At 38.4% G+C, this 72,089-nt stretch overlaps 1 protein-coding gene and 1 pseudogene across 1 annotated transcript; both read right to left on the bottom strand.

The window, feature by feature from the left end:
• Window positions 1–34,228: 34,228 nt before the first annotated feature.
• On the bottom strand, window positions 34,229–34,789 carry LOC149174395 (uncharacterized). Its single transcript, XM_089420839.1, has one exon. It carries the CDS (start codon window positions 34,787–34,789, stop codon window positions 34,229–34,231), a length of 561 nt encoding a protein of 186 aa, XP_089276965.1.
• A 20,228-nt stretch (window positions 34,790–55,017) lies between these two features.
• Window positions 55,018–55,998, bottom strand: LOC149174394 (rust resistance kinase Lr10 pseudogene; annotated as a pseudogene).
• Window positions 55,999–72,089: the final 16,091 nt, after the last annotated feature.

The following is a 72,089-nucleotide window of genomic DNA, read 5'->3' as shown; positions in this document are numbered from 1 at the left end:
TTCCTCTGACACTGAGTAAAAATGGCTGACAACGTTCATGATATCATTCTCTATGTAATGAATGCCTCCCACCATAATTGAACAGCTTTCAACAAAATTCTGCCAAACAAAATATCATATGTTAATATAATCAAAGTTAAAAAATATAGCGAGACATTTTCAAAACGCAAAATAAAAATACAAATAACAATACTTACCGTGTTTTGTGTCATATCATTTACGATTTGTTTACACAACTTTGTAGATACCTCTCTCCTATCATATAATGAATATGATAGTCGGTATTTAATCCTTTCATGTGACTTGGCAGTTTTTGTAAGTACGTAAACAACTTCAGTGTTTGGTACCGAACACATATCTATGACTTTTCCCATCACCTCCAAATTTTCAGTATTATTGCGTGTATCCATGTATAGATATATATTCACAGTTGTGCTCTCTCTTTCTTTCACATACCAGGCTCTTGATGGAAATTTCACCTCTTTTGAACTTTTCCAATCTGAGATTAGCTTCTTATCACTTAAAACAATTGACATATTTGTAGGTATGAGCTCAGGTGGAGTTAGTTCACCAACGTTTTTTGTAGGTATGAGCTCAGGTGGAGTTCGTTCACCAACGCTTTTTGAAGATACACCTTTAAGACTCCTTGCTCCAGAAAGATTCACAGAAATTTTTCTTGATGCCATTTTCCTAAAAAAAAAAAACACATAAATTAGTAAAAAAAAAAATTGCTGGGCGGGGCTGGGCGGGGTTGGGCTGGGCGGGGCGGGCCGGGTGGGCGGGGCGGGGTGGGCGGGCGGGCCGGGTGGGCTGGGCGGGGCGGGCCGGGCGGGCGAGGTGGCTGGGCGGGTTGGCTGGGCGGGGCGGGCCGGGTGGGCTGGGCGGGGCGGGCGGGTGGGGTGGGCCGGGTGGGCTGGGCGGGGCGGGCCGGCCGGGTGGGCTGGGCGGGGCGGGCGGGGCGGGTGGGCTGGGCGGGGCGGGTGGGCGGGCCGGTGGGGCGGGCGGGGTGGGCGGGCCGGGTGGGATGGGCGGGGCGGGCGGGCGGGCCGGGGGGGGAATCGACGATCCGCCCTCGGGCGGGGGCGGGGCGACCCGGGGGTGGCGCTGCGCCGGCGGCGCCGCCCGCGCAGCGCCACCCCCGGGCCGCCCCGCTCCGCCCTCGGGCGGGGCGGGGCGGCCCGGGGTGGCCCTATGCGGGCGGGTGGGCTGGGCGGAGCGGGTGGGCGGGTGGGCTGGGCGGGCTGGCGGGGCGGGCGGGCGGGGTCGGGCGGGCCGGGCGGGCGGGGTGGGCGGGGCGGGGCGGGCTGGGCCGGGTGGGCGGGCGGGCGGGCGGGTGGGCGGGGGGGGGGGGGGGGGGGGGGGGGGGGGGGGGGGGGGGGGGGGGGGGGGGGGGCGGGGCGGGCTGGGCCAGGTGGGGCGGGGCGGGGGGGGGCTGGGCCGGGCGGGGCGGGGCGGGCGGGCGGGCGGCGGGATGGGCGGGTGGGCGGGGCGCGCGGGATGGGCGGGGTGGGCGGGGTGGGCGGGTCGGGTGGGATGGGCGGGTGGGCGAGCGAGATGGGCGGGGTGGGCGGGCCGGGTGGGATGGCGGGGGTGGCGGGCGGGTGGGATGGGCGGGCGGGGTGGGATGGGCGGGGTGGGCGGGCGGGTGGGATGGGCGGGGGTGGGCGGGCGGGGCGGGGGCGGGCCGGGTGGGCGGGCGGGCCGGGTGGGATGGGCGGGGTGGGCGGGCGGGGCGGGCATGCCGGGGCCGGGTGGGATGGGCGGGTGGGCGGGCGGGCCGGGTGGGATGGGCGGGGTGGGCAGGCGGGGCGGGCGGGCCGGGTGGGATGGGCGGGGTGGGCGGGCCGGGTGGGATGGGCGGGGTGGGCGGGCGGGGCGGGCGGGCCGAGTGGGATGGGCTGGGGGGGCGGGCGGGTGGGATGGGCGGGGTGGGCGGGCGGGTGGGCCCATCCCACCCGCCCGCCCCGCCCATCCCCCCCGCCGCGCCGCCCTGCCCATCCCACCCGCCCACCCCGCCCGCCCACCCGCCCGCCCACCCCGCCCATCCCACCCGGCCCGCCCGCCCCGCCCATCCCACCCGACCCGCCCGCCCCGCCCGCCCACCCCGCCCGCCCCGCCCATCCCACCCGCCCGCCCGCCCAGCCCCGCCCATCCCACCCGGCCCGCCCAGCCCACCCAGCCCACCCGGCCCGCCCAGCCCAGCCCACCCGGCCTGCCCGCCCGCCCCGCCCAGTTTACCCGGCCCGCCCGCCCGCCCCGCCCAGCCCACCCGGCCCGCCCGCCCGCCCCGCCCACCCGCCCCGCCCAGCCCACCCGGCCCGCCCGCCTGCCCCGCCCAGCCCACCCGGCCCGCCTGCCCGGCCCGCCCAGCCCACCCGGCCCGCCCAGCCCAGCCCACCCGGCCCGCCCGCTCGGCCCGCCCAGCCCACCCGGCCCGCCCGCCCCGCCCAGCCCGATTCACAGTTACTGATTCACCATGTGGTATAAAAAAAAAAATTGGCTTGGAAAATTTTTTAATTTAAAAAAAAATATATTTTTCATTAGCGTAATTTAATATGAAAATTTCGAAAAAATAATTGTACTTGCCTTTCAATTGCGACAATTCTTCGTTGTATATATTGTTGATAGCAATATCGCTGCTCCACAAATTCACGAGTCTTTCAAGGAATTTCAGAAAACCTAGATGTGAGGCGAGTAATAGTGATAGCGAAATTTATTATATAAGTGAAATTACGAAGATGTTTTTCCATACGATTAATGTGGGATAATTTGTTTTACATTAGTATAGAGAGAATATTGTAGAGTTGTTTTACAACGGATTGAATGTGGGATTAATATGTTTGAGAATATATTATAAAAATTAGAAAAAAAAGAAATTGTTAAGTAAATATGATATACTTTAACTATTAGAATAATTAATGTACAAGTTGTGATTTACAATTTGAATTTTAGTGATTTATTTCATAAAAATAAATTAGTTTATGTTTTTCAATCAATTGTAGAATAAAATAATAAAGGTAAATAAATCTAACAAACTTTTGGAGGGAAATATTTTCGCGAAAATTTTTGGAGGGAAATATTTTCGCGAAACTTTTTGGAGGGAATAATTTTGGAGGGAATATTTCATTCTTTAAGCTATATAATACTCTCAGGAGACTCCATTTGTGTCATTCAACATTTTCTATTTGAAAGTGATGGATTGCTCTGATGGTGAAGTTTCGGTTTATACACCATCAACATCTTCATCGCGTAACAACTCTATTCATATTGATGAATATAGTGGGAATCCTTCCACTATGAATAGAAAGTCAATTCTTCCACTTAGTCCCGATTCTAAGGACTACGAGAGCAACACTGATGAAAGAGGGGATGGAGAATTTAAAGAGTCACAGATTCCACTTAGTCCAAATTCTAAGGACTATGAAAGCAGCGGTGATGAGGAGCATGATGGTGAAGTTCAAAAGAATGGGGTGTCACAATGTCCACTTAGTCCTAATTCTGAGGACTATGAGAGTAGCAGTTTTGAAGAATGTGATGGTGAAGTTCAAAAGAATGGAGGGTCACGATGTCCACTTAGTCCTAATTCTGAAGACTATGAGAGCAGCAGTTTTGAGGTGCATGATGGAAAATTTCAAAATAATGGAGTGTCAAAGTGTCCACTTAGTCCTAATTCTAAGGACTATGAGAGCAGCAGTGATGATGAGCATGATGATGAATTTCAAAAGTATGGATTGTCATAGTGTCCAGTTAGTCCTGATTCTAAGGACTATGAGAGCAGCGGTGATGAAGCGCGGGATGATAATTTTCAAAAGATTGGAGTATCACAATGTCCTCTTAGTCCTAATTCTATGGACTATGAGAGCAGCGGTGATGAAGCGCGGGATGATGATTTTCAAAAGATTGGAGTATCACAATGTCCTCTTACTCCTAATTCTAAGGACTATGAGAGCAGCGGTGATGAAGCGCGGGATGATAATTTTCAAAAGATTGGAGTATCACAATGTCCTCTTAGTCCTAATTCTATGGACTATGAGAGCAGCGGTGATGAAGCGCGGGATGATGATTTTCAAAAGATTGGAGTATCACAATGTCCTCTTACTCCTAATTCTAAGGACTATGAGAGCAGCGGTGATGAAGCGCGGGATGATGATTTTCAAAAGATTGGAGTATCACAATGTCCTCTTAGTCCTAATTCTAAGGACTATGAGAGCAGCGGTGATGAAGCACGGGATGATGATTTTCAAAAGATTGGATTATCACAATGTCCTCTTAGTCCTAATTCTAAGGACTATGAGAGCAGCGGTGATGAAGCACGGGATGATGATTTTCAAAAGATTGGAGTATCACAATGTCCTCTTAGTCCTGATTCTAAGGACTATGAGAGCAGCGGTGATGAAGCGCAGGATGATGATTCTCAAAACATTGGAGTATCACAATGTCCTCTTAGTCCTGATTCTAAGGACTATGAGAGCAACAGTGATGAAGAACAGGATGATGCAGTTTGTCCTAATTCTAATCAGTATAAAGGTAGCAGTGACAAAGGACAGGATGTAGCATCTTCAATAAGTAAACAACCACATTTTCAACATAGTCCTAATTCTATGGACTATGAGAGCAGCACTGATAATGTACATGAGGAAGAATATCCATTAAACATCGAGTCAGATTTTCCATTTAGTCTGAATTCTAAGGACTATGATAGTAGCACTGAAGAAGGGGAAGATGAAGGGTATCCTCTCAGTCAAAATTTGAAAATCAGAGCAGATCATAGTGTGGATAACGTTCCTCTTAATGATGAAAGTCCTTATAAAAATGAAGATCCAATGATGGAGATGTTGCCAAGAAATATTGTATCAAGGAGTAGGAGTAGACCTTTTCGTATCAATGCAAGCTATTCTAGTTATACAAGGGGTAGAGCAGAATATCTGACGAGAAGAAGTTCTATCAGCGCTCTCATTTCAAGTGAATGTTGCCAAAAAAATTGCTTGAAACGTATGGATTTCACATTTGCATTAGAAAGCAGGAAGAGATATTTGTCAATGAATAAAAGCATGCAAAACTCATATTTAGTTGGCTGCATGCAATCTACATTGTCAGGTTATGATTATCATATTAGGAATTTTTTATTGTGTAGAAAAGCTTTCAAAATGTTTCATTCACTTGGGAATTTTCGTCTCTCGAGAATTCAAGAAAATTTGGAAAAGGATCCCACATTTTATTCAGAAGTATGTTATAAAAGACAGTTTGGGCCATTATCAAATACTGCAATGTCATGGATGAAAGATTTCTTTTCAAAGCATGGAGAGTGTATGCCAAATAGAGAGACAATACATATTCCAGATAATTTTTCAAGACGAGAAATCTACAACTTATACAAAGAATATGCAGAAAGTGCTGAGGGACAGGGCCACTTTATTACATATCAATATTTTGTGAAGCTATGGAAGAAAGAATTCAATAATGTTCGTATTCCTAAGAAGACAAGGATGGGGATTTGCAGTACATGTGCTTCTCTTAAATAAAAAAGGGACAAATGTGAAGGCTCAGAAAGAGGTAAGTGTTCATAACTTTTACTTTTAAAATTGTATAGTCATCAACTATGAAAACATATTTCTTAATGAATTTCTTTTATGTTGTGTAGATTTATTTGTCAAAGAACTTCAGGAGCATCGCGAACAACAAACAAATGAAAGGAAGAAGTTGTACAAGCATCGAAAGAAGTGTTATGATAATCCCCCATACTTAAAATCGAAAGAAGTGTTATGATAATCCAAATAAATATTTGGGTTTGATAATTGATGGTATGGACCAGAAGAAAACACTTTTACCACATTTTGTTCGCACACCCAAAAATCTACAAGAGGAAAATTTTATTCAGTTTCACTTGGTCGGTTGTATGGTCTTCAATGGGAAAATGTTGCCAAGGGTGTACTTCACAGCTCCAAATATTCATAATGATGCAAATCTGACCATAACCATAATTCATGATGTCATTTCTCATTGGTCTGGTAATCTTCCTGAAGTTTTGTATCTACAATTGGACAACACTTGCCGTGAAAACAAAAATCAGATTGTTTTTGGGTATCTGAACATGCTTGTTGAATTGAGAATTTTTCAAAAGGTAAAGGTTGGTTTCCTTCTTGTTGGGCACACTCATGACCATATTGATCAGATGTTCAGTCGTTTTTCAGTCACATTGAGGAGGAAGGAAGTTGGGAGCTTGCCATCACTAATTCAATGTATTAAGAAATCATACATGCCAGAGCCTGCTTTTAAAGTGTTGGAAGAAACTGTTGACATGCGAAGGTTTATTCTGGGATCATATGGTGAGGGGAAATGCATTGAACAACTTAATGACATTAGCTTCCAACATCAATTTCGTATCAAAAAAATTGATGGGAAAACACTAATATGGGGCAAGAAGTATTCAACTACTACAGAGTGGGCACCGTCATCAGGATTGCAATTTTTGAAGTTCATTCCAGATCATCCAATATTTGCATCAAAAATATTGTCATTACAATCAGTTGGTGAAGTTCAGAATGCACGTAGACAGAACAGGGCTATAAATTATTCTGATTGCCTGGAAGAAATTAAAAAATGTATTAGATATACATATGAGTACTTTGACATTGCTGATTCAGTTTGGTGGGAGTCGTTTTTCAATAATCAAAGTGATCTCATTTCGACAACAATAAATGAAGATATACCTTTGAAAAATTCATTTATTTGGCCACAAAATGTGTCGAATGAACATGAGGAAGTAAACATTGTTGAACAACAACAATCTCAGGGTATTATTAATTCTTCACAGGCAGAGGAAAGAGAGATGTATATAGGTTCCAGAAGATCTCGTGCACAACGTGAAGCCATGGAAGACCTTTATAGGGGTTCAGTACAGGATATTAAGGAGGGTTGCATGATTGCAGTGCTAGCAGATGGAGATCCTAATGGCTATCCATTTTGGGTTGCTAAAGTTTTAAAGGTCTTTACAGAAAATGAGGATGTTACAGGTGTTGAAGTACATTGGTATGCCACAAATACACACCCATTCAATGGTGTGTATAAGCCAGAGATGGTAGTTGACAAAAAAAATGGTGGAAAAAGAAAAAGAAAGGATACAAATATAAATCGCCGCCGCACAGACATATTACAATTGAAGGATGTTGACATACTTGTTTATGACTTCAATTTAACAAAGAGAGGAACTCTTCGCTTCAAGACGACAAAGATTCTGAAAAGGTTGTTACCAGAAGGAACAGTGTTGACATGGGACTCTGCTGAAACCAGTCGTAGATCTAGAAGACTTTTGAAACCTGGAATCTTGGGCATGCATGTGGACTCAGATGGGGCACTAGTTGATGACAGAGAAGAATATGGAACATCTTCATCAGCATCCAGTCACTCATCTGAAGATGTGAATTCTGATGGTGTGCAAGAAAATATGAGTGATTTTGAATAATTGTTTAAGACAGTTTATATAACTGATGTATGCATCGTATCTTCAAATAAAATGGATGTTTTCCATATTTTGTTAAATGAGAAGTTATGAAGCATTTTTATGTTGTTGGATTATGTCTTAAGTATGATAAATCTTATTGTTTAAATATCTACAATGCAATATCAAATTAGAGATATAATGTCTCTTTTATTCAGTGTACAAATAAAGACTTTTGAATTCATTCAGTGAAATAATTTGTTCATAATGTCATGTTTTTTTAGTTTTGTGGTTGAAAACATGTTAAATTTATACTTAAGAAAGAAAAATGATATTCTACCAGAAACATTAATGTGTTTTTCCTTAAAAGTTAACTTTGTTTGAGACATAAAAAATTGGTTTTATTAGCATTGTTTAAAAAGTATGAAAATTGACCCCTAAAAAAAAAATCATTATTCCAGTATCAACACTTTTTTTCTGAAGCTATATTTTGCAGGAAAATTTCGTAGAAAATTTCGTAGTCGCTGCCATTTTTAAAACAACCGCAAAATTGACACCTAAAAAAAAAAAACATCGTTCCAGTATACACACTTTTCGTTTTGAGCACTGTTTTTGTGGTTTTTTTGGGGTTTTTGGGCCAGAGTTCTCGTTTTGAGTTTATAGTTCCCGTTTCAAAGTTTACATTGTTTATGTTACTTTTATTGATGATGCGACTAAAAAAACTTGGATTTATTGTATTAAGAATAAATCGGATGTATTTGATACTTTCAAGAAATGGAAAGCTTTGGTTGAGATTGAGACAGGAAAGAAATTGAAGTGTCTTAGATCAGACAATGGAGGTGAATATTGCAGCAAAGAGTTTAATAGGTACTGTTCAGAGCATGGAATTCGCAGAGAGAAGACAGTTCCAAGAACACCACAAGAAAATGGTGTGTCAGAAAGGATGAACAGAACAATCATGGAGCATGCAAGGTGCATGAGATTGCATGCAGGATTTCCTTTACAGTTTTGGGCAGATGCTGTAGATATTGTTGTTTATCTAATAAACAGAGGGCTTTCAAGTTCCTTGGATGGTGGTGTTCCAGAGGAAGCATGGACAGGTAAAAAGGTAAACTACTCCTTTTTAAAGCCTTTTGGTTGTCAGGCCTTTGTCCATATTGATAAAGAAAATAGAACAAAGCTTGAGGCAAAGTCAAAGAAATGTACCTTTATTGGATATGGTGTTAATGATTTTGGTTATCGCTTATATGATTACGAAAATCACAAAATCATTAGGAGCAGAGATGTAATATTCAATGAAAAGGTCTTGTATAAGAATCAGTTGCAGGAAAAGAAACAAGAAAAAGAAAACAAGGAATACGCAGTTCTTGATGAAATCACTGAAAAAGTAAAGGTGCCTGAAAATAACAATAATCAACAACCACAACAACAGCAACCACCACAACAGCAATAGGCACCCCAAACACCTGAAAATGGTGTTAGAAGATCTACCAGGATAAGTAGACCCCCTGAACGATACTCTCCTTCATTATATTAATTATTGTTGACTGATTCTCGTGAACCCGAATGTTATGAAGAAGCAATGCAGGTTGAAAGCAGGAAAAAGTGGGAGGTAGCCATGGAAGAAGAGATGGACTCCTTAATGCATAACCAGACTTGGGACTTAGTCAAGTTGCCTGCAGGAAAAACTATATTGAAGAATAAATGGGTTTACAAGCTGAAGGAAGAAGATGGAGGAAAACAAAGGTACAAAGCTAGACTTGTGGTGAAGGGGTTTGCACAGAAGAAAGGTATTGATTTTGATGAAATATTTTCTCCTATTGTTAAAATGACTTCAATCAGAACTATTTTAAGTCTAGTAGCAACTGAAGATTTGCATCTTGAGCAGTTAGATGTAAAGACAACCTTTCTCCATGGGGATTTGGAGGAAGAGATATATATGCAGCAGCCACAAGGATATGAAGTGAAAGGGAAGGAGAAACTAGTGTGCAGGTTGAAGAAGAGCTTGTATGGCTTAAAACAGGCCCCAAGGCAGTGGTATCTAAAATTTGACAAGTTTATGTCTGAACAAGGTTATAATAGATGTCACTTTGATCACTGTGTTTATCTGAAAAAACAAAATGATGGCAACTATATTATATTGTTATTGTATGACATGCTTGTTGCAGGGTCTAACATGCAGGAAATAAATGTGCTCAAAAGAAAATTGGCAAATTCATTTGCAATGAAGGATTTGGGAGTTGCAAAACAAATCCTTGGTATGAGAATAACTAGAGACAGGAAAAATTGTAAATTAACATTGTCTCAGAATGAGTACATACAAAAGGTGTTGAAAAGATTTAATATGCACAATGCAAAACCAGTTAGTACACCTTTTGCTAGCCATTTCAAACTTAGTAAGGAAATGTGCCCAAAGACCCAAGAAGACATGGATTATATGTCTAAAGTTCCATATGCATCAGCAGTTGGAAGCTTAATGTATGCAATGGTCTGCACAAGGCCTGATATTGCACATGCAGTGGGAGTTGTAAGCAGGTACATGAACAATCCAGGAAAGGAACATTGTATGGCAGTGAAATGGATTCTCAGATATTTGAAAGGTACCACAAATCAAGCATTATGCTTTGGTGGTTCAAACATTTCTCTACAGGGATATGTTGATGCAGATATGGCAGGTGACAGAGATAACAGGAGGAGCACTACAGGATATGTATTTACTGTTGGTGGAACATCTTTCAGTTGGGTTTCAAAAATCAAAAGTGTTGTTGCAATTTCAACAACAAAAGCAGAGTATGTTGCTGCTACAGAGGCTAGTAAAGAAATGATTTGGTTACAAAGGTTTATGGGTGAATTGGGTAAGGAGCATGATATGGGCACGTTATATAATGATAGACAAAGTGCCATTCATCTTGCAAAGAACTCAGCATTTCATTCCAGGACTAAACACATACAGCTCAAGTACCATTTCATACTATCATTGTTGGAAGATGGAGAGTTGAAGCTGGAAAAGATACACACTAGCCAGAATCCTGCAGATATGCTAACAAAAGTTGTAACCAGGGAGAAACTAAGAACATGCTTAGTTTCAATTGGTCTTCAAGGATGACGATGAAGATGAGAAACAACCAGGTCCAAAGAGGAGTCATTGTCCAGTAAATGAAGCAGCGGTGGAGTTGCTACAATCATTCTCCAAGTGGGAGATTGTTATGTGCGGAGCATGATTGTTCAGAGGTCTTTGTTTCAGCCCGATGTATACCCCAGGAAGTTTGTACACCCCTCCACGCTGGGAGGTGTGGGGGGGACTTGTCCCCCCCGCAGGGGTCCGGGGGGCCAATCCCCCACAGCTGGGGGGTTCGGGGGCAGCGCCCCCGAAGCTAAAAACAGATGTAAAATTGCCTTGAAAAAGTATAGTAATTTCTAGTCAATCTGGGCCATTCATTAGGCGGATGATCTGACGGTAGAACTTATGTTTAGTTTAGGGTTTTTTTCCCTAGAAGGCAACCCCTCTCTTTGTATGAGGGCATTGTATTTGAGGCTGCGTAATAGATGTGTATTCTCTGAGCGAGAAACAGAGAGGTGAGACTGTGAGAGAAAATAGAGGATATTACAACAGATCTGTTGTAGGTTGTGTCTCTTCATTTTGCTGGATAATAGAAAGGAAGGACTGGCTATTCGGGGTGGACATAGCCCAAACTGGGTGAACCATGTATATATATGTCTCTCTTGTTTTATGTGTTTTTTGTGTTTATATTTCTGCAATATTTTATGTGTTCCAGTGCTCCGTAATATATAATTTTCTAACAAAGAACCTGTACTGTTGTGTTCCAGCCATATATGCAGCTTTTCAAATGATTTACCATTCCACCAGAGTAGCTCATGTATTTATCAAGGAGAGATATGAAGCGCTTGGCTATTGTAGTGGATGCCCTTCCAATCAGCAAGGTGTCATCGACAAATTGTGAATGATTTATGTTCTTGACCCCATCCCCAAATTTTATTCCTGTGATTAAGCCAATCCTCCGGTTGAAGTCCAACGCACTGCTGAAGGATTCAGCCATTAAAATAAAGAGATAAGGTGAGAGAGGGCAACCTTGTCAGAGGCCTCTGGAGGATTGGAAAGCTTCTCCAGGTCTGCCATTTACAAGAGGGGAGATCCATGGCCCCAAAATGAAGGCTCGAATGAGGTTGAGAAAATGGTCATCAAATCCCATCTTTTTTAAGGCTGCCAAGAGGAAGGAGTGTCTCACTCTGTCAAATGCATTGGCCAGATCAAGCTTGAGAATAAACCCTTTCTCGTTTCTGGTTTGACTCAAATGGATGGCTTCTTGCACAAGTAAAATGGAATCAGTTATTTGTCAGTTGGCTAAGAATACCCCTTGATTTTCGGAAATTAGGGAGGGGAGCAAAGGCTTTAGGCGAGTAGCAATGATTTTTGTCAAGATTTTATAGGAGGATTTACAAAGTGATATGGGCCTGAAACGAGCAAAGGAAGATGGCCTATTTTCTTTAGGAATGAGTGTTATATGAGTGGCATTGGTATAACCTCCTATTTTGCCTTTTCGTTGGATCCAATTGAGCATTTTTGTCAAGTCCTTTTTAATGATTCCCTAGAATGGTCGATAAAAGCAAATGGGAAAGCCATCCGGTCCTGGGGCTTTATCAGGTTGAAGAGTCTATATTGATCTCCTGATTTTCTCCTCATCTATCTCCTTGCTTAAGCTATCATTCATTTCCCTGCTTATTCCTGTTGGGAGATGCTGCAATAGATCTGTATAATCCTCTGCTCCCTTTGTTTTAGTTAGCAGGTCCCGATAGTGATCTGTAGCAGCTCTTCGAATGGCCTCCTGAGTGCTTTGTCTATCACCTTCAGCATCTAGGATGGATCTTACATTATTCCTTATCTTTCTGGCTGTCATTTGTTTGTGAAAAAAGGCTGAGTTCTTGTCACCCCCTTGCAACCATAATTGTCTCGACTTGAGCCTCCATTTTGATTCCTCTACTCTATTAACTCGGTATAGCTGTAAGTAGAGTTCATTTTCCTGTTGTTTTTTCTCTTGGGAAAGGCCATTTTCCTCTATTTCTTTTTGAATACTCTCCATATTATTCTTAATTTCTTTTTTTACCTTCTCTGGTTCTTGATAATTTGTTTTAGCCCATTCTTTTATGGCTTGTTTTGTTTTCCGTAATTTTGTTTCCCAAATGAAACCGGGAGATCCTTCCACGTGCTGGATCCAAGAGCTGTAAAGAATTCCTGCAACTACTGGTATATCATTCCAGAGAGAACTATATCTGAATGGGATGGGCCCAAGGGGCCTATGATTTTCTAGCATCAGAGTTATTGGGAAGTGATCGGAGGCAGAGCACGTTAGAATGTTAGCATATCTAATGAAGAAAGCCGAGAGAAGTGTAATATTGATGAGAATTTTGTCCAACCGCTCCATGATGTTACCAACACCCATCCCGCAGTTGTTACAAGTGTATCTACGGTTTTTTGGAGGGACATCCATAATATCATGCTCTTGCATGATATTTTCCAACTGTATTCTGTATGGATCAGATGTAAAACTGCCTCCCCTTTTCTCATTGGCGTGGAGGATTAAATTAAAGTCACCTCCTAGAATAATGTTAGTGTTTTCTTCTGCGTCCAGACTGTCTTTCAGATCATGCCAACAACTTTCCTTATCTCTGAAGTGATTCGGCACATAGATGTTGTAGATGATAATGGCTTGTTGATCTGCTTTATTTTCCAGAGTTGTTTTGATCCAGTGTTGATTTATTGTTTCCGAAATACAGTTCCATATACCTTGGTTCCAAATTGTTGCTACTCCTCCTGAGGCTCCTCTTGCCTCACTAATGCTTCCTCTATATTGTCTCTACTTCTCAATGACTTTACTCATTTCCTTGTGGGTTTGTTTTGTTTCTTGTAACATAATGATTCCTGGCTTCTCAGAAATGATAAGATCCCTTAGGGCTGCTACCTTAGATGGGTGCCCAAGTCCCTTGATGTTCCAAGATAATATTTTCATCATTGGATATGCGGTGTTTGGGGAGGTGCTCACCCCCTTGGTCCTTGTTGATTGCTTCTTTGTCATGCTGTCCCAGGATATAAGTTTCTATGGGTGTCTGCGTTCCCATTGCTATGTCCTTTTGTGCGTTCTCATCCCTATGCTGCTTGGCAGATTTCCTGCCCGGGCCAGGTTTCTTGGAGGGTTCGCTAGAACCCCCATGATCTTTGGATGAGCTTCTGGTAATTCTGTTGAGGGGAGGATCAAGAATAGGCTGAGAGGAAATAATAAGAGGCAATGAGGATTCGATAGTGTCTTGGCGTTGGTTTTCAGGGAGAGGGGACTCTTGGGTATCGGGGGGGAGAGGACTAAGAAGGGGTTGGATGAGGGGAGGGTCTGAGGACGGGAGAGGGGAGGTGGCTTAGAGGGAGCAGGGGAGGAAGGGGTGGGATGAGTTGCAGAAGAGGTCGAAGGGCCTGAATCAAGGGGAGCTTTTACTGAAGAGACCGTTTTCTTTTTTTAACCATTTCTCGTTGTTCTTCTTGTGATCCATTTTCTACATCAATAATCTTAGTGCATCTATTGGAAAAGTGGCCATATTCGTGACATACCTTTCACTTAAAGGGGATCTACTCGTAATCCAGTTGCTGTATGTGGCTCCAGTCGTCCACTTTAAGCTTGATTGGTTCCGGGAGGCCTTTGCCGAGGTCCACTTCAACATAGATCCACGCACAGGCTTGCATATTTTCTTTTGGTTCACTGCGATCAATATATTTGCTGATTGCATGCCCGATGGCGTGAACCGATTCATCTCCTCAACAATGAAGAGGGAGGTGAGGGAGCCGAACCCAGACCGGGACTGCACTAGGAACATCCAGCTCTGGATCGAAATCTGGGGTCCATTTGTTGAGATACAGGCCCCTTGAGTCCATGAAATAGGGCCCATTTCTGAAGATTAAATCCTTATCTTCTTTAGTTTCAATGTGGAAGGTGAAGTACCCTTTCTCGCAGAATCTTATGAAGATTTTCCCTTGTATTTTGTCAAACCAGTTCCTTTCAACCCATCTTTGAACAGTTTTTGGAGATGGCCAGAGGCCTGTGAATTGACCTATAAGTCCTCTTTCTGCCAGAGACAAGGCAGCCATGCGTGGAAGAACTGGGGGCAGGCTAACCTCCTGAAGAACATCTAGCTTTTTGATGAATTTCGAAACTGTTGGTCGGGGGCGTTGTGGGGGCAACAATTTAATCAATTTCGAAAAGGCCCGTTGAGGATCGATCCCCTCTGGTGGAGCTTCCGGAGGGGCCATGAAGGGAGGCTGAAGCTCAGTCTCCTGCGCTGTGATCGCCTAGGTCAGTCGCACGGCTGCAGCTCGGGCGCGTAATCTTACTTCAATCAATATATATATATATATATATATATATATATATATATATATATATATATATATAATAATAATAATAAATACTAATAAATATAAATAAACTTTATTATTAAATTTTTGAAAACCTTTTCATATATTATATATTGTAATCAAGTTATATGTATATCTGTATTATACATTTATAAAACACATTAAACAGAATATATATAATAACATATATAATTCAAAATATAAAAAATAAGAATCAAAACATAAACTACAACCGTGACACAACACATATACGGTAAAACACCTATACATATTATAAACCATTATAATGTATAATACAATAAGGCTCACTATATAATAAACTATATAACATCAAATGCTAGGTATATATTATATTATATTAACTAATTATTCTGGTAAACTGCAATGTATTTTATTGCCTTATGTATAAACATATATAACGATGGGATTTCATACAAGTTCACTCTACTGAACCATTCCATAACGAGGTTATCGTGGGAGATTGGGCATAACTTTAACTTGAGGAATCCAATCTCAGTATGGCTTGTGGAATTGGAAATAAAATGAAGAGGATTACTACAGAACAAAATTTCAGACCTTGGAGAGTTGAAATTACAAAGTTACAACCGTTTCAAGATCAAGCTCCTAAAAGCAAGAAAAATGAGAGTATTTTTTTTTAAAGGAGATATAGATGGAAGGTGAAGACAGGGAAGAAGAGAGATAGATGGAGACAGAGAGGGAAGGACACAGAGACTACAATAACTTGAGCTAAAGATTTAAATGGTTTACGATTTCAACTGTCATTTTCATATAATTGATATGAAAAGATGACAAAACTAACAAGGGTGACAATAAGAATAGTACACTAAAATAGTTTGAGATTGATCACAATGAAGACTGTTTGTAATTGACTACATTTTTATTATTCCCATTTTCTATTGTTAAACACTATTACATTGTCACTTTCCATTCAAAAATTTTATTTCATCATTAAAGTTATTAGCAATATATATCATCTCAACAAATTGAGGTAACTAAGCAAATTTAAAATTAAAATGACTAGAGAAATCTAAGACATACTTAACATATTTAAAGTGATTATATTAATCTTAGATGTAATTACATATTATTGATAAAATTAACCATATGTTCGATAGATTTTCCTTGGGCACACACAACTAAAACCATCCTAGATCCATGTTAACTCCGGATCTATCAACCGTCGAGAGGGATCAAATCTCTCGAGGTGCAAACATTTCCTCAAGTTTTTCACTCAAGAAAAATGTTTGCACTTCAAAATATTTGATCCCTCTCAACGCTTGATACATCTGAAGTTAAGAAAAATCTATATTGGTTTAAAAAATTACATGAAATTCGAAAATACTTACTTTTCGTAATTCCTTTTTTATTTAACAAGCAAGATAATATTTTCATTCCAAACAAGATAATATTTTCGTTCACATAAGACTATTTATATTTCACTTGAGCATGATATACTGATATATTATTGAGAAACAATGTTATATTTCAGTTAAGCATGATATATTATTGAGCATAATGTTAATAGTGGCTATTACAATCACTATTTCTTTAAATATTATATTTATTATTTTATTAATATCAATTAATTATGATTTTAAGCTAATTTATTTTATAGAAATTAGTTATAAGCCTATATTGAATATTTAGATAGATGTAATTAATATATAAAACTATTAATAAATTATTTTTAAAATATTTTGTAAATTAATTATTAAAAAAATTATAACAATATTTATATAAAATTATCAATATATGAAAGTATATATATTAAAACCAAAGATTTATAAAATAATTGTTTATGTTTATATATTAAAAAATAAGATTATAAAATAATGGTTTATGTTCATATATTAAAAAATAATATTTATATGATAATTGTTTATATAATACAATTATAAAATAAATATTATTTATTTAGAGGAATCAATAATTGTGTTACTCTTATACTCATATAATATTTAGCTAATTTTAATCACTACCATTATAAATTTTAAATATGTATATATGCTCCTTTCGCGTACATAAATAAATTTAGGGGATTTGAACCACATACCTTCTTACACATAATACTTATATCTTCAAAAACAATAAATATACATCATATTTAATTATATAAATAAAAAACTATTTAATTATTAAAAAAAAAATTATATTTATATTTTTTGAAATGTGTATATTAAATTTTAATTTAAAGTGTTTATATTTATATTTTTGGAAATGCTTATATTAAATTTTAATTTTAAAAGTGTTTATATATATATAGAGATTGTTATTTTATAAGGGGTTTCAACTTCTTATAAAGTATTTATTCTTAGTTTTTCTTAAGTGTTTATATTTTTTCAAAGTGTACATATTTAAGTTTAAATTTTTAAAAGTGCTTCTAAAATGTTTAGATTAAAGTGTTTACTTTTATGAAATATTTGTGTTATTTTGATGTGAAAATATTATTTTTATAAATATTTTTAAAGTATTTATATTAAATTTTGTTATTTTTATAAACTATTTATTGTTTTAATAGTGTTGATTTTAAATTATTGTTTTTATAATATTTATATTTTAAAGTTGTTTTAAAAAATAATGTAATTTTATTTTGTATTAATCAGGTTAGGTTATTAAATAAAAAACACAATATATATTTTTTAATAAACTTTTTCAGATTACAAAATTGGATAAATATTAATAGTCATTAAATAAAATATATATCTTTATAATTTGACTTCATCTCGTAATAATATATTTATTGTTGGATTTTTATTAAGTTTGAGGGATGTTGGATTTTCACACTCACCTTATTGAGAATTAATTACATGGACTAACTGCTACTCTCTATCCACTTTCGAACCACTCATAAAAATATGTTAACAAACTGAAGAATCAACTTTATTGATGAATTGGACAGCTCACAGGTGAGGAGCTCCACTTGGAGACTACCTCTAGCATAACTCTCTACATCAAATCATCTTACAAAAATATATGTATATAGTGTTCACACATCTAGGGAAATTAGAACAGCTGCCTTAGAAGTAGGAACTAATTCCTAATCTAAGGCTCTAGTGAACCAAATCTCTCTAGATTCACATATTCTCCATTATCTTCAACACTCCCCCTTAATGGAGAAAGGGGTTCACAAGTATTCCTAACATTTCCCTAAACAATTCAAACTTGATTCTACCAAGTGGGTTAGTAAATATATCAGCTACATCATCACATGAATTACAGTATTCAATACATATTTCCTTTGACTACACCTTTTCCCTGAAAAAAGTGAAATTGTGTATCTATGTGCTTGGTGTTTTTATGGAACACCGGATTATAAACAAAATTGATAGAACTTTGATTATCACATTTGATAATCATGGTTTCTATTTGCTCTTCCCCTGCATCTTGGAGAAGTCTTCGTAACCAAACTGCTTCACATACTGCTGCACACATGGCTTGATATTCTGCTTCTGTCGAGGATAAGGCTACAGTATGTTGCTTTTTACTGCACCATGAAATGACCCTAGATCCAATGTTGAAGGCGTATCCTGTAATGGATCTTCGATCGTCCAAGTTTCCTGCCCAGTCAGAGTCTGTAGATCCTGCCAGTCTAACATCAAATGAATCAGAATATAAAATGCCAAAATCTAAGGTTCCTTGTAGATACCTTAGCACTCCTTTTGCTACAATCTAATGATTCTCATGAGGCTGAGACAGATACTAGCTCAATACACTGACTGCATAAGCCAGATCAGGTCTAGTTGTAGTTAAATAGATCAAACTCCTAACTAGCTTTCTGTACAACGTTGTGTCTGCCTCTTTCGAACCATCATTAACCTATAATTTGTTGTTTTGCTGGAGTGGTACAAATGTAGCCTTACACTAATCCATTTTAAACTTGTTTAACAAACTCTTGACATACTTACCTTGGGACAAGAAAGTCTAGCCTGAATCTCTCCAGACTTCTAAACCCAAAAAGTGATGTAGTTCTACAAGGTCTTTCATTTCGAACATATATGATAACTGCTGCTTGATTTATTCAATGAGTTTGTCTACACTTTTTGTCATAATCAGATCATCTACATACAAATAAATCAATACAATCTGACCCTCATCATCATACACAGTATACAAGTTAGGATCATTTTTGCTCTTGATATACCCATGCTTAAGAAAGAATGAATCTTTTTGTCATACCAAGATCCGGGAGCCTGTTTTAGTCCATATAAAGCCTTCTTTAATTTGCAGACTAAATGCTCTTCCCCTTTCTTGACAAATCCCTCTCGTTTCATTAGATATACTTCCTCTTTCAGATCTCCATTTAAGAATTAGACTTTGCATCTAGTTGGTGTATTTTCTAGTGTTGTTTAGTAGCTAATGCAATAATCATTCTAATTATGTTTAATTTAGCTATAGGGGCGAAGGTTTCCTCGTAATCTATACCTTCTTTTTGGGAATACCCCTTTGCGACCTATTATCACTCAGGTTGTTCCCAAAAGTTGTAAGAAAGGGAATACGGCCGAGGTAAACACACACCAATCTTGTAGATACATAATCTAGCCAAACTGTATCCATAGAGGGCTCTCTCTTTATGATTTAGCTTTGTTTGTTTAAAGGTATTAGGCTAGTTATGAAGTTCAAGGGTTTTGTTTTGAGTTTGGGTGGTGAGATTCAATAGAGCAGTGAGGTAAAACAGAATAGTTCAGTCCATTGGGCATGATGGAGTCAAAGAAGAAGGCTTTCTAGATTTGGTTTCTAATAGAGGATGGCATCACAGAGCAAGGTAGTCAAACAGGGAGCAAATGGAGACTTGAAGCAGATGGAATGGGCTCCAATGGGTGAAGGGCAGTTAAGAATCCTTCAACATATTGAAAGAGGGAAAATGGATGATTACTGATAAGGAACAGTTAAAAATTCCTTAGCAAATAAACAAGATGAGAGAATCAGAAAACATGAACAATTAAGAATTCATTGTTTATACTAATTCTGAAGAAAACACAGAGAATAACAAAGACTGAATACAGAGTGCAGTCAAGCAAATTCTGATTTAACCTTTTTCTTTATCATTCAGATTATGAAACACGGATGATATAATAAACCAAAAAACTTTAAAACACAAGATATAAGAGACTTATTGTTCCGGAGGTTGGTTCAAGAATTCTATGACAAGTCTTTTGCCTCAATTCTTCATCCAGTAGGCCAGAAAACTGTTGGTTCCAACAGCTTTGTATTCAAAATATTCAGTATTACAGCAGAGTCTAGAAAATCTACACATACCCAACCTCTTCAAAACTCTAATGAAGAGGGTATTTATACAACAAAATATGTACAAACAATAGCTCATAACAGCTCTGAGATAAAATCTAGTTTTAACCTAAAAATAGTTTACAAGTGGAGATAGAAACAGCTAGGAAAAAATCTCTGATGTTGTGTTGGATGCAGGCCTTTAGGGTTCGGCTTGCAGTTGTCCTGTATTAGCTCTGCGCCGACTGTCGTCTTAAATGGGCCTTTTAATTCTAATCTGCTACTCCTCAACTCTTATCTGCTGTTGTTAAGTCTGCTCTGACACTCTTCAATGCTCGTCTGATACACTTTAATGCTTGAACTGATACTCTTTGACTTGTTTTGATGCTCTTTAATGCTGAGATGACCCTTGTTCACCGCTTTTCCTTTGGCCTTTTATGTTTCTGAAGGTCGGCTGGCTAGGGTAACAAAATATCCCTGTATATCTCTGTTTCTTTCTTTCTGTGAGCTCGGAATCCCCTTGGTTTGCTTTTAACTATGTTTGAGGAGGAAGAAGCTGTAATATGGTGGGTCGATAGAGTCTGTAAGCTCGTTGATGGAGCCTTTTCTGGTCCGGAGGCGGTCTGAAACTAACATATTTGATTTCGGTCGATTTCATACCTGGAGCACGCGTGGCGCTATATGCAGAAAAACATAACAAAATGACCCTTTTTCCCTTTTATTGAACAAAAATGAATTTTGGCGGGAATTTATGACTTGAAGGACGGATGACGTCAGCGGTGGTATGGGATAAATGACGTGGCGGGTGATGTGGCAGGATGATGTCAGCAAAGGACAGCTGACGTCAGTAGATGACATCAGCGGGGGGGTGGTAAGCAGTTTTTCTCGCACCGCTTTTGGGGCTAGACGGTATCGGGTGGAGGGCGAGCGAGCATAGTGGGTGCATGATGCGTGGCAAAGATACTGCGCCAAAACCACTGTTTCCCTTAGAGTTAAAGCTCGGTAGTTGAGGGTGGTGCGAAATGATAGTAGGCCATCAGATGAACAGGGGCAGATCGGACGGTGGGCACTCATTGGAGATGGCAGAGGGTTAATGTGCGGGCCTGACACAATAAATTAAGGTTTTTAATTGTATCGGGGAGGATTTGATTGGTCTGCGGGGTTAGGTTATTAATTAACCCAGGCGGTTAATTAAATCCTTATGAGAACGATGGAAGGTTCTTAATAAGCTCCAAATGAACTTATCAATCTACATTCATATAGTGACTATGGTTATAACTAACCAGGGGCAGGAATATTAAAATATCAGGGTTTTTGTTATATATACATAATACGGGATGGGGTAATAATGACTTTGCATGGGATTTATATAATAAAGTCAGAGTTAATATGAAAAATGATTTTGAGTGCTAAGCCAATGTTCACAAGTCACATTAAAACTTAGGTTTTTTGGAGTGAAAAGGGGTTTATGAAATGAGATGAGTGATATTAAGCAGATCTTAATATTTGAGGGGGAATTAGTAAATGATTTGGGGAAGAAACACGAAGGGAAGTTAGTTATGAATCTGGCTCGCTTCAGCTGCTCCAAGAGTAATTTCTGCCATAGCACTTGTGATAGAGGTTAGATTAACACTTTGAGAGACAAAATCTATCACAAGTCTCGATCTGCAACATTGTACCTACCCAGCCTACTTTACCTAACATTTTTTCTTCTCTCTTTTGGGTGCACTTAGACTAGAAAACCCTCATCAACTTTTCTTTTCTTTGCATGGTAAGCCTACCTAAGTCTGCCCTTATTTCATCTAAGGGCTCAGATTAAATTGTTGAGCTCCTTTGTTTCTCTACCTATCTGCTTATCTACCAAGATTAAACAGTTTGGTCAAATTTTATTATATATCTCTAAAACAAGAAATTCAAACATGAACTAGCCAAGATTAAGTTGTTTGGCTATGCATCAGTTGTGGCAAAAGTTCAACAAACTGCACACAATGCTTTATTTACAGAAAATGGAAAAGTAGTGGCTTTTTGGACTTGCACACTTTCTTGGTCTGTTTTTGTTTGGGGTTCATTTCTTTCACTTTTTTGACCATTATATTCTTTTTACCCTTTGATTTTTATTTTAGGGCATACCCTCTTTACATTTTTTAAACTTTTTTTTTTTTTTCTTTTGATAATATGGAAAACCTTTGCAACAAGGAAAGGGATGAACATATTATAGAGCTCAATCAGTCAATCATGAAATATGACACCTATTGGTATAGGAGTATAACAGTGGCTCCACTTGGGGATGGCTTTCCCTGGTGGAAAGTCAAGAACAGTAGGTCAGATGGCCTTATGAATAACTTGGATTGTGTTCTGAAATATTCCCTTTGCTGGTTTCTTTATTGTATATATGATAGCACACTTGTGAAGCTTACGGCCTTCTCTTCGGGCTTCAATTGCAGCAAGTTACTATCCAATCAACCCTGTGACATTATTTAGGATATAGTATGTACATGTTAGAGTCAGAATACATCAAAAAACTGGATCAAAGTAATGTTTCAGCATTCAACCATTCACTGGTCCTTCTTCTGTTTCTGTACCATCCAGGCTCTTCAGAAAGTAAGTATTGTTCCCTTGCAATGCCTGGATGATAAATGGTCCTTTCCATAGGAAGTCAAACTTCCCATGTTTTCCTTTGTCTTCTCTCCTGGAATCCCACTTTAGAACTTTGTCTCCAATGTAGAAGTCTTCTGCTTTGGCCCTTTTATCAAATATTTTCTTGAGTTTTTCTTGTAACAATTGGGATCTTTGGTACACTCCTTCTCTAGTCTGCTGCAAATGGATGGTTTGATTTATTCTCCTTTGAATGTCATTTGGTCCCACCTGAGCTTCTTACAGCAATTTCATTACAGGAACCCCTAAAGATGAAGGAAACACAACCTCCATGCCATAAACTAGCTCATAAGGGCTAGTTCCAATAGATCTCTTTGTAGTAAGTCTGTCTGCCCATAGTGCATTTGTAAGCTTTTTGTGCCAGTTTTTCTTGTTCTCTTCCAGCAGTTTCTTAATAATATTGATCAGGCTTTTATTGGAGGACTCAGCTAGACCATTACCTTGAGGGTAATAGGCTATGGAATGGCCCAAAGTGATATGGTATTTGCTGTAGAAATTTATCAGTTTCTTGGACTTGAAGGCAGCGGCATTGTCGGTTATGATCTTTTCAGGACAGCCAAATCTAGACAATATGTTGGTCTCTAAGAATCCTATAATCATTGTATCATTGGGTTGTCTAGTAGGAATGGCTTCTATCTATTTGGTGAAATAGTCTGTGGCAGTTAGAATCCATTTGTGTTGGCCAGAAAAGGAAGGGTGTATTTCTCCAATGAAGTCCAAACCCCATTGTTGAAAGGGATTTTCGGTGGAAATTGGTCTCAAGGGTAAGGGTAACATTAACCTTTTGCCTTAAAAAATTTGGCATTTGTGGCAAGCAGTGACAAATTTATTTACATCAGCGAACAAGGTTGGCCAGTAAAATCCAGCCCTTAGGATTTTGTCTGCAGTTGATTTCTAGTATATGTGTCCACCGCAGTCCCCTGCATGAAATTATTTGAGAATTCCGTCAGCTTCTTCTTTTATTAAACAATTCAATAGAATACATTCATGATTTTTCCAAAAAAGACCATTATCTAAAATACAAAATTTTGAAGCTTTCATCTTTAAAAACCTTTTCTTTGTTCTGGATAACCCTGTAGGAGCCTGTAGGTTTAATAATACATGAATTATATCAGCATACCAAGGTGATTCTAAGAAGGCTTGGTTGATTTGTGGAGTCACCATCTCCTGTTCATTATCCAGTTCATTTATATCCAGGGCTTGAAAGTTTGTTTTAGTCATGAGTTTAGCCAACCTCTGTCCCTTTATAAGCTTTGTAGGTTTTATCTCAATGTCATACTCCAATATTTTAGCTATCCATTTGCCTCGTTTGCCTTCAATTCCATCCTGAGTCAAGATGTCTTTGACAACAACATTTGGTACATAAGCTACTACATGGGAGTACAATATATAGACTCTGAAGTCTTGAATAGCTTACACAAGTGCAAGGGCCTGTTTTTCCAACATTTTGTAATTCAGAGGTGCATCTCTAAGTGCTTTATTGAAAAAGGCTATGGGTTTTTCACATCCTTGATCATCTTTCTGTAGTAAAACAACTTCTATAGTGTGTTCTGATGAAAATGAGAAAATTATGAAGTCTCTATCGAACTTTGGACTTGTGAGGACTGGTGTTCTAGTCAAAGTCAATTTGATTTCTTCAAATGCTTATTTGGCTTCTACTGTCCATTTGACCTTTGAATCCTTTTTTAACATGTTGTTTAGCAACTTAATTAATTCAACCAAATTAGGTATGAATCTTCTCAAAAAGTTAATCTTCCCTAAGAAAGCTTGAAGTTCTTTGACATTTCTGGGGTGGGTTATTTGCATAATAGCTTCTATTCTAGCAGGATCAATTCTGATGCCATCTTTGGAGATGATGTGGCATAACAGTTTGCCTTCTTCTAGATCAAACAAAGTTTTTTTATGATTTAATGAAATACCATACTGTCTGCATTTTAAAAAAACTTGTCTCAAATGATCTAAATGTTGCTGATCTGATCTAGAAAACACAGTGAGGTCATCTAGATATACAACCAGAAAATCGTGAATTTCTTTTGCACAAGCTATGTCCATTGCTCGTTGAAAGGTTTCCCTTTCATTCTTAAGTCCAAATGGCATTTTAACATATTTGAATGTACCCCATGGTGTTGTAAATGCGGTCTTTTCTTGGTCATCAGGATGAACCAAAATCTGATTAAAACTTGAAAACCCATCCAATAGTGAAATCCTAGAAGCACCTACTACCCTTTGTAAAATATGATCCATCTTAGGGAAAGGGTAGTTGTCTTTCAAAGAAGCCTTGTTTACATTTCTTAAGTCAACACATAATTTGATTTCTCCTGTTTTCTTCCTAGTAAGCACTAAATTAGATACCCACTCTGAAAATTTGATTGGTGCAATTATCCCTGCATCATGCATTCGTTTGATTTCTTTTTCAATTAAAGGAAGTAGTACAGGGTTGATTCTTCTGAGATTTTGTTTGAATTGTTTTTTATTTTCCTTGAGGGGTATTGTATGCTGAATTATAGAGGTGTCATAAGATTTCAGGTCTTCATAGCTCCAGGCAAAAACATCTTGGAATTATTTGATCAGTTCAACATACTTAAGCTTTTGATCAAGGGGCAAAGATTTGGAAAATTTTACCATTCTTGGATTCTTTTTAGTTCCTATGTTGTAGTCTTCAATGTCTACTTTTGGAGGTTCCATCTGGGGTTTCTTTGGAATATCGTTCAAATCAAAGAGATCTTCCGAAGGAGTTAATCCTTTGGGCAAATGATTGTATTTCAAATTTATAACTTCAAATTCTCCTTCAATAATCTCATCAACATATGTTTCTTTAAGATCCTGCATTTTCTGTTTGGTAAATTTAGTTGGATGAAGCATTTGAGTTGCATTTTCTGCTGAAATGTCTGTTTCTATCTGATTTGTATCAAACTCACTGACTGTATCTACATCCATGTTAATGCCGAAAAATTCCTCTTCTAGGGTTAAAAAATTGTTGATTTGTTTATCAGTGTCAAACACCTTCCAGTTATTCACATCATCAGGTATGGCTGGCTTGTGTCTAATTTCTGTTGTGAATTGATAATTTGGTTCAAATGGTAATTTACAAGTGCTGGCAAAAATTGCTAGGCTATGAGCTTGCAAGTTGTGTTTTCTTTGGATTTTGGCAAGCTGAGTTTCCAAAAATGTGTTAAGGATTTCTATGGTTGTTCCTCTGTATTCTCTCAATCTGGGATCATTTGTCAAGAAGTTCCCTTTTATTTGTTGAATAATTAAATCAGAATCTCCTAGGACTAACACTCTAGTTGCTCCCAATTTCTTGACCAGTTTAAGACCTAGCAAGAGAGCTTCATATTCAACCATATTACTAGTGCATCTAAAGTTTAACCTATAGGCATGGCCTTCAGCATGATTTCTTTCAAGATTGTGCACCCAAACTCCTGCTACTACTCCTAATTTGTTCACAGAACCATCAAATTCTAAGTACCAAATGATTTCATGTTTGAAATTATGATCTGATATTTCAGGGATCTGTTTAATAGGGAGATCTGGTTTTTTTGTTTCTTTTGGTTCATCTGATTTTTCATGATTTTCCAAAATTTCTTGGATTCGAGCACTAGACTTCTCATTTGCAATTTTTTATGTTTCATCTGCCAGACTTTTCATTGTATGTGGGGGATCAATTTCAACATTGCAAAGGATAAAAGAATCCATATCTGAATGTACTGAATAGATAGGGAAATTTTGAGGTTTCTCTGGACTACTTACTACATACTTCATTAAGGTTTCTCTGTATAGTCTCTTGGGTTGACCAAACACTGAAATAGTAGCGTAAGACATGTCTAACTGTAAAGATCCTTGAAGCTTTGCACCCCAAGATCTGGAAAATAACATACCATACCTAGGTGGAATATCAGCTACTACTATGTCCATTAAGATGGTTTTAGCAGGATATTGGACTAGTGACACACATAAGTCTTTGATTAAACCTAAACATTTGACCTGACTTGAATCAAAAGAGAAAAGGTCTTTATATGGCCTGGTGATGTCAAGGTCGAGTCTCTCCATTACAGATTTAGGCATTAAGTTATGAGAGGCACCAGAATAGAACATAGCATTATGGAGTATTTTATCATGTATGTTTAAACCCACATAGAAAGGAGGAACTTGTCCCTCTGCTGTTTTTCCATTTACTTCAGGGCCAAATATCAATTCAGGCTGGTCCTCAAAAACGTTTACTGAATCTTCATTTACAGAAATTTTGAGTGATGTGCTGATTTGACTTCTGTAGACATCATGTTTAGCTAATTCTGATAATGGAACAACTATCTTTAGTTTGCCTACTTTTGTCTCAAGATTAAAAGGTTTTTCGGTCTGAGTTTTTGTATTTCAGACAGCTGGATTTTCTGTGTTTTTCTTCTCTTCAGGAGTGGGATTATGGGCTGAAGTTGTTTCCAAATCAAGTTCTAGAGGCTCTTTTTCTTTTTCTTTAGTAGGAATGGAAGTGGAAGGTTGTTTGTTAGGTATTTGATTATCTGATATATCTTCAACAATTGGATTAACAGGGTTAGGATCTGTTTTAGAAAGAAGATGTACAGGGGGGTTATTGCTTTTACCTTTGTCAGGCTGCTTGGTATCGTTCTGTTTGATGATTTCAGGGACATCTATTCTTCTGCTCCTCAAATTTTATTGTTTGTGGACTTCATAAATGGTTGTATCATATCCCTCCCTAAATTCAAATGTTTCACCTCACTGAGTTTGGAATTGTTTCACAATGTGAGCTTCTTGATCCTCTTGGGTCAAGAAAACTTGTTGTTCATTGTTGAGTCCCATCAAATTAATTTAAGTATCTTCTGTTGGTTCATCAGAAGTTGAGGCTTCAGCATAATTTTCTTGAAATGGGGGCCTAACATTTTGGTCAGGCCCTGTCTTTCTAGTGTTAGTATTTTGGTTCTTCCGGAAATTTGGATTTCTCCCAATATTGTTTGTTTGGCCATCCCAAGGGGATTTTTTCTCAATTGTTTCTACTCTATTTCAAAGTCTGTCCATTCCTTTAATAATGGCATCTAATTTCTATTCAAAGGCAGAAAGTTCTCCTTTGAAAGGTGTTCTTCTTTCCGCTCTGGCTCTAGATCGTTTGGATATCAGATTGGCCTCAATGCTGACAGCTACACTCTGCATCTCTTCTAAGTTTCGAGGAGCTCTTTTCCTAAGTTGGTATGCCATATCAGAATCAAATGCATCATGGAAATTAATCAAGGCCAAATCTGGAGGAGGTATGAGATTCTGAGGAATAGAATTGTAGACATTATTGAATCTGGTATAGTAGTCTTGGACAGTTTCTTGTGTGCCTCTTCTTAGGTTTTCATATTCTGATAAAATGTGGAGAGGATCTTTCTTATTTTCCCATATGTTCAAGAAGGTCTGATAAAGAGCTTGTGGGTCATTGATACTGTTTGTAGGGAGGGATCTAAACCAAGTTCTAACATCTCCAGTTAAACTCTGAACAAATACTTTCATTCTAACATCATCATCATCAATCTCATAGTTTTCAAAATAGTTGGTCATTTTCTTGGTATGTTGTTGAGCTGTGTAAGTGCTAGTACCATCAAAATAGGTGATTTTACTTTCATAACCTTGGGGCATAACCCCTGGATTTGCAGGTAAGTTTAGGGGAGTATATCGGTTTGCCATGATTGCAGAAATAACTGTGACAATTGGGGGAGTATGGATAACAATGGGAATGTGTGATGTAAATGGAGGAGTGGAAAGGGTGGCTTGAAGTGCTGATGGTGAACTTGGAGAAGCTGTAGAAATCACAGAAAGGTTTGGTGTTCTTTAAAAGGTAAGCTCAGATCGAATGGATTTCTACAAATGTCTGTCAAGGTGTAAACTAGCAGAATTTTCTTGGTTCTCTTGTCTTCTAAGAATCCTAGGAATCAGATTAGGATTTTCAAACACAGCTGGGGGATTAGGATCAGGATTTGATCTGGTGTAATGAATCATTTCTGAAGCCAGTTTCTAGGTGTGTTTTTGGTTTTTTCTTGAAATAGTTTATTAATACAACTTTAACAATCTCTTCTAGGAGGTTTTAGATGTGGGAGTTTTGAACTTTCCTAAAGATTTATTTAAAAAGAGGGACTGATAAAGTCTTTGAAACCAACTATTCAGTTCATAAGCTAGACCGGAGATAAACTGAAGCAACATTCATTTACTTCTGCAATTGCAAAGCAAAAGCAGTTTCAAAGGCTACCTGGCTAACTTCAGGCTCCAGCTGTAGCTTAATGAAATAAACAATCGTAACAAATAATTATTCAGGTCCCCAGTGGAGTCGCCAATGATGTTATCACTCAAATTGTTCCCAAAAGTTATAAGAAAGGGAATACGGCCGAGGTAACCACAAACCAATCTTTTAGATACAGAATCTAGCCAAACTGTATCCAGAGAGGGCTCTCTCTTTATGATTTAGCTTTGTTTGTTTAAAGGTATTAGGCTAGTTATGAAGTTCAATGGTTTTGTTTTGAGTTTGGGTGGTGAGATTCAATAGAGCAGTGAGGTAAAATAGAATAGTTCAGTCCATTGGGCATGATGGAGTCAAAGAAGAAGGCTTTCTGGATTTGGTTTCTAATAGAGGATGGCATCACATAGCAAGGTAGTCAAACAGGGAGCAAATGGAGACTTGAAGCAGATGGAATGGGCTCCAATGGGTGAAGGGTAGTTAAGAATCCTTCAACATATTGAAAGAGAGAAAATGGATGATTAGTGATAAGGAGCAGTTAAGAATTCCTTAGTAAATAAACAAGATGAGAGAATCAGAAAACATGAGCAATTAAGAATTCACTGTTTATACTAATTCTGAAGAAAACACAGAGAATAACAAAGATTGAATACAGAGTGCAGTCAAGAAAATTCTAATTTACCTTTTTCTTTATCATTCAGATTATGAAACACAGATGATATAATAAACCAAAAAACTGTAAAAGACAAGATATAAGGGACTTATTGATCTGGAGGTTGATTCAAGAATTCTGTGACAAGTCTTCTGCCTCAATTCTTCATCCAGTAGGCCAGACAACCGTTGGTTCCAACAGCTTTGTATTCAAAATATTCAATATTATAGCAGAGTCTAGAAAATCTACACATACCCAACCTCTTCAAAACTCTAATGAAGAGGGTATTTATACAACAAAATATGTACAAACAATAGCTCATAATAACTCTAAGGTAAAATCTAGTTTTAACCTAAAAATAGTTTACAAGTGGAGATAGAAATAGCTAGGAAAAAATATCTAATGTTGTGCTGGATGCAAGCCTTTAGGGTTCGGCTTGCAGCTGTCCTATAGTAGCTCTGCGCCGACTGTTCATATTAAATGGGCCTTTTAATTCTGATCTGCTACTCCTCAACTCTTATCTGCTGCTGTTAAGCCTGCTCTGACACTCTTCAATGCTCGTCTGATACACTTTAATGCTTGAAATGATACTCTTTGACTTGTTTTGATGCTCTTTAATGCTGAGATGACACCTGTTCATCGCTTTTCCTTTGGCCTTTTATGTTTCTGAAGGTCGGCTGGCTAGGGTAACGAAATATCCCTGTATATCTCTTTTTCTTTCTTTCTGTGAGCTCGGAAGCCCCTCGGTTTTCTTTTAACTGAGTTTGAGGAGGAAGAAGCTATAAGATGGTGGGTCGGCAAAGTCAGCAAGCTCGTTGATGGAGCCTTTTCTGGTCCAGAGGCAGTCTGAAACTAACATATTTGATTACGGTCAATTTCATACCTGGAGCGCGCAGGCACTATATGCAGAAAAACATAACAAAATGATCCTTTTTCCCTTTTATTGAACAAAAATGAATTTTGGCGGGAATTTATGACTTGAAGGACGGATGACATCAGTGGTGGTACAGGATAAATGATGTGGCGGGTGATGTGGTAGGATGATGTTAGCAAAGGACAGCTGACATAAGCGGATGACGTCCAGGGGGGGGGGGTGGTAAGCAGTTTTGCCCACACCATTTTTGGGGCTGGGCGGTATCAGACGGAGGGCGAGCGAGCATAGCGGGTGCATGACGCGTGGCAAAGGTACGGCGCCAAAACCATCGTTTCCCCAGGAGTTAAAGCTCGGTAGTTGAGGGTGGTGCGAAATGATCGTAGGTCGTCAGATGAACAGGGGTAGATCGGACGATGGGCGCTCATTGGAGATGGCGGAGGGTTAATGTGCGGGCCCGACACAATAAATTAATGTTTTTAATTGTATCCAGGTGGATTTTATTGCTCTGCGGGGTTAGGTTATTAATTAACCCAAGCGGTTAATTAACTCCTTATGAGCGCGGCGGAAGGTTATTAATAAGCTTTAGATGAACTTATCAATCTACATTTGTATAGTGACTATGATTATAACTAACCGGGGGAGGGAATATTAAAATATCGGAGTTTTTGTTATATATACATAATACGGGATGGGGTAATAATGACTTTGCATGGGATTTATATAATAAAGTCAGAGTTAATATGAAAAATGATTTTGAGTGCTAAGCCAATGTTCACAAGTCACATTAAAACTTAGGTTTTTTGGAGTGAAAAGGGGTTTATGAAATGAGATGAGTGATATTAAGAAGATCTTAATATTTGAGGGGGAATTAGTAAATGATTTGGGGAAGAAACATGAAGGGAAGTTAGTTATGAATCTGCCTCGCTTGAGCTGCTTCAAGAGTAATGTTTGCCATAGCACTTGTGATAGAGGTAAGATTAACACTTTGAGAGACAGAATCTATCACAAGTCTCAGTCTGCAACACTATGTACCTACCCAGCCTACTTTACCTAACATTTTTTCTTCTCTCTTTTTAGGTGCACTTAGACTGGAAAACCCTCATCAACTTTTCTTTTCTTTGCATGGTAAGCCTACCTAAGTCTGCCCTTATTTCATCCAAGGGCTCAAATTAAACTGTTGAGCTCCTTTGTTTCTCTACCTATCTGCTTATCTACCAAGATTAAACAGTTTGGTCAAATTTATTCTCTATCTCTAAAACAAGAAATTCAAACAAGAACTAGCCAAGATTAAGTTGTTTGGCCATTCATCAGTTGTGGCAAAAGTTCAACAAACTGCACACAATGCTTTATTTATAGAAAATGGAAAAGTAGTGGCTTTTTGGACTTGCACACTTTCCTGGTCTATTTTTGTTTGGGGTTCATTTCTTTCACTTTTTTTACCATATATTCTTTTTACCCTTTGATTTTTCTTTTAGGGCATACCCTCTTTACATTTTTTAAACTTTTTAATTTTATTTTATTTTTTGATAATATGGAAAACCTTTGCAACAAGGAAAGGGATGAACATATTACAGAGCTCAATCAGTCAATCATGAAATATGACACCTATTGGTATATGAGTATAACATGACCAACCTAGGTTTATATTTATCTATAGATCTGTCTGCTTTAAACTTTAATTTGTATAGCCATCTGCACCCTATGGGTTTTTTGCCTTCAGGAAGCTGAACTAAATGCCATGTATTATTTTTAATGATATATTAATATTCCTCTTGCATTTCTTCCCTCCATTCATTAATTTTACTAGCTCCATTAAAATTATAATTTTCAGCAGTGTTCAACATACCAGTAATGAGTGCATGATCCCTGTATCTGGTTGGCAATTGTATCTGCCTGCTTGATCTTCTGAGTGGTGGAGTGGCTTCAAACCTTTTTTGACCTCCCCTCTGCGGATTGGTTTCAAACATGATTTGATCAGCCACTTCTTCATTCTCTTGTTGCTGGTGTTGCCGTTGTTTTTGTTGTTGCTCACTGACCCCTGTTTCATCACCTTCTTCTAACAGTAAGGGAATATGTCATTCTTCATCACTACGAACAGGGTTCCCATCATCTACATGTTCATGAAATCCTGCATCTCTGCTTGCAAACACCTTGTGATTCGAAGGATTAAACAACTTATAAGCCTTCAATTCAATGCAGTATCCAACAAAAGTACACTTAATGTCTTCTGAATCTAACTTCTTCTTATCTTCTTTCGGGACATGAGCAAAAGCCTTACATCCAAAGAATCTAAGATGACTTACTGGAGGCTTGAACCCAAACAATGCTTCAAAAGGAGTTTTATAATCCAAACACTTAGTAAGACTCCTATTCTTAAGATACACTACAGTGTTTACAGCTTCTGCCAAAAAACCATTGGTCAGATTCTTACCTTTCAACATACTACAGGCACACTCCACGAGGGTTCTATTTTTCCTTTCCGCAACCCCGTTTTGCTGAGGACTGTAAAGTGTTGTGAACTGTTGTTGTATTTCGTGTTCTTTGCAGTATTTGATGAAGTCACCCTTCTTGAATTCTCCACCTTGGTCTAAGCAAAGAATTTTGATGAAATTTCTTGTTTGCTTCTCAATCATAGTTTTGAATTGCTCGAAGTATTCAAAAGCATGAATTTTCTGCCTAAGGAAATACACCCAAGTGAACTTTGTACATTCATCAACAAAAATAAGAAAATAGTAGGCCCCTTCTAACGACCTTATATGCATTGGCCCACATAGATCAATGTGTACAAGTTCAAGTATATCCCTCTGCTTCCTATAAACAATAGCAGGAAATTCATCTCCATGTAATTTACCAGGGGCACATGCTTCATAGTCAACATGCATACTCTTCAAAATAGGAATACCATTCACCATACCTTTTTTCTTAAGAAATAGTAGGTCACTGAATTTTATATGCCCAAATCTCTGATGCCAGAGATTCTCTGCAGACATGGCTGATGATGCCAACGCTTGATGTGACGAACTTCTAACATCCATTTTATACAATCCTCCTATACATGCACATGTTGCAATGGACTTCATCCGATCCGGCATGTCTTTAATTACACAATGAGATTTAAAGAACTCTACCTTAAGATCCTGATCTGTTATTCTAGATATAGAAATCAGGTTCTTTTTAATCCTGGGTATATACATAACATCATGAATATGCCTAATGTTTCCATCAGGTAGTATGATAGGGACATCACCATATCCCTTGATTTCATACCCTGTATCGTCTCCAAGGTAGACCTTCGTACCAGTGCTGGATTCTCTAAAATTTTTAAACCATTGCCTCTTACCTGTCATATGGGAGGAGGCTCCTGAGTCCATGAACCAGATTTCTGCTTCATCCTCCTTAATTGATAGCGCAAAATCAAATACGAAAAATCTGATATTCAAATTTTGATCTGCATCAGCATGATGGCATGCACGATTCTTATGTCTCTGTTGACCTTCATCAAACTTCTTCTTTCGACAATGTTTAGCCATATGATCAAATTTACAGCAATAAAAACATTTTGGTCCTGAATCACTTCTATTTGGAGATATACCTTGAGATGGAGGTGGCTTTCTTTGTGGAGTTCCTCCGCTTTTGTGTGCTACATTTGTCTTTCCTCTAAAGGACTTCTTCTTTGCCATTAGGGAAAGATCTGAGCTCTGGGGTTTCAGGTTCATTCGCCTTTCCTCCTACATTAGGATCCCTATCAATTCTTTGAACTTCGGGACTTTTTCTCTCGCATTCAACCCAGTGATGAGCATCTGATATTCATTAGTCATACCATTCATGGTAATAGTGACCAAATCAGTGTCTGATACTATTTTTCCAATGTCGCCTAGCTTTGTCTTAAGCTCCTTAATACAAGAGATGAATGTTGCTACTGATTCATTCTCCTCAATTTTAATGGATAGAATCTTTCTCTTTATAAATAGTAGGCGATTTGTGTTCTTGATCGCATACAAATCTTTGAGATTTGTCCAAATGTCTATTGTAGCTTTACAATCTCGAATGTGAGGAATAATGCAATCTTTCACAGACAATTCGAGCAACACATTTGCCTTGTTCTCCCTATTTTCCCAATCTTGGATTTTTGCTATTGTTCCACCTGTAGCTAGGCTTGCCTTCAACTCATCACCATTTGTGATCATCCATGCGTTTTTGCCCTCCAACAGGGTTTGCAACTTAAATTTCCAATTGGAATAATTGGAACCGTCGAGCTTATTGCTCTTGTTCAGATAGGCCTCTGCCATCTAATTGTTCATCTTAACACAAAAAAATGATCTCCAGCAAACCAGATCTATCCCAGATCCGAAGATTCAATTTTAAAAAAAATTGCCCCAATTCAAAAACCTTCAATTACAAAAGAAACCCTTTGTTTTTTTAAAACAAAAACAAAAAAACATCCCTTTAAAAAAAAACCCTCTTCCCTTTTTGAATGTATGGTGCCCATGAATTTTTTTTTTAAACAAAAAAATTATTGAAACCCCAATTTTTGTTAAAGGAAAACAATAATGAGAGCCTTACACGGCCTCCCAACACCACCGTTTTTCGGCCTCAAGGGTTTAACTTCTAATTAGGCAATTGTGGGTTCGTGCCTGTAAATGGCCACCCTCGGCCTCACATGTGGAGCAACACGCAACATGCACCTGGAGCAGCACCATGCACCTAGAGCAGCACCATGTAGCCAACACATAACACCATGCTTCCCTTGCACCTCACACCATGCTTCCACTATGACACAACACGACTCCTCTCCGATTTTGTGAGTAGGGCAGGGGATTTGGGTTTGTGTCCTCTACTTGGAGAAACACCCTCAGCCTCCACCAATCGATAGCACCCTCGACGGCTCTCTTTTGCATGATTCATGACCGAATGCAGTCTCAATTCTTTTCTTGACAAAGAAAAACGCCTCTCAGGCCTTCTCTCTCCTTCAACATTGTCAATGAGCAACAACAGAATAGATCTCCTCCTTAGTTGATAGCGCAAACAATGTTGCTATCTACGAATCCTCTATTCGCTAGTTTCTTCAACCACAATAACGATCCCAACTGGAACCACGCTATGAAGTTCACTCTCAATGAGGTCGTCTTACCGCAAGGCCGCCTACTTCTGGAGATCGCAGTCTAAGTCAACGCTTCGTTCTGCGACAAAGAGATCGGCCACATTACCATCCCCTTGAATGCGTTTTTCTACTCTATAACCACTTCACTGTAGTTCGTTAGCTACCCGAAATGCCGACGTCAAGCAACAACGCGGTCAATGAGATCTTCTCTGCATGAATGACCTATCAATTTTGTTTTCACAGAGATTGTCCACCAAATCAGATGCCTAGGATATTAAATGCAGGATCTTCGCTCGCACATGGTGGTCACCATCCACAGTCAAACTACAATGAACAGATATCATCGCGATCTTCACTCTCAAATACGTGATTTTTGGGAGTGATGGACAGATTTGCTCTAAGGAAAGCAACATCCATCGCCCTTTTCCCCTTTGAATCCGCGATGGTCAGTGCTACCTTTCCTTTAGAAGGAGCGATGATTACTATGAATTAAATTAAAAAGGGAAATTGTGCTGCTTCTCAGCCTTCTCACCATGCCAGCGTTCTTCACACCAGTTCCCCACTCAGGGATTTGCAGACCCTCTCAAACCTACAGCTTTGATACCATGTTAACAAACTGAAGAATCAATTTTATTGATGAATTGGATAACTCATAGGTGAGGAGCTCCACCTGGATACTTCCTCTAGCAGAACGCTCTACAACGAATCATAATACAATAAAAAATATATATAGTGTTCACACATCTAGGGAAGTTAGAACAACTGCCTAAAAGTAGGAACTAATTCCTAATCTAAGGCTCTAGTGAACTGAATCTCTAGAGATTTACATATTCTCCATTATCTTCAACAAAATAATCATAATAATTTGGAAATTTACTAATACTTACGGGTTTTGATGTAATGAAAACCTCAATATTCATTCACCTCTCTTTTCTAATTAAATTTATTGCTATTTTTTAAACATAATGCTAACTTAAATCACAGGTTATATATGTATATAATACTTGCAAATTTTGATATTATGAAAACCTCAACATTCATTCACCTCTCTCACCTCTCTCTTCTGAATATAATTTGATTTATTGCTATTTTTAAACATAATGCTAACTTAAATCACAACTTATATATATATATATATATATATATATATATATATATATATATATATATATAATCGGCTCCTGAGCTCTCTAGGCAAATGGATACATTAAAAGCAACGTTCTAAAGAGATGTTGGCATAAAGACATTTCCTTACTTAGGTCTATGTTATCTGCGACCATATAAATTATATATTAAAGGATAAATAAAAACTTTTCAAACATCAGGATCCACATGGAAAGCTATAAAATGTTTAATCTGGCCAATTCATTTCATCAAGCTTGCCATTATTTCCATTGAAAATTTAAACGTCCTTGCATCAAACTTTCCAAACGTAAAGCTCACATGGATTAAGCCATAAGTATTCAAAACTAAATATGAATATACGCATGGAAATACCAAAACTATAAGATTAAATATAATTTAAGTTAAATCCAAACTATTCAAAAGTAAAATATTCAAACCTAATTAAAAACTATCGAAAATTAACTATAAAGATGTTTCAGCATTTATTAGAATGGTTCTAGATCTTAAAATGGATCTGGTTTAAAACAGTTTTTTAACATGATTAAAATGTTCTAGCTTAAACATTATTTTAGTAATTGACATATAAGAGTATAAACACTATTAAAATTACAAATAGATTTCCATTTCAACATGGAAATTGCAATGTTATGAACAAAAATCAGGGAATGGAAATTTTATAATAATTGTTATCACCCCAAGAAACTCTCCTAGGTTGTATCTCAAAGATGCTCGGGAACATTACATACTCAACAAAATGTTGGAAATGGATGAATGGAATGAATGATGCTTGTCCAAGCCAGATAACCACTTCTACTATGCTTAACTCCAGACATGGGTGAACACCCCCAGACTACAAGGCTTTAGACCACAATTACTCACAGTTGGAGGATTAGGTGAACATGGAGAATACTGACCACACTAGCAGATGCACAAGACCATGTGATGGCTGGCTGCACCCAGTGAAAAGGCCTACAAATCTATTTCCTAATGCACAGACAGGATGACAGCTCTCTGGCATTAAGTAAACAGAAACCTGCATAACACATTCAATGATACATACTAGACTTCAACACAGAGGTGGGATGATAGCCCTTCTAATGCTAAATATCAAGAGCACATGAACAAATGCATAACATGCACAACCTAGAACAGAGTAGAAATGGAAAGTGCGCAATTAACAGTAAAAGAAGCTTGTATTAGCTGAAAATGAAGACCAGACGCTGCAAGTATCAAAGTAGTTACAGTCTCCGGAAGTTGAACCTTACATCAAAACAACAACATCAACCCATTTCCCAGATTACATCTATTTTCTGGGTATATATAGAGTTTCTTTACAAATATATTCTATTGTTATATGCGTGGAGGGGTCATAATGGACCACCAACCGCTTTAACTCTCTGATGGAGTCTCTGCTACAATCTGCTTGCTTTAATAAATAAATTTGATGTTCTCTAGTGCTTTGTTGTCCTTCTCGAGCAGGTGGAGTGTTGTATGAAAGAAGCCCCATAACTGATAAATGCTATGATCCACTCGAGGATGGTCCTTCTCATTCTCGACCATTCTATTTCTTGAATGTAGTGGTTGGAGATGAAATGCACCGGGTACTAACATTGGCCCCCTCTGTCCTTCGGAAGCATGATATAGGTCAAGGACACAAAGACTACATGGCGGACAAATGAGCATGACAGAAATAGATATCAGCCGCTGGATCAAGAGAATGGACGGCAGCAATCTCTTGGCGAGAGGAATGAGACGGAAGCGGGAGCAAACAAATGTGAGCCGTTGGATCTTGTCGAGACTGATCGGACGGCGGAGGAGCGATCGCAATATTGCATCGGCAGAAGTCAGGGGTGTAGCCTTTATACACATGCGATTTGCGATAGCGATTAGATCGCATCGCAATATCACATTGGCGGAAGTCACGGGGGGGAGCCTTTATACATATGAAATTTGCAATAGCGATTAGAACTGGACCCGATAAAGGAATTAGTTGTTTTTTTAAGACTGATAAAGGGAGACAGGTGGGCATGTTATTTGCGGCGGGGACTGTTGGATCAGAATGATCAATGGCTGCTATCGAAGGACGACGACGGGTTACGGAAGCGTGGGGTTTTAAGAACAGAGGTTTATGCTGGGTATGAAGGAAAAAGCGGAGGCAGTAGGGTGAATGGGAGTAAGCGAGGTGAAGGAGAAGGAGGACGATAACCGGTGCAGACCTCTTCTGAGCAAGAAACCAAGGACCAAGCTTACTTCCACTACTTGAAAATCAGCAACATGTAACAGAGCTAACAATAATTGTACAAATGAAAAATTTGTGAACAAAAACCATAATTTGATAAATTGCGATGTTAAAAACCCATCATATTGTAACCCCTTAATCTGGGCACATCGAACACAAAATCCAATTTGAGCGCATCAACCTCGGGCACATTGAACCTGCGCACAATGAAATGAAACCTGCGTAACTCATCATACTGTAACTCATGCACCCAGGCACATTGAAACACAAAATCGAACCTAGGGCATAATTAAATCAAACTTTTTTTCAGTACGAAAAAAGCATGATTATATATTAATAGTTCAAAAATTAGGAAATTACAATGCAATTCAAATGTTCCACATCATTACAATTCTATTTGGAGATGCCATTTCAGCATTCTGTCCAAGTATTTCCATATACAAAACATAAAAAGAGATATAACAGTCCATAGACCACGTACATATCCAGAATTATAAACATGCATGACACAGTTGTATGCAATTCAAAACCATAGAAGAAAATAGTATGCATTCGACATGTCATCTGCTTCTTCTAGCCGGCTGTACAGTGTTGAAATAACAACATGTCCATCCCTCCGGATGATTGAAAGCTAAAACAATTATAAGACTAGTAGAGTTACAAAAAATTATACAAAAAAAGAGGGGATGAAGAAACTTAGCCAGGGAATGGGAAGTTTCCTATATCTATGACTTTATGATTCAGGATAATTTCTAAGTGCATTTTTCCAGAGTTACCATTTAAGCCCCTCTTCTATAGTTCATCTGCATCCATATTCTGTTCTCTACCAACATGCCTGATAGTGGAGTTGTTGTGTTGTTTCCATAGTAGTTCAATTCTCCTCAGCCAACCATGTAATAATCGGTTTCTGATGTTTGCATTGCCCATTATTTGATCAATTATAATTTTTGAATCCCCATGGATATGTATGAGAGGGATATCAAAGAAATTAGTGAACCATAGGATGTAGTATACCTTGGGGGGATAGTATGGGGTACAGAGGGAGGTACCCAAGGGAATCATGTAATAATGGGATGGGTCATAGTTATAAGATAAGCCCGTAGTATTGGATATATGGTATTGAGAGAACCATGGTAATAACCTATGGTATTGTATGTGTGAATCATATATAGAGGCTAGAGACTCCCCATTGAGAGATGTCAAGGAATATTGTATGGACAAACATATGGTTTGTGGAGTGTTCTTCTTCCTTAAGGAGTGATTGTATGGTGTTGCCCTACCTTAAGGGTTTTGATCAATAAAGAAGCATTTCTATATTTTGTGTTTGTAATTCTCTTGAGATTATTTATGGTTATTGGGTTTATTTCCATTTTTATATATTTCCAGGTCAGATCTATTACAAGTGGTATTGGAACACTTTCTTGAGAAAAGAAGAAATTTTTTTTTTCACGAATTTTTGGAGCGGCAAGTTTGCAGATCAGATTTGTAAGTTTGAGTGTAAATTTTGCAAAATATGATTGCAGATCTGGATTATTTGCGAAAAGATACCCAATTTCAAAAAACAAATCGGAGTCCGGATAAGGGAGATATCGTTGATTTAAAAATCCGCTGTGTTGCAAAAACATTTTTGACAAAAATTCGTGAACGATGGATCTCCAGTTAATTTTTGTCGTTTTTTTTGGGGAATTTTGAGAAACAAATTGCATATTTTAGATCCTCTTGAAAAATTATCCAACTTCAAAAAAACAATCAGTCGAATTGGAGTTCGAATGCGGGAGATATCACTGATTTAAAATCAGCTCTTTTTTTCAGAATTTTTTGTGACAATAGGACAGTTGCAGCGCAAATCTGAAATTCAAATGCCTAGATCAAGATTTCTATCACATGATAAGATGTAGAATAGTCGTTCCATTTCTGAAAACAGATCATAATAAGGATTCTGAGCAATATTAACTGAACTGTGGCTATTTTAAATTTTCGCCTGATTTTTTTTTCAAAACCCTCTTCATGGTTTTTAGCAAGAAATATTTTACAAGGAAAGATAATGGTCCTACTATTGAAAAATTCATAGAAATAGAAAAGTCATTATGGCCAAAACATTGGAAATTTTTACTATTGCTTAGTATGAAAGAAGAGATTGTCATATGGTGGAACTCACTTGACACCAAGCAGTGGTTCAAACTTTCGAATGAAGAATTTGAAAAACTCCTTTTAGACAAATGGTCTCATGCTAGAAAATAGGGGAATGAGACATGTAACGGGTTATTTTCTAATGGTATATCCTTATTACAGGTTCATGGATATATTCAGAAGGAGAAGATCATTGTATCTATAAATCCTAGTTGCAAACAAAATCTTATAAATGTCAATTTGGCAAAAAAATTGCAAATTCCAGCAAAACACAAGGAAAACACACAGGTTGATAATGCAGATGTTCAAGTTTATAAAGATTTGAAGATTTCTATGGATAAGTATGTATTGCATTCTGATTTTTATGCTTCAGATATGGATAATCTGGATGTTGTTTTGGGATACCCTTGGAAGGAATCTGTTGGTACTATCAATATTAATGTGCAGAAGAAATTCCTTAAGCTCTGGTATAAAAAGAAGAAAATTACATTACAGGATATTTTCATCAATAAACGGGTAGAGTCCAAGGAGACTGAAGCAGAAGATGTTCCAGGGTCTGAGACATCAGATGAGGAATCTGGGGTTGAAGTAATACTGGAAGATAAGAAACATTTAGTATACCTAGGGGGGATAATATTGGGTACAGAGGGAGGTACCCAAGGGATTAATGTAATAATGGGATGGGCCATAGTTATAAGGTAAGCCCGTGGTATTGGATATATGGTATTGAGAGAACCATGGTAATGACCCATGGGATTGTATGTATGAATCATATATAGAGGATAGAGACTCCCTATTGAGAGATGTCAAAGAATATTGTATTGGAAAGCATATGGCTTGTGGAGTGTTCTCCTTCCTTAAGGAGTGATTTTATGGTGTTGCCCTACCATAAGGGTTTTGATATTAATAAAGATCTGAAGTTTATCTATTTCTCTCTTGTTATTCTTGGTCTATTTGAAGGAGAACACTCCACAAGCCATATGCTTGCCAATACAGTATTCTTTGACATCTCTCAATGGGGAGTCTCTAACCTCTATATATGATTCATACATACAATACCATGGGTCATTACCATGGTTCTCTCAATACCATATATCCAATACCACGGGCTTACCTTATAACTATGGCCCATCCCATTATTACATTATTCCCTTGGGTACCTCCCTCTGTACCCCATACTATGCCCCCTAGGTATACTACATTTCACCCCCCTTAAACATGTTTCGTCCCTGAAACATAAGAAGAACACAAATAATAAGATCTACACAAAATAGGAGTCCACTGGTACCATGCACATGCATCTAGGCATCCAAGAGAAAAGTGAACCCTCGATTTAGCTGGTGCCTTGCTCGCTTGAGATGGAAGTTGACCTTGACGACTCTTCTGTGTTGATGTATTGTGGGTGGATCACCGCCCCTTTCTATCTCTCAATGGGGAGTCTCTAGCCTCTATATATGATTCATACATACAATACCATGGGTCATAACATGGTTCTCTCAATACCATATATCGAATAACACGGGCTTACCTTATAACTATGGTCCATTCCATTATTACATTATTTCTTTGGGTACCTCCCTCTATACCCCATACTATCCCCCCTAGGTATACTACAAAACAATAACAGACGCCCAACATGTACCAGATACCAATCAGGCTCAATTAGGTGGTGAATTAAAGCAAGATACACCATTGGTTAAAACTTCAGCGTATCACCACCCACATCACCCAGTGAGAAAACAACCAACATGATCAACAACAAGGACAACAACCTCTACATGACAGATAGAGAGGGGCGACAATCCACCCACAACACATCAACACAGAAGAGCTGCGAGGGTCAACTTCCATCTAAAGCGAGCGAGGCACCAACTAGATTGAGGGTTCACCTTTCTCTTGGATGGCTAGATGCATGTGCATGGGACCAGTGGACTACTCTTTTGAGTAGGCCGTATTATTTGTAATCTTCTTATGTTTCGGGGACGAAACATGTTTAAGGGAGGTGGAATGTAGTATACCTAGGGGGGATAGTATAGGGTACAGAGGGAGGTACCCAAGAGAATAATGTAATAATGGGATGGGCCATAATTATAAGGTAAGCTTGTGGTATTGGATATATGGTATTGAGAGAACCATGGTAATGACCCATGGTATTGTATGTATGAATCATATATAGAGGCTAAAGACTCCCCATTGAGAGATGTCAAAGTATAATGTATTGACAAGCATATCGCTTGTGGAGTGTTCTCCTTCCTTAAGGAGTGATTATATGGTGTTGCCCTACCTTAAGGGTTTTGTTATTAATAAAGATATGAAGTTTATCTATTTCTCTCTTGTTATTCTGGGTCTATTTGTATTTTTATATATTTCCAGGTCAGATCTATTACATAGGAGGCCCCATAAGGCCATTGATTTAGCCTTTCTGTTAGTGCCTCTACCTCCATGCCAGTATGTTCTATATGTCAATGCCTCTGAGATGGCAAGCCAAAAACCACAACCACATGTGTGCCGTTGAGCAGCACCATCAAAAAAACCCATAGGGTATTCCATCTGAAGTTCAGTCCTCTTGTAACAAGGTGCTTTGGATCATATTTCATTTGATGTATGCAGTGTGTGGTTGATTAAAACACTTTCAATTATCTTATTGAAATCTCAAGTGTAAATCTAAAAGATGCAGATGTTTCTCCACTTCCATATTTCCCAAAATATGATAGTTGGAATGGTTCTCCAGACAAAAGTTTGAGAGATCCACCACGTAAGCAATCCGTAATGCATTCATGTTGAATATACGGAAAGCCAATATATAAAAAAAGTATTTTCCATACCTGTATTGTATGTTGACATGTAAGGAAAATATGATTGTTATTTTCCGATTCCTCTTTACAAATAGGACAGATGCCAAGTCCTTGCCATTATCTCTTTTGCAAGTTTTCCCAAGTAAGATTCTTATTATGGAAAACCAACCAAGTAAAGAGGATGATTTTGTTTGGGATTTTAGTTTTCCAAAAGGAAAATAAAACATGTTTCTCGCTCAGTTGTGCATCCACGGAACAGAGAGTGAGGTATATATCTGCAACTTTAATGTTATCATTCTTCATCTTCCCTTACCAGATTAACTTATCATGAATGCCAGCACGACATATCCCGAGTTGTTTCATCCCGACTACAATCCAGTCCCATTCCAGGTCCCATGCACTCTTCCAAACTGGGTATGGACCCCTCCATAGTGAAATGGCTTGACACCAGAAGTATATGCCTCTTCTATTTAGGGTATGTATAAGTTGCTCCGGGATCATATCCTCATTGCCAGCACCCAGAATGTGGTCGATGCCAATGAGAATGTTGTGGCCCGATCCAATGTTCCAAGCCAGGTGTTGTAGGAAGATCTTAGTGACTTTTTGGAAGCTGAGCCAGATAGCCAATCCATTTGTAACCCCAATGGAACCCCTTCAGAACCAGTATATGAAATCATGGTTCTTTAAGTATTTTTGTCTGATGACCAGACTCCATGTTCCCATCCCAAAAATACCTCTCCATAGAGACTTGATTAATAACGCCCATCCAAAACGACGGAGGTCTAGAATTCCCCATCCCCCCATGACCTTTGGCAGAGTGATCTTGGACATCTTAGACAAGTGAAATTTCTTATGCTCATGACTACCACCCCATATAAAATTAGCCATAATACGGTTGAGACAGTGAATGATGGCAGCAGGAATATGGTAAAGATGGGCCCAGTATACCCCTAGTTGATTAAGGACTGCTTGTGAAAGGATGACACGACCCCCCAGTGACAAACATCTATATTCCCACCCAAAGTCTTCTTAAAATATCTATCTACAAGCCATAACCAATCGGTATTCCTATATTTACAGGGTTTGATATGGTATCCCAAGTACTTCATACCATGACCCATCAACTCGGCTTCAATTCCAAACATATTTTTATATATGCAATGATGTCCAAATCACAATTTCCATGATAAATAATAGATTTGTGTGCATTCATATACAAACCAGTAGCATTAGAAAATTTCCTAAAAATATGAAAAAGGAACAACCATGAAAAACGATTCAACATACCCATGATGAGCACGTCATCTACAAAGAAACCATGTGATATGTTGATGTTGTTGCCCATATGCAAAGCATGGAAATGATCTCGTTCCACTGCTTTTGAAATGTGCAGGCTCAAGTCGTCCATACACAGGATAAATAACAACGACAACAAAGGGAAATCCTATCTTAGTCTGCGCCCCGCCCAGAAGAATTTTGTAGGGTATCCGTTTATAATCACATAATAATCAACATTAATCACGCATGCCATAATCCATTCAACACATTTGGGATGTAAGCCTATTTTGAATAGGACCAGCCTGAGGTAACCCCAATCCAGGCAGTCGAAAGCCTTCTTCAGATCAACTTGCAGGATGGCAGCATTGAGGTTTTTTGTATGAATCAAATGCATGCATTCTTGTGCATTTGCAATGGCGTCATGTATTTGTCTGCCCTGTAGAAACCCATGTTGCTCAGGAGATATATGGCGTGATAGAGTACTCCGCATACGCCCAGCAATGGTTTTTGAGATAACTTTGTAGATAAGGTTGCACAGCGAGATTGGCCTGTAGTCCTCAAAACAGGCAGGAGGATTGCGCTTCAGGATAAGGGAAATATAAGTAGACTTAATACGATGGTGTACATTCCCAGTGAGTCTAGACTCCTCCACCATTTGCAGTAGTTCATTTTTGAAAAGATCAAAGAAATGCGTGAACAACTCCACAGTCCACCCATCCGGCCCTGGGCTTTTATCACCATTGAATGATTTAAGGACACTAAGTAATTCCTCCTCAGTGATGCTTCTGTACAGTGCATCATTTGATTCTTGGTCAAACATAGTCAGGTAGTGCTCAATCCCCCATATGAGATCTTCGGCAATAATGTTTTCGTTGCGTTCATATGCCACTTTGAAATGTGAGGTTACAACTTTGGAGATTTCCTCCTGTGGTTGGATATGGTTTCCCTCAGCATCATGAATCCCCCATATAGAATTTTCTTTACACCTATGGTTTGCAAAATGATGGAAAAAATTAGTATTTATGTCTCCCTCTTTAATCTAGATAGCCCGACTCTTAAGGTGCCAAGTGGCTTCTTCAAAATCTAAGAGTCTTTTCCTTTTCAATTTCAACTATAGAATGTGAGAATGGGTAGCATCTGGAAGATTATTCGTGGCCATCAACGGGAGGAGGAGGTCCAACTCACATTGAATATCCTTAATCTCTTTTTTCATGGACTGATTTTTCCTCTTCTGCTAGTTTTTCACTTCCCCACGGAGAGTCTCTAGTTTGTCTAGTATCTGATCCATAGGGGAGGATCCAATATCCCCATCGCGGCGCCATGTATCCCTCACCAGAGTGTTAAACTCCGGATCATCTAGCTAGGTTCTGTTGAATTTAAATGGCATGCCCAGGTGCACCATCGACCTCTTCCAAACAAGTGTAATAGGTCTGTGATCTGATAAGAAATTGCTGATAATCTCTGTCTGCACATCTCCTAGGTGAGCAACCAACTATTCATGCATTAAAAAACGATCCAGTCTCTTGGTGACATATGCCTCGCCTGCGCGCCCATTGTCCCAAGTGGGAGCCATTTCATCCGGGAAAATGTCCACAAAGTTGTGTGCTAGAAGAGCATCATGAAACATCCCCGCCAAAGGGTCAATCCTTCTGGACCGTCCCCATACTTCTTCCAAAGCAATAGTACAGTTTAAATCTCCAGCAATGATGAGGGAGGCCAACTCCATAATACCAGAAGAAAACAAATGGTCCCAGAAAATGGTCCTATCTCTGTAAGGAGCATAGGTGTTCAAAATATGAATGCGACCGCCCATTCCGTAGATATGTCCTTCAAGGAGGATGCCTGCGAAACATCTATAAGCTTTAAATCTGACCCATCTAGGGTCCCAAATAGCCACTAAACCACCAGAGAGACCCACAGCCGTAGTAGCAGATATATGCCATTCTGAGAGCATTTTCCGGAAATATTGTACAACCTGAGGAACAGAGTGCATGGATTCTTGCAGTAGAATGATATATGGGTGAAGAGAGGAGAAAAGACTCTTAAGGGCCTGATATTTCGGGGTAGCCCCCAAACCCCGTATATTTAGTGACAAAATGAACGTCATGGAGATGCCTGCTCGGGCAACCATGCTCTAAGGGCTTGTGAGGGGGGGATGTCAGCAATAGGCACATCAACCAAAAATCGGTCCATAGGGGAGGAAAGAGGATTAGGCCTGGGACGTCCTCTAAAATGCTGACTTCCTCAATTTTGTTTCCGCCAGACAGTGATGTTACCTGTAGAAGTAGGGCTGATGTGGGGGGTAGGAGAGCCAGATGGCTTGTGGATGGTAAGGGTCCGCAAGTCCAATGATTTCCTATCGAGCAGAAAGTCCAGGTCACTGCCCACTGAGTTTGCAGGTGAGTCTAGTGGCGAGTTGGGCGGAGTGACACTTGTCCTAGGCCCCTTATTCCGGTTAGCGAAAATGGAAGGTGACGAAGATGGAACGTACGTGATTTGGGTGGTGGAGGGTAAGTCGTGGGTCGGGTATGGAGCCGAGAAAGGTGGCGGGTCTTCCGGGCCAGGGTGGATTGATCCCGAAGAGGGTTTACGGGAATGTATTACTGGACTAGAGGGGGCCGAGAAATCAGACTTCAATGAAGATAATGGGGAATAAGGAACCAGAATGGGCGATGAACCATTTAATGAAGAGTCAAATGTATGTGAGCGGGGAGGATAGGAGCCAAGGGGAATACCTGAATGCTGCCGAGCAGAAATTCCATGTCGAATGTTTTGTGCAGGCCGACCTCCCCCATAATGAGACTTCAAAAATGCACCAGAGAAAGGCCTACCATGTAATCGTCCTCCTGGCCGACGTGGGCATTGTGCTAATAGATGTCCGGTGTGGTGACAGTGTGAACACCAAAAAGGAACCCCCCAGAAGTCCAATCTCTGTGATAGTTGAGTCTCGGCCTAGAACAAATCAATATGGTTTGGAAATCCACCACGGTATTCCTTTCCAATCAGGGTCCATGCCACCCTTTTGTCTGGAGCCCCCAAGCATTGAGAATATACATAAACGAATTTGTCGATAGCGTTACCAATATCCATAAGGACCTGTTTCGTCCATAGCTCAATTGGTAAACCCGGTAATTTCACCCAGATGAGCTTGTTTTGTGGCGTGTTGTGGAGTGAATTGTATCCAATGTACCAGTGATGTAGTGCTCGGAAACTCTTCCCATTAATCCATGGCACTGATTTGATTTTTTCCAAGTCCTCCTGACTTAGAAAATGGAAACTATACCAACCTTTCAAAAGCCGCACGACAGTCGACATATATCCTAGCATCGATTTCCACTTCTTCTCTACCCAGTCTCTCATGTCTGGGTCACTAACTTCTGAGAAGTACCACCTTCCTACGAGAGCGCGCTTCTGCAGACTGGTAATCCTGTCAATCAGTACAACATTGTCCAAAGACAATGCAGGTGGCGGGGAGGTGGTTTTAATAGAACGTTGCTTGTGTTTGGAACGTCGTCCCCATGCAGCATGTTCGCCACCCTGCGAAAGGAGGGATGCATGGTCGCCATCTGGCATACGGGCATCACCCAAAATGTTGTGCCAAGCGTCAGAGATCGTGGGCCACCCTGGTGGTCAGCACCAACAGAATGCAGGAGGTGTGACTCGACATCCATCATGGCTCGTATAAGGGCCTCGTTGGCAGATGAGTCAGAGTAGTGTCCCGCCATAACCCCACAGAGCACGAAAAGACCACAAACGGATCCCAAAGGCGTAGTCTGACAACAATAAATGGGGATGTACAAGTGGGTAGCTGTGAAAAGATATAAACAGGGTCCAGAAATAACTACGACCCCCTCGGGAACCGGAAGGAATGTTCACGAGGATATGGACTTGTGTGGAGAATAAACCCAAATACAACCAAAATTGAAGTACGCCGTCAGGAGGTCATCCAAATCAGGCAAAAATGCAGATGCTGACACGGGGAATAATACCAGATATATAGGGCGATATACGAGGATCCCAGAGCACATGGGGAAGTGTCTGGCAGACAGGTGTTGGTAATGGGATGTGATCCTGGTAGTAAATGCCACCTACTAGCCTTGGGACAATACAAACCGCCAGAGAATAGAACAATTTCGGTACCGGGAAAATGAAACTAGCAAGAGACCAGAGCCGAATGACCAATTCAAGCGGGAGAAGACCAGAGGATGGAGAAAATTACAGATTCTTAGCTGCAACAGCAGCAATAACAGCCTTTGCAGGTCATCCAAAAATTACATACCCAGAAGCCAAAATTTTTGCAAGGTCTGGTGATATAGCAGATGCACGGCCACCGTCCCGGATGGAAGAAAAAACATTAAAGAGAAGACAAGGTTCTTCCTCAGTGAAGAAGGCCGACCAAGTGTCTCGAATTGTATCAGACCCAGATGGCATATGGACGATGTCACAAAGGGTGGAAATGGGTCACATATATACAAAAGAGAATATAAAGTGCAATGGCGAAAATAAGCAAAATGTGACAGAGAACAGAGTGCATGAGGTTGTATAGAAACATGCTATCAAACCCAGAATCCTAGAAGTATATAGAAAAAGAGCAGATGGGGAAATTTTTTCTATTGCAGCCCATATACTCAGCATTCGAAGACAGAGTCAACCAGGGTGGAACAGAGCCAAATACCAGACGCCCATAGAAATCAAAAACCTCCACAAGATATCTGAAACATACCTTGTAGCCCGAAGGATGGAACAGTATGTTGTTTAGACGAACCTCAAATACTTCTTGCCTTAGATTGAGCCGTTCTGCAATCCTTCTCCAGCTCGAGGAAGAATACCAACATCCATAGCATCTACTACTTTCGTTATCAGCGTTGTGCGGCTGTGCAGGCACAGAGCCCTTGAATATGGCGTCCTTTCTTACAGGCGTAGAGGCCTTAGATTTCTTGACATTGGCGCTGAGCAAGTATGGTTTATTAATATCTGCATCATAGAGAAGCACTAATGTATTGTTACAATTAAATCAAACCTAAACATTGAACCTGAAAAAAAAAATTCAAAAAATTCAAATTGTTAATCCTGCACACAATGAAATTGAACGTGGAACTGCAAAATCAAAAATCAAAATTTTAATACAAATAGAGCATCCACAAATTGAAAGTTGAAACTAGGAAATCGAACATAAAATTATTTGAATCCAGGGAAATCGGAATCATTAAACCACATATCCAATGAATGTAGCAAATTTGATAGGTAAAGAATTTTGCTGGCTTCGGCCATATATGTTGTAAAAATCTGCTGGCTTCAACCATATGATGATTTTTTCCCTGAAAAAAAAAATCTAAAAAAAATAGATAGAATGTTGTGGGACAATGGGTTTTGGGAAATATCCAATGGGTTGCCAATTCGGGACCGTTTATATTGGTGGGAGAGGATAAAATAGTTGGGACATCATGGTAGGTTAACTTATGTCCACAATTGAAGGAGACATTTACGTTCAGGTTAAAAGGTAAATTTTATTTATGTCAAATTTATAAATTAATTGATTGATCTATGAGGTGAACAGGCTAGAGAGGTAGACATATACCCAACATTTATTACATGCTGTGATTTTGCTAAACCAACATGCAGATAACATTAGTTGAAAGGATTTGGCGTTGATGGCGTTGTTTCGGCCAAAGATGAATATTCACATACCACAAAAACATGTGCAGCAGAGGAGAGACTGGTGGTTTACTAAAATATGGTGATGGAAAGCACCATTAAAAATTAAGTTATTCGTCTGGCTGACCCTCAAAGACAGTATACTCACATGGGATAATAAAAAAACAATAAAAAAGGGTTTTTCTTGGACCTTGTATGTGCACATTGTGTGAATCTGAAGATGAATAATGTTAGGAATCCATTCAAATTAGAATCAACTCTCCATTAATGATTGTCTGCTGGAATGGGCACAATAGAATCATACACATAAGACATTATCTCTTTTTATATTTTCTTTTTATATTATGGTGTCTTTGGAAGAGGAGGAATGTCAGATTATTTAGGGGAAAAATCTTTCATTCCTTTTTGTTTCATCTAATTAGTTGGATATTACTTAGAAACATATGAGTCAAACAAGATACAAAATCTTTTAGGGATATGCAAGGATTTATTCCATAGCTTTTTTCTTTTTTATGGGGTTTGATTGTGGGACTGGAGGGGTTCTCCATGTGTCTTCCTTACATATAAAAACTTTTTAACTGAAGAGACATAAATTAAAGGGTTGAGTTATTGGTTTTGATGGTGTATTTTATATTTTTTTTAGGACAAAAGATATTTCATATCTAAAGGTTTTTGGAGATTCCAAGGTTACCATTAATGGTGATGCTACGTTGGATGCACCATCCCTCTAGAAAAACAAGATTAAGGATATCATCTCTTGCTTAAAAAAAATCACTTTCCAACATGTATTTAGAGATATGAATACAAAGGTAGATCACCTATTGAAGAGAGGAGTTGGTGCTACATTAGGTATCCTCTGCCATGAAGAATGTATGGAAGAGACACTACTAGATAGGGGGAACATTCCTCTCTTCCGAATTGTGTAGGATTGGTAATGTGGCTACTTTTAAGAGGATATCCACTCCACAAGCATGTGTCATTTGTTTTGTGTTAACATTTTCAGTTTTATTTTGATTTGGATGGTTAGATTAATATAAGATATGTAGATATTTGTTTATTGATGTTGTGGAAAGACTATACCATATGGTTGATGGGATTGGAAGATATAAATGTGTTAATCATATAATAAGAAACATTTTGTATAATATAAATAATTTTTTTGTTATGAAATATGTTATGTCAAGTTGTTTCTTACTCCAAAAAAAATTAAGGAATGTTGTGGAAATTGTAGCAAATGTAATATGCATAAATGGGATGTTGTGGAATTTGAAGCAATCAAAATTGAAATACCAAAGGTGAGGGAGTGAAATTTCATACTCTGGGTTGCATCAAATATATTTCATTTTAATTAAAAAATTATTAAAAAAAAAACATTCAAGATGAGGGTTTAAGATGAGTCTCATCATTTTTTTTTCCAATTAAATCTTGGCTATTCATCTTATATTTAATAATAAAAAATCTATATTGTAGATTTTTTATTTTAATTATCATTTTTTTCCTATTGTCTAAATCTTAAATAATAATAGAAAATCTATATGGTGGATTTTTTATTTTAACATAAAAATACTTATTCATGTAATTAGCACTTATGAATACAATTTCAAATTATAATTATAAATATTAAAATAGTCATATTTAATAATAAACAAATTTCTGAGTCAAAATTTGGACCCTCTTCACCATCAAAACAAATTAATTATAAATATTAAAATAGCAATAGTTAATAATAAATATAGAATTTGATGAATAAATAATCTTATTTATTATGGAATAACTTGTCAATTAGATAAGAATACTTGTTTTTATAATAATTAATATTCTTTATTAAAATTATTAAAATAAAAAACAGTTGTTAAAACCATCGCTACCAAATTTGGCGGAATCAGAGGGAAAAAAATGGGCAATTCGTCAATACGATTCGAATTATTGGATGAAATTCGATTCTTCCATGGTGTTGTCGATTAGAGCACGTCCATTATTCGAACTGTTTTATAAGGAGTATTCCATTCGAGCACGTCTATTACTCGTAACGTAGGATTGTTTTATAAGGAGTTTGGAGTGGTGGACTTTCTCGTTACACATGAAACGGGTCGGTATGCGTTGGCTCTGGCTCCGGCTTCGGCTCCTTGAAGGGCTGACTCTGATTCTTAGAAATAATTATTTTCTTTTTAAATCGAAGAGATGGCTTTATTTTGAAATAATTTTTAAGCTAGAAAATTTTCATTTTTTTTTACCAATTTAAATTAATATAATGACTTTTGTATTTATATATTATATAAGAATTTTGGAGAAATAAATCTTGAATTTAAAAAATAGTTAAATTTAAGATTTGGGCGGGAAAGGAAATGTGGATTTTTTTTTTGAAATATAGTTATAACATTGTTATATTATTTAGTGTTATTAGAAATTATTTAAAATTTTTAGAGGGAAGAGAAAATGTGGGATTTTTAATTCGAAATTTAAAATGAACTAAAAGAAAATCATGAAAATATTTCATAATTAGAAAAGAGAAAGTATATATATCTAAATATTTAAGATGTATATTATCTAATTTTTTCCAAATCAAAAAATTTTACATTTGAATTTTTATCATATCAAATCCGAATAACTTGGTAACTATGGTTAAAACTATCAAAATAAAAACTTGTTTGAACATTTCAATCTAATAGGTTATTTATTTTTGAAATTCCAACCCTAATTAGAGGTGAAAAATCTATTTAAATGAACAACTATGAAAGTAGTCTTTTTCAAACATCTAATCCAGGGATCCGCATCAATATCTTCAAATTCTATACAAAAATCGTCCAATTAACAAGGAAAATTTTAAGGATGGAAGTTTATTTTGAAGTTTAGAAACGTTGGTGAATATTACTAGTACCCAATGTGTAAATTGTAAAAAAAATTATGATATTTTTGTAAATATATTTAGGTAATAGGAACATTGAGGATGAAAACCACTTCCTCTTAGAGTGCCCCGAGTACAACAACATTAGATCTCAGTTTCATAATCTTTGTCGCAACACTGACCTTCATAGCCTTTGAGTTTAGTCTTAGTGGACGTTAACCATCATCATCATCATCATCATTAGTATATATAAAATTTTAGCGATTTTTAGGGTAAAATGATTTTATACTATAAAATTTGGGCCAATCAATTTTCAAAAAAATGGAAATTGGCGAATTTTTTTTGGCAAAAGCATGAAAAACTTACAAATATTAACTCCTAAAATTTTCCCTGCCAATTAAAAACTGCCAAATTTAATTTCAAATTAAAACATGTACTCACTCACTTAACGAAATGTAATTTTTTATTTTGAAATAAAATGTCCGATAGATAAAATTTAATGGATAAATGATTGTAAATATAAATAAAATTTTCCATTATCATATGGCAAACTGATACTGCAGTGATCAAAATCCAGCCATTTCATTTTCAAATTTCGAATCATTTCATAACAGCTTCCCCAATGCGAAACAATAGTATTTTATATATATATGGAAAAGAAAGTCCGGCGCATAATCGCGTCAATGGATTCGTCGTGTTTTCTGCATTATAGTTTATGCAACAGGATGACGTGCGGTAGTTGGATATAAAGTTGGGAGGTACCGGACGTTTCAATAAAACACAATGTTGTCTACTCAATCACTACCCCATTGATGACATAAAGGAACCAAGGCACTCTGCATCATACCTTTTTAACACCCTTTAAACGAGTATATATATATATGTGAGAATTAATAAATTAAACTTTAACGTACCGTTACTGTTACAAAAAATTGGGTCAAAGAGGCAAAATTTGAATTGTTGTTCCCAAATTCAGTTTGACAAAAAAACTCAATGTTAAATGAGTGAAACTGAAAATCATTGCTAGATATTCCCTCCAGACCAAAAATACCATCATAAATTATTCAGTCGTCCAGTACAACCACAATAAGCTCCCTGTCTTTCATTGGGTTTTAGGTAGCACTTCATCTACAAATATCATTAACCACAGATAACTGTGTATTCTTGAAGCCCAACAGAAATGGGAAGGGAGCTGGGAGCTGTCACAACAGTTAGGTCTTAAGGTCTCAAGTGCCTGTGAGTTCCCTCTATAGTCAAATCACCCAATGTCGCACAGTATGATATGGAATGGATTATCGATTCGCCACAATGCAAAGACTGGTTTGAACAAGCCCGTCCAATAGAGAAAACTACAATGTAACTTCAATGGAAGAAAATATTCCAGCGGAAGATGGTAGAGTTTTGTCAGGTGAAGGCAAGAAATTGATGGGCAATGGAGGATTTGTCACATCGTTTTCATCTCCTTCTAACATTTGAACAACCTTCATCATACAAGGACGATCGCTGGAGTTGTACTGAATGCACCACAATCCAACTTTTGTGAGCCTCCTCGCCTTCTCCTCATCTGCACATTCCATTTCTCCTCCTCTCAATCTCATCCCCAACTCACCACTCTCAATTAGCTTTAAAGCCCACTCAGGAAAGTAGAACTGACTGGAACGGTTAGCATGCAGCTCTGTATTCTTTCTACCCCCAACAATCTCCAGCGACAGCATTCCGAAACTATAGACATCTGATTTATCTGTAACAGGACCGGCATCACTATGGCACAACTCCGGCGCAACATATCCCGGCGTCCCTCTCCAGGCTGTCATTGAAATATGGTCGTCTCCCTTCCCACAAAGTTTTGCCAGCCCAAAATCAGAAACTTTTGGTGTGAAATCTGCATCCAGTAATATATTGTGAGGTTTGATGTCAAAGTGTATGATGCGCTTGTCACAATCATGGTGTAAATATGCAATCCCACGGGCTGCACCCAAAGCAATTGAATACAATTGTTCCCACTTTAAGACTTGCCCCTCCTCAAATAAAATTTTATCCAGAGATCTATTGGGCATGTATTCATATACGAGTGCGCTTATAGAGTTTTCAAAACAGTAACCCAACAGACGAACCAGATTGACATGATGGACCCGTCCAATGGTAGCAACTTCATTCATGAATTGGGTCTCGGTATGCCTGTGCCGATCAAGAAGCTTCACGGCCACTAGATCGAGATTCCGAAGCATTCCTTTATAGACCACACCAAACCCTCCTTCTCCCAACTTTTCGGCAAAGTTGTTTGTAATCTTCTTGAGGTGAGAGTGTGAATATCTGGTTGGCATCGGCATTTCACAAGCATGTTCCTTTAGGAATTTTTCCACCTTTGAATTAGAGCTCCCAGAAGGAGGTTTTCTCCTCTTTCTGTAATACAATATGAACAGCACTGATATTGCAGCCTGGGCAACTCCTCCAAAGGAGCAACCTGTGGACAAATCAAGGGAATGATATCACTGTAAGCTTTGTCAAATCCCGAGGAGAAAAATGGAAACAAGATACAAATTCACAGTTCTAAGATTGCAGACTGGAATTAATCAGATTTACCTATTAGAATGCCAGTCTTCTTTTCATGACATGTAACCCCTGCCATAACAAGTATTATTAGCAACTCCAACGGAACCTCAGACTTTGAGATGAAAATGCAGAGCTAAGTTCTAACACAGAGCAACAAAAATACATATCCGCATTCAAGGTTACTGGTAAAAGGGAACTTTTAGTGTAATGGGTTTTGTAAATGGCAAGTATTATTAGCAACTCCAACGGAACCTCAGACTTTGAGAAGAAAATGCAGAGCTAACACATAGAGCAACATAAATACATATCAGCGTTCAAGGTTACTGGTGAAAGGGAAATTTAGTGTAATGGGTTTTGTAATCAGTTTGATATTTTAGATGTACACTCCATCCGCTTATCATTGGAAACTAGAAAGCAAGGTTCTTAAGTCTTTTAAGGATTGGTGGAGTGTCTATTAAAAACTAATTATAAAATTTATTTCGGAAATTTTATTCAACATGTTAAACAATTGTGGAAGTTAAACAATTGTGGAAATCCTCACTCTCTAAAGCAAAATCCCTAATGATAAATAAAATTGTAGAAATCTTCACTCTCTAAAACAAAATCCCAAAATCCCTCATGATAAATGGAGTGTCCATCTAAACAAATTATAAAATCCATTTTTGAAATTATATTCTAGAAATCCTCACTCTCTTACATTGTTTTATGTTAAGATCATACAACTTTGAGGTTTGTAATCAAATCTGGAGGAAGGGATTGAGAAAAGTAACAATACCATTCTCAGCGCATTTGTCTGAATTCGTGGTACCATCAGGATAATAGCAAAGAAACGTTGTTGGTTCCTATTAGCTCTGCTATATAATCCAACATTTGAGGATCAAATACAGCCCCAATCAGGTTGTTTGCGCGCCGAAGGATGCCAAAAAATGGATACAAAAGTGCCCCAAAAGCCTTCAAAATCCTCTTAAGGCCTCCACCGATCTAAACTATCGCAAGAGGAAAAGCCCTTGGGAGGGCGGAAATACACTATCGGGAGGTCTAAAACACTCTAAAATTGTCAAAAATCAGAAGCGCGGGCCTAGCAGTTCAAATGAGCGACAGCCGTTCGATCTGGCCGATCAACGGTCCAGATCGCATCGGCGGGTGGCAATCGGCGGAGGCAGATCGGCGGGTCGCAATCGGCGGAGGCAGATCGGCGGGTCATATCGCATCGGAGCATCGCCGGCTGGGCGGTATCGGCAATGGCATTGCGATTGTGATATAGCGATTCGATCTGGGCCGTTAATCGCATGCACAGATCAATGGTCCAGGTCGCGTCGGCTTTTCGCTATCGGCAAAACCAAAGGAACAGGCTTTTATTTAAGGCATGCTTGCGACCCGATGGCGATTATAAGTCATTTTCGATATATTTTCGAGTCCGCGCTAAAACCGTTTTCAATGGTTTTTGCCACATTTTCGCTATATAATGAAATATATGGAGGTCTTGGGCGAGCGCTGATAGTGATGAAGCCCGGACCCAAAAGGGTCCGAGAAGTGGAATATATATGTTCTCTAGTCCGCCGATGGCAAATTTCTCATGTTTTGCAGCATTTCTCAATGTATTTTCAAATATAAAGAAAAGCAGAGAAGTCGGCTCTGATATGCAATTGCGACCCGAAAGGTGGACCCAATAGAAAAAGTTATGCACGCCTCTGCCATGTTGCCTGTACCAGTCCCGACTATTCACTGCCGTCGAAGAAAAATAACAGCCAGCTACCTGCACCCAGCTCAATGATTCTCCAGCAACCGAATTTAACTAACAGAGTGGCCAAAGATTGAAAAGGATAGCCTCGAGCATATCACTGCATTTATCAGTTATGGGGCGTCTTTCAGTTAATACTCCAGCTGCCAGAGGGTCAAATCCATTTAAACACAGCCAGATTTGTATCAGAGGCCCATTTCTAAATGTAAATGCGGTTGGTGACCATTTATGGGCTCCTCCATGCATGGGTAGCAGAGATATTTTGTAATGTAACACCATATATACCCAGAACAGAGATGTAATGGATTGATGAGTGTTAGATGAAGAGAACCCTGTTGTAAGGTTCAACTTCTGGAGACTGTAACTACTTTGTAACCTGCAACATCTAGTCTTCCTTTCCAGCTAATACAAGCTTCTTTTGTTGTTTATTGCTCACTTTCCACTTCTCTTTCTTGTTCCAGGCTGTGCCTGTTTACATTTGTTCTATTGCTGTGAATGTTTAGCATCAGAGGGGCTGTCATCCCACCTCTATGTTAGGATTTAGCAAGTATCATAGAACATGTGTGTAGGTTTCTGTTGTTTAGTGCATAGAGAGCTGTCATTCTGTCTGTGCATTAGAAACTAGATTTACAGACCTCTTAACTGGTTGCAGCCGGCCATCACAGGGTCTTGTGCATTTGCTGGTGTGGTTAGTCTTCTCCATCATCACCTTTACCTTAAACTGTGAGTAATAGGTGGTTAAAAGCCTTGTAGTTTGGGGGTGTTCACCCATGTCTGGGGTCAATCATAGTAGAAGTGGTTATCTGGCTTGAATATGCAGCATTTGTTTCATTCATCCATCATTTATCCACCATATTTGTTGAATTTGTAATGTTCCCGAGCATCACCGATATGCAACCTAGGTGAGTTTCTTGGGGTGATAACATTAAATGGCGTCGTTGCCGGGGAGAGGAGAATCGAAGCTCAGCTTCCCTGGGAGAACGACACAGCTTCAAACTTTGATGACAGACAAGGTTTGAACACAGATTTTGGTTGTAATCATCTGTCTGGCGACTCCACTCTAGGAAAGCCATCCTTTGGCAACTCCACATTGAAGTTCTGGTCTAGTTCGTGAAGCATGCTCGGAGAAATCTTCAGAAATCACTAGCTGGCCAGTGCCTGATCCTGAGAAGATCGATAAGCAGAAGAAACTTTGTGGAAGGGAGCATCAGGATCAGGTAAGCCTTAAAGAATTTTTATGTGTCTCTGTTAGTGTAGTTCACCTTCAGAGATTCATACAGCTCCCGTTTATTCATTTCCTTTTCGGACCTCAGTTGAAAGAAGCATCCATGTTGTCTATCGTATTCCTCTGTTTCTGCCATTCCATTCATTGATTCATTCTACTCAGTCCACCAGTATCTTTTTACCTTACCTCAGTCATGGCAAGCCAGCAAGCTCTTACAAAGATAGAAAGAATAGTTGCTGCTAGGTATGGGCCATTAGTTTTGCCTACCCCTTTGAATGCCATGCCTGTAGGAGATTATATGGAATATATGCCTAAGTTTACTGGTGCAGAAGGAGTATCAGCTGAAGAGCACCTCGAATCTTTCTATTGTTATGCTGATAACCTAGATATCAATGAAGAGGATGTATGGATGATGGCTTTTGTCCAAAGCCTAGATGGGGAGGCTAGAAAATGGTTTAGAGAATTACCCCCTAGGTCTATTGCAGATATTAGAGCCCTAGATGATGTATTTTTAAAGCACTGGGGAAGTAATAAAGATCTACTCTATTATCATACTGAATTTGGGAACTTGCAGAGAGAAGATGGTGAACTGTTGTCTGATTTCAATATTAGATTCAATCAAATGTATAGCAGAATACCAGCTGAAATAAAACCTACCCCTTCTTCTGCCATGCTCACATATGCCAATGCCTTCAATTCTCAGTTCTTCCTGTTGTTAAGAGAAAGGAGATGTGCTTCTCTAGCTGATATGCAAGATGCAGCTTTTGAAGTTGAATCGAACATTCTAGCTGCAGAGAGACTTGAAGATGATGCCGAGTGCAGAAGTCAGGGAGGTGAATCCTCATCATCCTCAGAGCCTGAGATTGATAAATTAGCTAGGATGATCGAGCTTTTGACCTCTGAAGTTTCCAAATTAAAGGTTGAGCAGTATTCTAAGGAAGCAGGAGCTCCTTGTTCCATTTCTCTTCCAGCTCCAAATCTATATAAAGGAGCACAGGAGCAATTGCAGATTTTGCAGAGAAACAGGGATGCAAACGAGGATCAAAGGGTGAAGACCCTTTGTCAGAATATAGTCATGAAAGAAGATCTGTTTGAAGAAGAGAAGGAGGTCTATGGTTTGGGAGGTGCTCCTTTCATAACCAGCGCTACATATGAAGAAGCAATAGCTAGAGGAACTGCTCGTGAGCTTGTTGTAGCTGCAGAACAACAAGCTAATCAGCAGCAGCAGATGGCAGCAGATCCCTTCATCCTCAAAGATTCTGAGCCCGAAGCCAGCTTAACTTCCCATGACTATGCAGATCTGCCAATTTTACAGTCGGCTTTGGTCCCCAGCCCAGTAATCAAGACGGGGGAAAAATGTCCCCCATCATCTTTTGTTTCCTTGTCTGCTCAAAAGGAAAGCCCTCATTGTTGCCCCTTGAACACTGAGGCAGAACATAATTCAGTGCTCAAGGCTGAGACTGATCACCTCAGTTTTGATGTTTTAATACTTGCTCAGTGGGTCCCCACACAAATTGAAAGGGCAGCTCGCCAGATGACAGAGGAAGAAAATGCGCAGTCATGGGACTCCTCCTTCGATGAGGATTGTTCTATGAAAGATGCTGGAGCAGATGATGTCTTTGTGTCCCCTGCACAAGAACACTGTGGTTCACCATTCATATTAGTTGTGCAGATCACAGATAACACAGAAAAGTATACACCAGAAACGAATATTTAGCTGGTATACAAAGGCTCCCATGAAGAACATCTAAGGAGGAAAATATACAGAAAGGGAGTGAAATTTGATCCCTACCTACCTGTCAAGCTCAGATGTCCTAAACTCTTTGAGGTAGACGATCAAATCAATCTAGTCCTGCTGATCTATGATGAACCGGGCTGAGAGCAGGAGAAACAGTTTGGTTGCCCTGCAAATGGGAAAATTTTGAAGTTTAAGTTTTCAGGCTTTTATGTTTGTAATTAAGTTCTTTTACAGTTTTATGTTGTATGCTTAGTTGACTCCATGCCCAATGGACACTAGGCAAGTGTTTTTATAGTTGTTTTTGTATGAAGGCATTGGTCTGCAGGTTCTTGAGACCTCACAAGGAGGATCTCATCCCCAGAAGGAGCCAGTGTTAGCTCTTCTATATAATCCAACATTTGAGGATCAAATACAATCCCAATCAAGTTGTTTGCGCGCCGAAGGATACCCAAAAATGGATACAAAAGTGCCCCAAAAGCCTTCAAAATCCTCTTAAGGCCTTCATCGAGCTAAACTATCGCAAGAGGAAAAGCCCTTGGGAGGGCGGAAATACACTATCGGGAGGCCTAAAACACTCCAAAACTGTCAAAAATCAGAAGCGCATGCCTAGCAGTTCAAATGAGCGACAGCCGTTTGATCTGGCCGATCAACGGTCCAGATCGCATCGGCGGGTCGCAATCGGCGGAGGCAGATCGGCGGGTCATATCGCATCGGAGCATCGACGGCTGGGCGGTATCAGCGGTATCGGCAGTGGCATTGCGATTGCGATATAGCGATTCAATCTGGGCCGTTAATCGCGTGCAAAGATCAATGGTCCAGGTCGCGTCGGCTTTTCGCTATCGGCAAAACCAAAGGGACGGGCTTTTATTTAAGGCATGCTTGCGACCCGATGGGTCGGACCCGATGGCGATTATAAGTCATTTTCGATATATTTTCGGGTCCGCGCTAAAACCGTTTTCAATGGTTTTTGGCGCATTTTCGCTATATAATGAAATATATGGAGGTCTTGGGCGAGCGCTGATAGCGATGAAGCCTGGACCCGAAAGGGTCCGGGAAGTGGAATATATATGTTTAATAGTCCGCCGATGGCAAATTTCTCTTGTTTTGCAGCATTTCTCAATGTATTTTCAAATATAAAGAAAAGCAGAGAAGCCGGCTCTGATATGCAATTGCGACCCGAAAGGCGGACCCGATAGAAAAAGTTATGCACGCCTCTGCCATGTTGCCTGTACCACTCCCGACTGTTCACTGCCGCCGAAGGAAAATGACAGCCAGCTACCTGCACCCGGCTCAATGATTCTCCAACAACCGCATTTAACTAACAGAGTGGCCGAAGATTGAAAAGGATAGCCTCGAGCATATCACTGCATTTATCAGTTATGGGGCGTCTTTCAGTTAATACTCCAGCTGCCAGAGAGGGTCAAATCCATTTAAACACAGCCATATTTGTATCAGAGGCCCATTTCTAAATGTAAATGCGGTTGGTGACCATTTATGGGCTCCTCCACGCATGGGTAGCAGAGATATTTTGGAATGTAACACCATATATACCCAGAACAAAGATGTAATGGATTGATGAGTGTTAGATGGAGAGAACCCTATTGTAAGGTTCAACTTCTGGAGACTGTAACTACTTTGTAACCTGCAGCGTCTGGTCTTTATTTCCAGCTAATACAAGCTTCTTTTGTTGTTTATTGCTCACTTTCAACTTTTCTTTCTTGTTCTAGGCTGTGCCTGTTTGCATTTGTTCTATCGCTGTGAATGTTTAGCATCAGAGGGGCTGTCATCCCACCTCTGTGTTAGGATTTAGCAAGTATCATAGAACATGTGTGCAGGTTTCTGTTGTTTAGCGCATAGAGAGCTATCATCCTGTCTGTGCATTAGAAACTAGATTTACAGACCTCTTAACTGGTTGCAGCCGGCCATCACAGGGTCCTGTGCATCTGCTGGTGTAGTCAGTCTTCTCCATCATCACCTTTACCTTAAACTGTGAGTAATAGGTGGTTAAAAGCCTTGTTGTCTGGGGGTGTTCACCCATGTCTGGGGTCAATCATAGTAGAAGTGGTTATCTGGCTTGAATATGCAGCATTTGTTTCATTCATCCATCATTTATCCACCATATTTGTTGAATTTGTAATGTTCCTGAGCATCACCGATATGCAACCTAGGTGAGTTTCGTGGGGTGATAACAGTTCCGAAATGTTATAACCACAAACGCCCTTACTCTTCTGGCAATCTTCACATCTCAGTGCTCTGTTCCGGTTGACATGCCATGTTACCTCTAAACCCTGCACTACTATAGTGTAATTAGTAATGCGCTGCACAGAGAGGTTCTTGTTAACTGGGAGTTGCAAATACTTTTGACAGAAGGGTGCCGCCTCTGGTACCAAACTATAGTACCAAATATCGCCACAGAAAGTGAAATTATGCCATGCTGATGTATAATTACGCTCAGTACTTCGATCGCAGTACCCCCAAATCGAGAGATTGGTGTAAGTATAAGGGAGGATACAAAAATTAGAGGCGGGCTACTAGAATGAAGAGTAGTTACTGTAAAGACTGCATTTTATCCCCCAGTAATGGTCGTGGACAATTGTCATGGTGTTAGTGCTGTTATTGCCCAATAAAGAGGGCTTCAGGATTCTATATTTGTGTTTGTCTATTGTGAGCAAAAAATGGCCGCTCTGGTCATCTGGACCACATTTCAGCTGAAATTCAGGGTCGCCGCAGCCTCTGTTATTTGTACCAAAGGGATAGCTTAACTGAAAGTCACCACATGTATTCTCCGAAAGACAAAGATCGTACTGAGTGCCCAGACATGATATGGGGAAACAGAGGAGGAGGAGCAGGGAATCAAGATGAATGGTAAGAGGCATTGAATTGGGAAGAAGAAGGACGGCCATTTTCATGCTCTGGTCTTCCCGTTGGCCAAGAAGATTAATCACTGGCCAATTCATCTTACCAGAAACGGCCAATGACAATAAATGTACGAAGAAGAGTTCTGCAAACAGATTAGGAAGACGAACACGGTGTAATTGGATAAAGTAGGTGTGACAGGTCACGGAAACGGCAAGGAATTACAGCGCAGAAGGCTTGGAAGTCAAGACGCCAATGTAGAATTTGCCGCAAGTCAGTAATGTGGTGTTTCTCATATCCGACCATAGAATTTAAGAGTTAAAAGATTCGGTGACAGGGGTGAGGGAAAAGATTATCTTCTTCTAGAGAAACTCATGATTTGAATTTTGAAAAGTTTTGATCTGGTCTTAACATCCATTCTTGATTTACAGGCATATATTCATCTAAGGGATTAAAATGCATAGGCTAAGAAGACGCAGGAGGTGGGATTGGACAGAGTGGGCGAGAGGGAAACGGCATGCGATTGCATCACAGAAGACTTCAAAGCATCACAAGTCAAGTAAGACTGAGATGGGTTTGGACACAGGGGGCGTAAGGAGAACGCCATGGAAGTGCAGCACTAAAAAGACTTCGAGTCGTCAAATAGAAATTGCTTGGCTCTTTATGCCGACAGTTCGTAACTTTGTGCTTCTCACATGCGTCCATTGAATTTCGAGTTAAAGTTTCAGTCGTCTTCTGGACAAACTTAATCCCACTAATTTTGGTTTACTACACATGTATTCGAGCTCAGTGTTTTCATTTTGAAAAGTCTTTGTATTGAATTAATCGCCACATTTTTCGGAATAATCATTGATTACTTGGAATATTGGCCTATTTTCAAAGTAATAGTTAGGGTTGGAAGTTTATTTATTATATGTGCGTTTTATTGGCCCACTTTCAAACTAATGGTTAGGATTTGGAAATTTATTAATGTATGTGCTTTTTGTGTAATAAAACTTATCAACATGATTTAAGAGCATTGACAACCCTCTAATTATTTTCAATTATTATTTTTTATATTTCATATTTTATAATAAGACGTACACTAATCATAAGACGTACGCGATGATAATGATGATCATAAATGTCCACTAAGAGCCAATTTAGTTTATCCAACATTAAAGTAAAAAATTATTTGGAATTTTTTAGAATTGTATTTCTATGCTTAACAAGCATTAAGAAAAGCATTCCAAGATCACCATAGTTTTTACTAGATTAAAATGTTAAGAAGGTTGGTTCGACTTGGTAGTGTGACAAATCTCTTGAAATTGAGATTTAATTTAGGTATATGTTTTAACAAAAAATTATTTTCCTTTTCAACCTATTTAATGTCATAAAGGTGAAAAATTGGTTTGTCCCTATGTTTTGGGAATCAAACAACAACCACTCCCACTATGGAGCTCATGAGAATTTATGTGTATATTAACAATTCTTATTTTCTTTTTTACACTAATCAAGGCATAGAAATACTTTTGATCTTCAAAATTAGGGTTGATCACCTCTTTATACTATATTAATTTATTTTTTCCCCTCTTTATGGAATAAAAATCTTTCTCTTTAAATTTTGATCTCTTCCTTTATTCCTCAATGGTTTAGCCAAGACTTGTTATCCTTATGCCATCTCCTCTTGCGCATAATGTTGTTTTAGCTTGAGTTTGATGGAATTAAAGAAATCTTGGTAGTAGTCATGTTCAATGGGAAAATCCTTACTTTTATGAGAATAAGACAAGGAGTATTTTTTACATAATATATATGGTAGAAACTTGATAATAGTTAGGGGGGAACTTTATTCTCCAAGCAAATTCACATGTGTGGCATTTAAAAGAAACAATTTTGAAAATTTAGAGAGGAAGATGTCTCTCTGCACAGTGTAGAAATTTACAAAGAAAAGAATATGCATTACTTCTTACCTAGTTATTGCGGTATGTGACAGATTAGAAATTGAGTGAATCCAGTAACATAAGAGAAATCAAGAGAAAACAAATCTAATGAATTAAGCAAAGAAGAGTACATACAGCTAATTTTTGTGATTTGTTTATATATTTATACATATTTTGTTTTTTTATGTCTCATATTACATTGCATTTTTTTATTATTTTTATTTATGTTAATTGAATTGACATGTAAATATTTACCAAAGAACATTTACAGTACTACAACATTCACCATACTGAATTGTATGTAGAAATTTCTCATGCAATTGTTCCCACCTTGGGCATGAGAAACCTAGTAGCAGGGTGTTCGTCGAAGAAAAGAAGAATATGACATTGGAGAGAGTGGGGTTGGAATTGGAGTGCAGAAGACGGCATAGTCAACACGACGATTAGACTTTGGAACATAGTTACCAAATTCGGTCGAATTGACAACAAAAAGACGAAAATTTGGCTGTTCGATTCGGTTCGGCGATTACTACGCTTCTTCGAAGTACGGTTCGGACATTCACTTCACGCATCGCATCAATACACGGTGGGTAGGGTAAATTCAGTTCATAGTTAAATTTTTGGTGGATGACAGAAAACCCAAGATCTACATTTTCTATTTTTCATTTTCAGTATAGCCCGACCGGATTAGGCGGTGATTTGCCTATCAAATACAGTCAAAAGTTTTTACAAATTATTGACATTTTATATTAAAAAAATTGAAATAAGTATTAGAATTGCTCAAACAATCAAATTTAACAGGTACTTGAAGATTTGAAATTCCTACTCTGTCCGCGAGTGATAGGTTAATAGTATGTGTTCCGAGTTCTTACACCGTGTACTTTTCTACTTTACTCCGCAAAGCATTAATTAAATTCGAAAATCAAGTCAAGTGATCAAATAGAAACACTGAAGCCGCATAAACAGTATCGAATCCGCATAAAATCTACCGATAGAAAGTTCACTCAAACGATAATAGCTCCGGAGTAATCTTAAATACCTTCAATAATTTTTAATGGAACACAACATCTGCGGGGAATAAATCCCTTATCTAACTTTTAGATAATATTTTTGGAACTAAAAATAAATGTTACTTATTTTTTTAGATTATTTTATTAATGTATTTAAAATAAAATCAACACATTGATTTTAATAATAATTTTAATAATAATAAATGGGTGAATTTCAATTTCAATTTTTCTATTTATTTCTATTTTTATATCTATTTTTATTTTTATAGTGATAGGGCTAGTCTCTTATTATAATGCTGTTTTAAGGTTAGATTTGTATTTAATTATTCTTATTTACTAAAATTACTTCAATATTTCAACATCTGTATTTATGTATAGTGATAATTTTTTATATTCAACAATAACATGTAAGTCTTATTTTTTTTGGACAGTTTATTTTCTTTTAGGTGAAGCAAAAAAAATAGCCTACAATTATTTTTCTTTAATTTCATCTTCTTATAATAGCATTTATATTTATTATATCTTTTGCTATGTTCTTATATTTTATTGTACTAAACACTATTTTTCTAAATTCCCACATTCATTTCATTCTCGTTATGTTTTTTTTCTATTTTTTTATTCCTTTACATTCTTCCACTTTTCTCTTTACATAGTTTTCTCTTCTATTTAGAAATGCATAAGCACTCTATTAATTCACATCCAATAGTTACATATATAACACATGTATGCTATATCTGGTAATCAATCAATTGAGAAAATATCTCAACCTCACACTAATCTAGGAAGCATCTAGTTGAGAAAATATCTCTCAAGCCAACAAGATCTAGCCAACTCCCTAAATACTTGGAACATGATCCTTCTTCAACCTATGATCACACCTAAGACAAGTAGGAGTTACATACTCTAACAATCCCCCTTAATGACTACTTTCCTTAAGCTCAATAAATTGAGGTCTTCACCAATATGTTCTCCTTTACAACACATGATCCACTATCAATTGAAGGACCTCTTGATCAATGAAGCCTATCTATAGTCTAACTTGGCATTTATAAACATTATTAATATGTTGACACCCATAAAAAGTAATAACTATCCACCAGAATGAATGGGTGACCAACCACTGCATATGTCAATCTATTGGGATGCCCTTCATGTACATGTTTCATTCAAACATCATTCCATCACATATATTCATACATGTACTTATACCTCTAACTTCCCCTACATCACCATCATCATCGTCATACGTTCTCTTAGCTACCCATAACCACACTTTGGGTTTTCTTGGTTTAACCTCAACCATGCCCTAGGTTTTCTCGGCTTACCCTCAACCATGATTTTGATGTTACTACATCATACTCCCAAGGAACAAAAACACTCTACATGATTCCCCATCCATATGTTCTCTATCTCTCATAAACTTTCATTTCTTCATCACATTCTCACATAGTTTCTGTTTACAATGAACAACATATCAATTGTTTCTTGTTAATCATAAACTTTCCTCTATCATTTGGTTTCTAGTTTAGCACGAACCTAGACTACAAAGTGGTTTTAGATTACAAAAAACTACATGTGGGTAGACATGCCTCATTAGACTTACATCAACATTGACTTAGGTACAAAAGGCTCCACTCATGGAGATACGAGATACATACATTTCGAGGACCATTACATCAAATCAAAACATGACACATAGACTTGCTTAAAGACACAATGTGTGATTCACATTATAATATGGTCATGAGTTTGTTTTTATTCAACACACCACACAATCTTACCTTTGTTTGTCCATGACCAATTAACCTTTGATATTGCCACAACCAACATCATTTTCTACCATAAATATTCCATAGGAAAGGTCATATGTTGTATCAAGGACCTCTTTGTCCTTCTTTCTTCAATCTCATCATTCAACTCCAAAAAATCAACTTCCATTCAACACTTGGTTTTCTCAGGCTAGAAGAATGTAACTCACTTCCACCTAAATAGGTGTCCCTGCTCCTCCCTTCATTTGAAGAGCTATAATCATGTATCGGTTTGAAACCAATCATACCATTGACACCTCAAATTAATTAAGAACCTATCGTACTCCAGGGTTTAACATCAATTTTTCCATGAAGACTGATTAACTAGTTACTTTATGTACATACTTCCATCTAACAAGATATATGGATGCCATCCACTATACTTGCTAAGTATCTTGGAAATTAGTCTAGATACGAGATGTATCAATCTCATTCTTACATTCTTTGCCCATGCCAATGAGGATTCATAGTGCAACATTCAAAACCTAGTTCACGGAGCAAGAACACATAGCTAAAACTCATTTTTGTCTATAATGCTTCTTTGCAAAGTAGAATTAAGAATGATGTTTACATCACAAAACATTGCAACATTACATCAATGAGAGATAATGACATATATAATAGGAATATAATCTTCTTCTACTATCACTCACACACTGGAAATCTCAATCTCGATCTTGGTTCAATCTTAATCTTGGATACCCTTACTTCATCTATCAATTATTATAGTAGCTAATTTTAACAAGATAACTGCACCTACATATTGAGTTACCTAAGATCAATATATAAATTCAATACAATATTTCTATGACTTGAACGAGGGATTTGTATCTTCGTTTCCCTTATCCTTCCTAAAGCATCATGTGTGTAAAATATGATAAAATAAATTCCCATCTTCGAGCACCACACTTTAGTAAACTGGGAACCATTTTCACAATGGTTATAGGATATTTGACATTTTTAATGCAATAGTTACTCACATTTCCAATAAAAAACCCCTTGATTGTGCGAAAATTATGACTATCCATAACCAAAACATCTCCTTTTGAATTTGAAATTGTCTCACAAATGAGCTCTTTCAGTTCAGTTATGACAACCACTTTCAATACCTCCACATTTCTCTCAGTCCACATGCCTTCTATATGTGTCATTATAGATTTAGTAATATGCTTATGGTGGGCTTCATTAGCTACTGTGAATGCTAGCACCTCAACATCACTGGATATGCTGAAGGGGATTGATCCAGAGTTTATACATGTATAAATAGAAGGTGGTGACTAGACATGAAGTACATCAAACTTTCCCCACTTCCTTATCACTATTACGAGGGAAAACTTTGATGTTATCCAGAGCCCATTCAAATGCATGCATACTCTTTTTGCTCGTGTACACAACCACTACCATGCATTTAAATCAACCTCTCACCTCTTTCCAAGAGAATCTCCACTTGAATTGAAAAAAACTCATTGCTTGGCAATATTTCTGAATAGAAGGCATGACTTCATCTACAAAATATAGGCATTGAATGAGTAGGCTCCTATACCCAATCTAACATCTCTCCTGTAAACCCTATAGAATTCATGTTGTTGCAATCATTTTCATACAAGTGCATGTAGGTTTAAACCCCACAAGAGATGCACATTTCATTCTCCTTTCATATACTACATAATGCAAATCAATTCTCAACATTGATCTTTTCTTTTTCACTATAAACATCTCCACATATTGAGTAGATACAGAAATATCTCTCATTTAGTCATGTTGACATATCTCTCTAGTCTCGATTTCCATGAGAATAAGAATGTTCATTTTCAAAATCATTATGGTCTCTCAACATGTATGATGTATACATAGATTCCTTTTTCCATCTTGTTGGGTTCAATATAGGGTATATTAATGGACCAACACTTAATGTCAATTCGGGGTCCCTGGAATTCAAGATGCAACACTGGAAATGCCATAGAAAGTCTTTGGGAACCTACAAAACAAAACCCTAATTTTCCTAAAAACTACTCACACCTTGAGTTCCTGCACTAGTTAATCATTTCTTCAGTCTTGCACTCAATAGAAATCTTTAGAAATGAAATCATAAACACCAATCCTCAAATATATCAACAATTGGAAGAAAACCCTAGCTCAATTCTTGCACTAATATTAGCTCTATTAGCACGAAATTACAAAACTAATCAACTTAGGCATTAACTACTTCACCCATCAAGTCGTTAATTAAAATTGAGTCTACAAGCTAGGAAAATAACCAAAATTTAATAAAACACAGTCTTAGATCATACAATGTCAAAAGAATGCTTTGAAAATCTGCACAAAATTATTCATGCACTACTACAATTTTTTCACTCTCCTTGTGCTTCCAAAAGAAACGTATGGTGCTCCTGGTGTAGAAATCAAATATCTGAGCTTACATAAAGAAAGAATACAATCCTCTATTCTACTTCTCCAAATTAGAAAATGCTCCAAACCAAAGATCTGAAATTGTGCTTTTAATATTTAATAAATATTTGAAAAAGGAGGGAAATAAAACCAATCTCAAAATAAATTCCAAGTTTTGAAAGAACAACAACAAGATACCAATCCAATTGTCAACAAACTTTCTTATACTAATCCACTTGAAATACCATGAACACTTGTTGACCAATCACAATGTATTATAGAACTCTTTGAAAATAAATCAATTTCGAGTGGCTATGTTATACAAACATTGATTTAAATGTGAATTTGTAACTGTAAACCAAGGAACCACAATTATAAAAATCAACAAACCTTTAGGCAAGAATAGAGTAATTAGAACCAATATCCCTACATACTACCAATTCACAAATTGCATAAACATATGTTGTAGCTATTGTGTATGGCTTGAATCATTACCAAAAGGTTTAGGTTTTGATGACTCTGGTACCATTTCATTCATACCTTATATTGTGAGATCTTTGAAAGAAAATAAGGTACCCTCAACACTTCAGATCTAAAATAGTTCAAAAGTTCTAGGGAGGATCCTATTAAATATTGATATCAGATCTTTATATGAAGCCTTCACGCTGAAGCCACCAATGCACCCAAATAAAAGTATTACCATCACCAAGTCATATGAGGAAAACAACCATTCCAAAGGTAGGATCTTCGTATAACCCAACTCACATGGCAATAGAACAAGGGTTTTAGATGAATGATTTTTATCATATATCAATATCAAATTCCAACAACCTTCAAAAACTTTGAACTTACCTATATTAGTGCCCAAAAAGATAAACCCAGATTAAAATGTCACTGCAACCAGAACATGTAAAGGAAAGTGATGATTCTAGGAATTAATCTTCGATCAAATCAACCCAATGATAGTGAAGCAAGGGGATCTTGTATATATATGACAATTACCTCTCAGATCTAGGCTATAAACATTCCCAAATCAGAATATAATACAAGTATTCAAATAGGAATAGAACATAGAGAAAGAACTAAATCCGATCTTATGTGAATGTAATGCTCAGCTATAAATGCACACACTACAATATTTCAATTTAAATAGCAAACTGCACAATACTATCTAATAGAGTTG

This window comes from Pinus tabuliformis, chromosome 4_1 (genome assembly GCF_031772625.1).
Source record: "Pinus tabuliformis cultivar Carrire ecotype Pingquan chromosome 4_1, CPIR1, whole genome shotgun sequence".
Classification (NCBI taxonomy): Eukaryota; Viridiplantae; Streptophyta; class Pinopsida; order Pinales; family Pinaceae; genus Pinus; species Pinus tabuliformis.
This window is presented reverse-complemented; position numbering and strand designations above follow the sequence as displayed.

Excerpts from the sequence above, each read along its gene's own strand:
- LOC149174395 (XM_089420839.1), bottom strand. The coding sequence starts at position 34,789 with ATGGCAGAGGCCTATCTGAACAAGAGCAATAAGCTCGACGGTTCCAAT.